Genomic DNA, 72,089 nt, shown 5'->3' with positions numbered 1-72,089 from the left:
TACAGAATCCCTGGTGCTCTTGGGAATGATCATGTTGGCAATCTACAAAAAGATGTATTGGGAGTCTTTTCTTTATCATTGGCTTAACAGATGTTTTAAATAATACTAGCTTTTCTATCCACTTATGTAATAGTTTAACAAATTATATTAATATCCCTTCTATAAATATTCATTCTAGAAAATTCTACCCCATATCCTTAGAACTTGGACTCTTCATTTTAATGACAAATGGTGGAAAGAGTACTGGATTGGAGCCAGATGCTTTGGACTTGAATACAGGCAATGTTCACTGGTTATCTGTAAGGTCTAAGAAAAAAAAATCACTTAATTTCTATAAGCTTCATTTTTATTCTAGGTAAAAAATAAGGTTATTGAATAATTTATCTTCAAAGTTCATATAGTTCTATATACTCTGCAGTATTTTTTCATCTGCAAGTATTATTAAGCACCTACTTTGTTTTTCTGTCTTTCTTTTACATTTTTAATTTTTTTAAATTTATGGAATAAAGCAAGCATCTCCATAATGTAGTATAATAAAATGATAATTGCACATTAAACTTCAGTTCTATTATGTACAGCTTGATATTCCTTTTAAATATAATAAATTCATGTAATTTTCCCCCTCCATTCACTCCCCAAGATGGTTACAATTAAACACAAACAGAAATATATGTAAAGCACCTGCTTTGTGCCAAACCTTGTTCTAGTTTTTAGAAATTCAAATACAAAGGATGTAACAATCCCTACCTCCAAAGAATTTACATTCTAATTCATGTGTTTGTCATGGCATCACCTCTGTGATGTCATGATCTTCTTTGAGAATGAAGGACAAACATCATCAAGATGAGGGAATAGAACTATTTAATCAATAAAGTCTCTGTTCCAAATCTATGACACTATAAACTTTAATTGCTACCAGTCACTTGCCCACTTTACAAATTCCATCTTTTTTGCCTTATGTTCTTGCTAATTCTCTCCTGTCTTCTAATAATTCTTACTGTGATCTTGACTTTGTGGTTATTCCCTCCAATTTTTCACATCTCTGAGCTAGTTAAGAATCCTCAAGTTCTTTAAAGTATTCTCATACACTGTGAACTCATGACTCATCATTATCCTGTATACTCTCCCTTTTATCCAATTTCTTCTTAAACTAGAGTGCCCAAAATTGAGCTTCCTTACTTTGTAAATGATTCTCTTACAAGATTTCATCTTTGTCACTTCTTCTGAGGTCTTCCAAGAAGCCAAGCTCCATAATTCAATAATGAGAGTTTCTCCTTTAAAGGTTTCTAACCTCTGAAAAACTTTAATATGGAAAACAAAACATTCAAGATAATAGCCAGAAGCCCCAGGTCTGGTTCTAGGATGCCTAGCTGAAGTTTTCTTCTTTATAAGAGGAAAACGTACACTTCTTGGACTGGAAGATTCTTTCAAAAATCCATCCATCTTTTTGCTTCCAGTCATGACTGAATCTAAACCATCCCAGTCAGATGAGTACCATTCTAATTTTTAAAAAATACACTATAGTTACTTTTTATTCTGGTTCATCTCTGACTTAGGAAGGGAGATACTCTATATTTAATAATATAGGTATACACTAAATGAAATAATAGTAATAAAAAAGTAACAAAACATTGTGATTAATTAGCAGCAATTTCTGAGGTAACTCAAAGAGAGTAATCACTGCTCTTGGAGGTTTCAGTCATCAAGCATTACTAATAGTCCTATTAGTAGTAGAATATGGCAATTAATCAGCAAGTGTTTATAAATCTCTTGCTATGTGCTAGATACTATGTTAAGTATTGAAGTACAAGGAAGGGCAAACATATTATTACTGACCTTATGGAGTTTACTTTCTAATGGGGGAGACAATATGAAAGTAACTATGTACATAACTTTTACACTTATTTTTAGAAAGTGGATGAAGCTCTTCTCTTATCCCCTTTAACCTGGTTAGTTGTTTTTTTTTTCCATTGAATGTAACTAGATGGGCAGACTTCCCATTAACATAAGCAAGTTGAAAGATCCTGACTGATTTCTTCTCTTTGAAGGGGACATTATTTGGCCTAACCTGTAAATAGGTCTTGGGTTAAATATTATTGTGACAAAAGCATAGAGTACTGCAAAATCTAAATTCAAATAGTTAGCTATTAGCTTCAAGAGATCTGTTGTACTTCATGATGTAAAAGAGAAATTTAATAGAATCAGGGACTATGAAGGTACTTTCAATACTTTGGTAAGTATTCAAAGCACATTTATTTATTTATTATTTGCTGTGCCTTGTCTAGAAATCTTACAAAATATGTTTGTTTATTTAGCAATGTTTCAAAAGAAAACACATATACGCATACAAATAAGAAAAATAAAGGTGAAAAAAAACTGTACTTCAAATTTATACCCAGAGTTCATCAGTTCTCTCTCTAGAGGTAGATAACATTCTTCATCAGTGGTCCTTTGGAAAAGTCTTGGATTGTTGTGATCAGAGTAGTTAAGTCACAATTACAATATTGCTGCTACTTTATACAATGTAATAGATTACATTCTAATTCAAGGATATCATATAGGGGCCACTAGGTGATTCAGTGGATAGAGCACCAGCCCTGGAGTCAGGAATACCTGAGTTCAAATCAGACTTCACACACTTACTAATTACCTAGCTGTGCAGCCTTGAGCAAGCTACTTAACCCCATTTGCCTTGCAAAAGCCTAAAAAAGAAAAAAAGAGATATCATATATAAAAATGGGAACATAAAAGAAATTACAAAGTAGATACAAAGTAGTTATAGAATAATTGTTGGGATGGGGTAGAGGAGGAGACTAGGAAAGTCACTTGGGAATGCTTGGCTGGTATGTAGAACATTCTGGCAACTTCATTAATTGAATTAACTCAAGGGGTTTTCAATACCTATCCTGGCTGAATATTCTTTTTCTGCTATGGCTAAGTAAATCCCTTTTTGCTACTCTTGAATTCTCTCATTTAGTTCAAATACCAAAGTTCAGAATAATTAGAATAGTCTTGCAGTTTGGAATATAATGAAATTATACAAGTGAGAGATGGGCAATGCAGAGGGAAGTGAGCCAGGATTGACTTTCATGCTTCTAAAAGGTGGAACTTCTAGAAATGGCTCTGTAAATGGTGGCTGATTGTTTATTGTGAGGCATTACACACACACACACACACACACAGTACGATTACCTGTGGCTACTCAGTAAGAAGAGAACAATGTGACTCAGGTTAGACCTCTGTATACTTAAGAACAGTATCTTGAAGATAATTATGCTCAAATGTATTTTATTCCTTCCTGCTTTGTTCAGTCTTTAGTGTGATGGTTTAAGTCTTTAGTTTATTTAGTTTATTCTCAAGTTAACCCAAAAAGGACTGAATATTTGGGGATGAAGAAAGAAATATTCCCATTACTTAAAAAGGATAAATTCAGAGGAACTAGTTGTACTCAGTCTTTTCTAGGATTGAATTCCTTTTTATTGTTAATGACCATCATCACCCAGTCAGGGAAAGACACATTCCATGTTTTAGGGAATCATATTTGTGTAAACTATTTGGTTTTGAATGACTTTTTCTTTTACAAAAGGAGATAAACCAGAAGTTTTCAGTCCTATAATTAAATATGAACATAGCTAACCATTGATCAGTGTCATGAAAGATCACCAGAGTGAGAGAATGTAAACCAAAGCAGATCCCTAGAATTATGATTGTTGAAGAACTCTTCTGAAGATACTGTTTGAGTTTTGTTTGTATATTTGTTTTTTTAATTTGGAATTTGAGAGAACAACCACAATTGTGCCATATGCATTTCATAGTAATTCTTTAGCACAAACCAGAGACATTTCTAGAATTGAAGATAAGAACAAATATTTCATTTATACCCCCATTTAAATATCTGAGGTCAGACAGTTGGGCTATATTAGTTTAGAAGTTTCCACCATTTCTCTTGAATTGCTTGTATATAAGAATGAGAGCTCATGTAAGTAGCCTAGAAGAATGACTAGCTTTGTGATTTTTGTAACTTTTGTTTAGCATAGAAAAACAGAATCAGGTTCCAGCAGTCCTGTGGAACACAGGACAGCAATGGAAGCATTGGCTCTCATTACCTTATACATAGAGGGGAAGAGTCAGGCTCAAGCAGGGGCAGCACAGTAATACTCAGGCTAATTTACCTTAGCAGAGGGGATAGCAACTGATTGTGACAGAGCAGCCAGGGGACAGAAGAGAGGGACCCAAGAACAATATGAAGCAAATAATAAGAGGGCAGAAATGTGGGCCCAGCATAGTAGCAGCCCACTCATAAAATAGGGGAGTATTGGCTTTGGTAGTAGCAAAGGGCAAGCCCACTGTAGCCCACTTTTGCTAGTATGAAAACTAGGGATCATCATAAAACTCTTTCCCAGGGAGGGCTTGGAAGACCAAGAGGTAGCATCATTAGGAAGGATATTTATAGCAAATAACAGGATCTAATCAGCCCCTACAGAAGAACAGCAGACATCCTTCAGAAGTATTGACTGACAGGACAGGGAACATTAAATAGGTGACAGTACAGGTCAACTCTTCCCGATGATATTTAGGGAATATATATAAGATAGTGATGACTATATAGAAAGAGGCATCATCTTTGTTAGAGTCCTGATTTTTCTGGTTCCAACCCCACTTATGGTCATATTTTTACTCTGAGGGGAACTACTATGAACTGCAGAAATTTGGCATGCCCTGTAAAGTTAAATGAGTTACAAGGGAAATAGAGAGTAAAATTATACTAGTGGAGGACTTCAACTTTATCGTCTCATACTAGATAAATCTAACCAAAGAATAAATATGGACAAATTTAACAGAATAGAATAGAATTTTAGAAAAGATCGATATGATAGATTGTTGGAGAAAATTAAATTGGAATAGAAAGGAATATACCTTTTTGTCAGTGGCACATGAACCTAACAAAAAAATTAATGATGTATAACCTCAAAACCAAATACAGAGAATAAAAAATATTATTTGTACCCTTTTCAGATCACTATGCAGTAAAACTTAAATTAAATAAAAGATAATATTGGAAACTATATAATCTCTCCCTTAAAAAGAATGAGTCAAAGAACAAATCATAGAAACAATAATTTCATTAAGGAGAATGAGAACAATGAAACAATATACCAAAATTTATGGGATGTAGCCAAAGCAATGATTAGAGGGAAATGTATACCTCTGAACATTGAAATCAATAAAATAAAGAGTAGATCAATGAATTGAGTGTACTGTACAACTAAAAAAACCCTAGAAAATAATAAATTTAAAATATCCAATTAAATGCCAAATTGGAAATCCTAAAAACCAAAGGACAGAAAAATAAAATTGAAAGTAAGAAAACTATTGAAGTAATAAATAAAACTTAGAGCTGGTTTTATGAAAAAAATCAATAAAATAAACAATTGGTTCATTTGACTTAAAAAAAGAATAAAGTCAAATTACCAGTATCAAATATGAAAAAAGTGCATTTTCCACCATTGAAAATAAAATTAAAGCAATTAGCAAGAGCTATTCTAATTAATTATGTGCCAATAACTCTAACTATTCTGATGAATATTTATATCAACTGCCCAGATTAAGAGAAGAAATAGAATACTTAAGTATTCCTCTCTGACAAAAAGAAATTGAACAAATCATAAATGAACTATCTAAGAAAAAGATCACCAGGACCAGATGGATTCACAAATGAATTCTAACAAACACTTAAAGAATAATTAATTCTAAAGCTATACAGTCTATTTGGGAGAATAGGCAAAGAAGGAGTCCTAAATTTCTTCTATGATACAAATATGGTGCTGATATGGAGGGGGGGGAAGAAAATTATAGACCAATTTTCCTAATGAACACTAATATAAAAATCATGATAATATAGTAACAAGATTACAGCAATATATCACAAGATTACAGCAATCATATCCTATACTATAACCATGTGGGATTGATTTAATATTAAGGAAACCATCAGCACTGTTGACCATATCAATAACAAAAACAATAAAAATCATATAGTTGCCTCAACAGATGCAAAAAAGTTTTTAACAAAATATAACCTCATTCCTATTAAAAACACTAGAAAAAAGGGGCAGCTAGGTGTCACAGTGGATAGAGCACTGGCCCCAGAGTCAGGAGTACCTGAGTTCAAATCCAGCCTCCGACAGTTAATAATTGCCTAGCTGTGTGACCTTGGGCAAGTCCCCACAGCCTTTCAAGAAAACCAAAAAATAAAAACACTAGAAAGATAAACAGAACTTTCCTTAAAATAATAAGTAACATCTAAAACCATCAGCAAGCATTATGTATAATGGAGATATGACTGAAACCTTCCCAATAAGATCAGGGGTGAATCAAGGATGTCCACTGTCACCATTATTATTATATATTGTACTGAAAATGTTAGCTACAGCAATAAGGGGGAAAAAGAAATTGAAGTAATTAGAATAAGAAATGAGGAAACAAAACCATCAATCTTTGCAGATAATATGATAGTATACTTGGAGAATCCTAGAGAATTAACTAAAAAACTACTTGGAATAATAAACAATTTTGGTAAAGCTATAAAATGTAAAATAAATTCTCAGAAATCATTAACATTTCTATACATTACCAACAAAATCCAGCAAAAGAGATAAAAAGAGAATATCCATTTAAAATAACTACAGACAATATGAAAATTCTTGGTCAAAGCTTTTGCTCTGTTGTGTTGTGTTGCACTGATCCAAGAATTTTACTTCTAGTGGTTCAATTCAAATGGGACCATTCCTCTCAACCACGGCCCCAGTTCTGAAAACCACAAAGTGGAACCAAGATCCTATTCCATTATTCCTAGTTGGGGTATCCAGGCAATTCCAATCTGTTTTGAACACTAACTCTCTAATTTTTTCAAAGTTAAGCAACCAAGAAAAGTCCAGGAATTATATGAACACAATACAGAAGGCTATTCACACAAATCTAAACAACTGGGAAAATATAATTGCTAGTGGTGGGATCAAGTCAATATAATCAAAATAACAATTCTACTTAATTTACCTATTCAGTACCATACCAATCAAACTACCAAAAGTATATTTTATAGAACTGGGGAAAAAATAACAAAATCCATCTGGAAGAACAAAAGGTCAAGAATATTAAGGGAATCAATGAAAAAATGTGAAGGAAGATGACTGTATCAGATCTCAAACTGCATTGTAAAGCAGTAATCATCAAAACAATTTGGTACTGGCTAAAAAAATTGAGTGGTAAATAAGAGGTATAGATTAAGTAAACAGCAAGCAATAGTAAATGACCATAGTAGTAATCCAGTGTTTGATTCCCAAAGATCTAAACTTTTGGAACAAGAGCTCACTAATTCATAAAAAAAAAAAGTTAGGAAAACCAGAAAGGAGTTTAGCAGAAACTTAGACCAACTTCTCACATATTATACCAAGATCAGGTCAAAATGAGTCTATGATTTAGACATATCATAAGCAAATTAGACAGTTTACTTGTCAGATCTATGAACAAAAGAAGAATATGAACAAACGGAAGATAGAGAGCATTATAAGATATAAAGTGTAAAGTTTTGATTACATTAAATTAAAATTTTTTGCAGAAACAAAACTAACTGCAGCCAAAATTAGAAGGAGAGCAGAAAACTGGGGGGGGGGGGGGGGGAATTTTACAGCAAGTTTCTCTGATAAAGTCCTCATTTCTCAAATATACATATAGAGAATTGAGTCAAATTTATAACAGTACTAGTCATTACCCAATTGATAAATGGTCAAAAGATATAAACATAATCAAAGCTATTTTTAGTCATATGAAAAAATGCTCTAAAATACTACTGACTAGAAAAATGCATACTAAAATAAGTGAGGTATCATCTCACACCAATCAAACTGGCTAATATGATAGAGAAGAAAAATATCAAATGTTTGGAAGAGATGTGGGAAAATCAGGTCACTAATGCACTGTTGGTGGAATTGTAAACTGATCTAACTATTCTGTAGAATAATTTGGAACTATGCCCAAAGATCAATAAAACTATGCAGCAATGGCACTGGATTTGGGGGATACCTTTTCTTTTAGATGGCAACCTTTATTATAGACATGTTTTTGTTTCCTGTCTGGCTTCTCTACCCTAGTATTTTCAGAAATTATCACCACATTTAGAATTTTCTGTGCTGGAAATATACCTAAATAAAAGTCTCTGGCTTTTTAGCAGCACCGGAGGGCTTACCTCGTTCTCAAAAAATCTATATGTTTCAATGTAGCCACAACACTGTGAAAGACACCAAGGAAGATGAAACCACCTCTGAGAAATGCAAACCCTCCACAATGAGGTTGAATGCCATTACTCAATCATTTATCAAACATCTATTTCCTGAGTGATTACAATGTATCAGCCTAATTGATCTCTTGCTGGTCCCCCTGACAAGATATTCCATTTCTAGATGTCAGACATTTTCACTGACTCTCTTCATACTTGGAATTCTCTCTCTCCTCATCTCTGTTTCCCACCTTCCTTGGCTTCTTTTCAAGTCTCAACTAAAACCTCACCTTTGATAAGAGGCCTTTCCCAACTCCCTCTTTAATGCTAGTGTTTTTCCTCTTGTTGATTATTTCCAATTTGGGGCAACTAGATGGTACAGTAGATAGAGCACTGGCCTTAGAGTCAGGAGGACAGAAGTTCAAATCCAGTCTCAAACATTTGATACTAGCTATGTAACCCTGGACAAGTCACTTAAACCTGATTGCCTCACATCCAGGACCATCTCTAATAATCCTGATTCATATCTGGTCCCTGGACCCAGATGGCTCTGGAGGAGAAAGTGAGGCTGGAGACTTAGAACAGCAACCCTAACTCAAATCCAATTAATGTGCTTGTCATGGTATCACTTCCCTGATGTCATGGTCTTCTTCGAAAATGAAGGACAAATATATACATGTTGTATGTATACATATACATATAACATATTCAAAATAAAGCATATAACATATAACATATTCAAAATATATATTACATCTATATGTGTGTGTGTATATATATATATATATACACACACACACACAATTTATCCCATTGTGATCTCATTTGTACATAGTCATTTGCATGTTGTCTCCCTCACTTAGACTGTGGACTGTGAACTCTGACAGCTGGGACTATTTTTTGCTCTTCTTTGTCTCCTCAGCTCTTAAACATAATAGGTGCTTAATAAATGCTTCTTGTCTGACTGCTTCAGCAAAGTCCCTAATTCAACTGGAGGTCTTGGTAATCCAGAAACTGAAAGCTCCAAGTTGGGCAAAGGATAGTATTTCCCCTCAGGGAAGCCTAAACTACTGTACCTGATCCAAGTGAGAAGATTTCACACAGGACCAGGGCCAGCTGAATTACCCAAGATAAAAGTTCCCAATCTACACATCTTCTTCAATTGAAGCACTTATTTCCTTGATCCTGTCTGGGTTAATGTGAACCATCCCTCTGACCTCTCCCTCACCTCCATAACCAGATGAATGCCAAGATTTTATTTCTACAATATCTGATTGACTCATAGGACATTAAAGTTGCAAATGATTATCTATCTAAGAGATTACCTAGTCCAACCTCCTTTTTTCCCAGATGAGAAAACCGAACTAAACTCTCCTTTTTCCCACTGCTCTAGTCTTCTCACCTGGACTATTGCCATAACCTCTTAACCAGTCTCCATGCTTCTAGTCTCTGCCTCTCCAATCTGCAACCAGATTAATTTTTTTTAGGTTTTTTTCAAGGCAATGGGGTTAAGTGGCTTGCCCAAGACCACACAGCTAGGTAATTATTAAGTGTCTGAGGCTGGATTTGAACTCAGGGACTCCTGACTCCAGGGCTGGTGCTCTATCCACTACACCACTTAGCCATCCCCAATTCCTATTTCTTTCTGAATAAAATCCAATTGCCTGCATGGAGTAATAGTGAATAGAGAATGCTCTAGCCTCTGACACATACTGCTTATGAGATCCCAAGCAAAATCTCTTTACCTCTTGGTATTTTAAAGCAATGGTATCAAACTCAAATGGAAATGGGTGCACTAAATGGCACCTGAGGATTCCTGTGCCTGTCTATTGACTTGGTTTTTATATCATCTATTATTATATTGTGTTGTATTATCTATGTTTTATTATATTTTTACTCTTTTTATTAAACATTTCCCAGTTCCATTTTATTCTGGTTTAGGTGGCATTCAGGAATGTAGTGGACTGTCTTGTGCCTGACACCTCTGCTCTCATTTATAAATTACAGAGAAGCAACATTGGTAGAGGGCAGTTACCCCATCTGAGAGTTTTCCATAGCAATAAAATTCCAGATCCAGTCTTTATCACAATCCTCTCCTAAATGTAAAATTCAAGACCTTTCCTAATCTGGTTCCAACCTATCTTGGCAGCCTTATCTTGTGCTACTTCCTTTCTGGTTCAGTCACAGAAGGCTCATTTAAACTAATCCCTCTCTTTGTGTCCTTGATCCCATTCCTTCCTGCTCCCTCCAATAATCATTTTGCTCCAGCAGTCACTCCCTCACCCATTTATCTTCAATCTCTGCCTCCAAGGGGTCTGTCTTTGGCTTCAGTAAATGTCCTTTCTCCACATGCTTCATGAAATTTCATATGTACAAAACAAAGGAATTCTTTTCCATTTCTATTCTTAATAATTCTTTGTTTTACCCTATCTTCCCTATTACACTTTACTTTTCTTAACATTCTGCTATTGTTGCTTTCTGCCTTTGGAATGGCCTCCCTGATTCCATGACCCCAAGTCTTGTTGAAATCTTATGGACTTGGGAGGTCAATACTAGCAAAGGGGGGGGGGTTCTAAAATACAAAGAAGGAAGAAAGAAAGAAAGAAAAAGAAAGAAAGGAAGGAAGGAAGGAAGGAAGGAAGGAAGGAAGGAAGGAAGGAAGGAAGGAAGGAAGGAAGGAAGGAAGGAGACATAAAGGGTGATACTATAGACCAATTAAGAGAACAAGAAATACACTATCTGTTGGATCTGTGGAGAGGGGAGAAATTTATGACCAAATAGGAAATAGTGAACATTATAAATTGCAAAATAGATGATTTTGACTATATTAAATTAAAAAAGGTTTTGCACTAAGAAAGAAAGGAAAAGGAAAACAGGAAGGAGAGAAGGAAGGAAGGAAGAAATAAAGAATCAAAGGAAGAAAGAAGAGAAGAAACTGTTGTTTATATAGATGTTTTGTGTTCCTTAGAATATTGTGATCTCCTTGAAGATAGGACCTGTGTTACAGTCTCTGAATTGTCTGATCCAGGTTGAACAAGGGAAGAATATGCTGCTATGAGATAATGAGAAAAGTCAGTAAACATTTCACTGTGCTAAGCCCTGAAGTTATAAAAAAAGAAAGAGGATTAATGAAGTATTTTACATTGAAAGGAAGTGAAGAGAAAGAAGTCTAGAAGCAAAAACAGATAAGTAGGACAATTTTGAAAATTATGTATTTAATTTATTATATACTTGAAAAGCAAGCTGTGTATAATAAGGATTCACAGTTTTATGTAAAATCTTTTTTTTACTCTACTTTGTAAATGTAATTCTTATTTTATTAGGTGTCTATTAAGAATTTTTTAAAAATGTAAATAAAGAAATTCTACTATTTTTGAAGACAATTGAAGTTATATGATTGTTCAGGGTCATACAGCTAGTAAAGTGTCAAAGATTTGAAATCAGGTCCTCTTGATTCCAAGACAGGTACCCTTATCTATTGTGCCACCTAACTTCCCCTGTCTTTATTCATTTTAAAGAATTAGATTGAATGTCACTTTTTCCTTGAACATTTCCAAAACTGATCTCTCTTTTCTGAGCCTTCAGAGCCTTTTGTTCCTACCTCTCTTGTGAATGTATCATGTTCTGCTTTATATTCTAGTTATTTGTCTACATGTTTTGTATTCCTTAGAATACTGTGATCCCCTTTAGGAGAATAATTGTTCTATAGTCATCTTTGAATTGCCTGGCCCAGGCTCAACTTGGGAAGAATGTTAGTGCTATGAGATCATGACAATAGTCAATAAATATTTCATTGTGCTAAGCACTGAAGACACAAAAATGTCAAAAGTCAGTTCCTGCCCTCAAAAGAGCACACAGTCTGATAGGGAAACTACACATGTTAAATATGATGTAATAAATAGAGAGAAACCACTAACATTAAAGGGATTTGGGAAAGGTAATTACAGCCTGCACCAAAATGGTGGCAATGTCAACAGAAATAAAAGAGAATATTTGAGTGATCTTAGGAAGGCAAAATTGACAGGAGGAGGTGAGGGAGAGTAAGGAATTCAACATGATACCTAGGTTGCCAGCCTGAGTGACAAGGAAGATAGTTGTGTTCTCTAGAATAATAGGGAAATTTAGAAAGGAGGGGAATTGGGGTAGGGATGGTATAACATAATGAATTCTATTTTCACCATGTTGAGTTTATGATGTATACAGGACATCCAGTCTGAGAAGTCCAATAAACATTTATTTGGAGATGTGAGCCTGAGATCAGCAGAGAAGTCAGACATAAGAATCTTCAGATAGAAATGATCATTGAATCCAAAGGAGTTGATGAGATCACTAAGTGAAATACCATAGAAGGGAAGAGGGGAAATACCTATAGTTAATGGGTTTTACTTGGATGATGATCTAGTAAAGGGAAATACAGCAGTCATAGTGGTAAGAGGAATATCAGGAAAGAGTGGTATGATGAAATCCTAGAGAGAAAATAATATCAAAAAGAAGAGAACAATTGACAGTATCAAAGACTACAGAGAGATCAAGAAAGATTAGAACTGAGGTAAGGAAATTAGATTTGATCTAAGAGAATACTAATAACTTTAAAGAAAGCAGTTTTGATTGGATGAGGTCAGAAGCCAGACTACAGTGAATGAGAAGAAAGGCCAGGAATCACCTAGTGTAGATGACTTTCTCAAGAGTTTAACCACAAAATGGATGAGAGATATGGGAGAAGAGTTAACAAGGATGGCTAGATCAAGTGAGAATTTTTTTGAAGATGGAAGACAAGAATATATTTGTTGACTGTAAGGAAGCTGACAGGGAGAAATTGAAGAAAAGAGAGATAGTGAAGATAATAGAAGAGCAGACATTATGGAAGATGATAGAAGAGCAGACTTTTGGGGATGGGATCACTTGTGCACACAAAGGATTTTTTCTTGGCAAGGAGATGGGCCTCTTTGTTATGTGAGATGGGTGGAGACAGTGGTAGAAAGTATATGGGTGGGTGGGGGGGCTAGGTGGTCCCGTGAATAAAGCACTGGCCCTAGAGTTCAAGAGTACCTGGGTTCAAATCCAGTCTCAGCTCAGACACTTAATAAGGAATGACACAGTGGATAGAGCACTGGCCCTAAAGTCAGGAGGACCTGAGTTCAAAACTAGTCTCAGATACCAGCTGTGTGACCCTGGGTAAATCATTTAACCTTGATTTTCTCAAAAAAAAAGAGATGAGATTAATTAGTAGCAAAAAAAAGTTATGTTACTAAACATAATGAAATTCTGTGGTGTTATAAGAAACAGAAAGCATGATGAATACAGAAAAGCATGGAAGATTTCTACAAACTGATACAAAGTGAAGTCCACAGGTAATCTATTCCTATGAACAAAAGAAATATGGAACATTAAAAGACTCAAAGTATGCATTAACAGAACAATTTAAAACCATATTTAGTAACAATTTATATTTACTATTACGATTTGCTAGAGAAATCTCATCCAAGTTGCCTTAAGAAATAGAAATGGAAGCAAGAATTATTGATTTGCTTTGATATTTTTTAAAAGATCTACACAAAGGGCGGCTAAGTGGTTCAGTGGATAGAGCACCAGCCCTGGAGTCAGGAGTACTTGAGTTCAAATTAGACCTCAGACATTTAATAATTACCTAGCTCTGTGGCCTTGGGAAAGCCACTTAAGCCCACTGCCTTGCAAAAACCTTAAAAAAAAATCTATGCAGAAGATGGAAGGGTAGCTAATAGAATGTGATATATACGAAGGCATTGTCCTACAAGAATAGAATTAGAAACTAGAATGCCAGAAAAACATAAGGCTAATGAGAAAAACAGAGGACAACAAAAAGGGTTTCTAAAGCTATATATGGGTAAAGATCAAAGAAGGAATAGAACTACTACTACTCAGTGCAAATGGGTTGATGATAACAAATGACTGAAAGAAATCAGAGGATACTCAATTCTTCTTTGACTTCTAATTTTTTTTATGCTGTAAAGATGATCTTTTGACTGGAAAGGACTGAAGAATATGGATAATGTGGAGTTAAGAACCTACCCTAAATAGAGAGATAGTAGGTAAATCTTGGGTCCCTAGATGGGTCCAAGTCTTCGGGCTCAGAAAAATCACATCCCAAGGTAATATTAAACAGAGTTTTAAAGGGGGAAAAAAAAGGAGTGAGGGGAGAACTATGACCAGTGATTTTTATTTATGTGGCTGACAAAAGTTTAGGACCTACTAAAAAATGCTAACTAAACATTTAGAAAGAGCCAACATGGATTCCGTAAAGAATGAATGTGCCAAATTAACCTCATTTCTTTTTTTGTACAGGGTTCCTAGACTGGTTGGTCAGAAAAATGTTGTAATAAAATAATAACTAACAATAATAACAACATTTAAGATTTATGTGATATTTTAATAATTACAAAACATTTTACCAACATTATCTCAGCTGATCCTCACAATTCTTTGAGGTAAGTACTAAGATAAATTAGATAAATAAAATAACATCTTTAATGTATTATTATCATCCTTTTACTCTGACATTGAATTTTAGCAAAGCATCTCACAAGCTTTCCTCATGATTCTATTATAGACAAGATAAATGGAAATAAGTTAAAATTGGATGGATTCAGAAATTCATAGGTATCCTGGAGACAATCTTAATTAACCTAAAGAAAAGTAGAGTATTAAATTTTTCAGAATAAACACTGATACCTCAGAAATCAACTTTGTTTATCATTTTGATAACTGTCTAGATTTAAATAATAGAAAAAATGTTAACAGTGCTGATTAAAACTGTATCTTATTTATAGACCTTTCTTCCCCCAAGCTGACTGCTAAACATTTACCAGCATATATTAATGATTGAAAAGCTAAGTCCAAAGAGTAGTTTTTAAATGATTTGATATCATCTTGGAAAGGTGTCTGTAGTGTTATTTAATAATTTTACCGATGACTTATATAAAGTTAAATATGATGTTGTAAATTTTATAGATAATGCAAAGGCAAAGTTAGGATTCAAAGAAACCTTATCAGGTTATAATATTGAGCCAAATCTATCTAATAAGATAAAACTGAACAGAGGTTATTACAGAAGATTGGTGTTTTTTTCTTAACCTTTATAAGTAGAAGATAGGAAGCTATAACTAGAGATTGGTTGACCAAAAAAAAAAGGATTTGAGGATTTTAGTAGAATGCAAACTCCATATGAATTGACAATGTGATACAACAGCCAAAGCAAATACAACCTTCAGTAACACTAAGAGGATATAGTATCTAGCTAGGTCTTCTTGGTCAAAATTTCAATCACATTCAACTGAGGTTTTCTTGGCAAAGATACTGGAGTGGTTTATCATTTCCTTCTCCAGCTCATTTGGCAAATGAGGAACCTGAGGCAAACAGGATTAAGTGACTTGTTCAAGGTCATCCAGCTAGTAAATTGTCTGAGGCCAAATTTGAACTCATCCTGACCATACCCAGCATTCTGTTGATCACTGTGTCACCTGGCTGCCCAGCATGTAGGACCACAGAGGTGATTTTCCTTCTGTGCTCTTCCAGGGCCCAGTCACCTCTGAAGTATTGCGTTCATTTCTGGATACCACATTTTAGGAAGGATTTTGATAAGTTGCTGAGTGGCTGGAAGGGGGAAGGCAACCAGAAAGGACAGTAACCTGGAGCTCATTCCATACTGTAGGTGTCTGAAAAAAAAAAGACTCAAGGCTTGGTACAAGGTCACTATGTCCACTTATTTGGAGACCCACACCATGTTAAAGGGGGTTTAGATGTATTCTGCTATGTCCTTGAGGGCAGAATTAGGGGCAATGAATGGGAGCTGCAAAAAGACAGATTTAAACTTGATTTAAAGGGAAGACTTTTTAACAACTAAGCTGTTCTAAAGTGGAATGAGATGCTCCTCAGGTAGTGGGCTCCCTCTCAGTGAAGAGGGTGGTAGAGAGGATTCTTGGTCAAGTAGGGGAAAGAGACAGCTGTAATAGGAAAGGGACATAATGTAAAAACAAAGGAACCAATAAGTTATAACCCCCTATCCCAAGGTCCATAGGTATGGAATTCTTTTCTTATCATTAAAAATGATTGCCCTGTCCTATATGAGTTTCAGAATTTTTCAGGATTTTTCAAATTTCAAGTTATTTCAAGTTTTGAGTGAAACAATATTTAGATTCCACAAGGAAAAGACTCCAGGAAGACATGAAAGTACAGGCAGTCTCCATCATGTTCCTATTCTTAGCCTGCTACTGTTGAAACTTGGGGGAATTTTCCCTTGGGTATTATTCAGAAATCTGTTTCTTGGTTGAGCTGAATTACTTCACTCCCAAAGGAATAATGCCTTCATTCTGAATTATATGGTATATAGTCATTCTACTAAGCATATCTTTTTTGTTTCTGTTTTGTTACTGATTTGAATAAATGTATTTCTTTGCTATTTTTCTATGTATTTCAATATGAACTTGGTTTTAGATAGTGAAGGGGCTAAGCTTTGGATATAGATAGAACTTGGAGTCCTCTTTCCCTCCCCCCAAGGACAAAGTTATGAGAAGTTAAATGGAATGTGGTCATAGCCTCTAGATTAGCAATATTTAAAGGAAAAGATAAATTCATCTCTGGTCTGATACTACACTCTCTGAGGAGTACCCCAAAATCCTGCTTCCCCTAGTGGCAGGAATGAAAGTTTTCTTCAGAGAGGACTAGAAATGTCTACTATGCTTCCCACTAGGAGAAGCTTTTGCCATATGTGAGCCACCCACTATACTTAGGCCTTTCTATACTTGAAGGTTCCTTTCACTTTCCCTACAAAGATAAGATAAAGACTTTCAAACTATTTAAATATGAATCCCTCACCACCCCCACCCCCAGAAACAACTCTAAAGCAAGGAATTCCTTTGCACTTTCTAACTAAAAATCTCATTTAACAGAGAAATTGCTCAAAGTTGACCATATTTAGACAGCTAGGGCTAGGACCAGAATTTGAAACCACTTCTCAAGTCTGAATGCAATGTTCTTCCATTCCCCAGTTTTCCCCTCCATTGTCTCTGCTTCTGCCCAAAGGTTCTCATGGTCACGATGGGAAGGTAGGGTTGTCATAACTCTACACTGAGATTGTACTTCAGGGCAATAAACACCACCTCCCTCAGGCTTATAATAGGTCAACTCCTAAGTCTAGTTCTCTTCCCGTCTCCAGTCTTTATATCTGTCCATGCAAAGAGCTAACTATCTTTTATATAGATAAAGTTATGGGAGTGTACTGGAGTCAGATCAAATCCAAGAGGCACCATGACTAGAATTCTAGATTGGCATAATCCTAAAGGAAGGTTAGCATCAAGTATTTTCTAAAGACAAAACAGATATGGAATTGACTATGTTGTTCTTGCCCAGGGTCCCACAATTAGGACATATGTAAAACCAGAACTGAATTCAAGAAGAGTATTCCTGACTCTAGGCCTGGAATTCTATCCACTGCACCACCTAGCTGCTGGGATTAATTATATAGCACAGTAAAAAAGCTCTAGATTTAAAATGAGAAGATCTAGGTTCAAATCATGACGTTGTTGCTTGCTATTGTCAGTCAAGTCACTACTATCTGATTCTCATTTTCCTAGTCTATGGAAGTAATTGAAATCAGGAAAACTTTTTTTTCTGAAATTAAATTTGACTTCAGACACTTCTTAGTCATGTGACCCTGGGTAAGTCACTCTGTTGCCTCTGTTTCCTCCTCTGTCAAATGAGTTGTAGAAGGAAATGACAAACCACCATAGCATCTTTGTCAAGTAAATCCAAAATGGGGTTATGAAGAGTCGGGCACAATTGAAATGTGAACACTAATATAGGGAACTGAAGCTGGTGCAGAACTTTACTTGTGGGTCAGTCTCTATTTAACCCCCTATTGTATACAGATAAGGATCCACTAGAGGGCGTTCTACTATCATTTTATCATTGCCCCTACTGGGCAGCAGTAAATCCAGAATTCAGAGTTGGACAACTAGAGTTGAAGGTTAGAGCCAGATCAAAGTGAATTTAGCAGACAATCCGCTGGTCTGGTCCATTTATTTTTCAGGGAAAGCTGGCCCAAATGCAGAAAGAAAGTGATTTTTGCCAGTTTCCTTTACTGGAAGGTTAAAACTAATATCTTCAGAGAGGAACTTCTATTCATGCAACCTGCCCATATTTTACAGCTATGCAGGAAGAGATTGCACATTATTTAATCCTGGCAAAAGTCCTGTGAAGTAAGCATTATTGTCCCTGTTTAACTGATGAGCAAAACTGAGATTCACTCTAGTTCAAATTCACCCAGTGAAGAAGCAATTAGGGCTTGTACTAGAAATGCTGTTGAGTCTCCTAATTCTGTTTAGTACAGAGGGAAGAAAGCATTGATTTGGTATAAGAGGACTTTGATTCAAATCTTGCCTCTGACCCTTAACTCCTCTGTGACCCTGGGCAAACTACTTAAACCTCTCTGATCCCAAGCTCCTTTTCTAAAAATGAAGGGATAGGACAAGATGGCTGCTGAATTTTCCAGCTTTTCCTGGCCATTCAGTTTACCTGCTACTTATTACACACCTCCTAGATGGTAGACTCTTGGGAGAAATAAAGATAAGACAGCATCCTTGCCCCTCAGGAGCTCATAGTCAGCAGAGGAAATTAAAACTTGAATAGAAATAGCTGTGATACAAAGTAGAATGCAAAAATATGAGAATAGTAGCTACAAAGTCATTGAGAAAGTTTACTGGAGAGAGAGATCAATCTTACCTGGAGGCCTTCTAATGTAGACCTATTGAAGCTATGGAAAAATAAAGACAAAACTTACATAAGATGAGAAAGTATGAATAGATTATAAACCATTCTCTTAGTTTAGTGCAGTGGGAAAAGTAATGGATTTGTAATCAGAGAACTTGGTTTCAAATCTGGGTTCTTCCACTTATATGATCTTGGGCCAGTTACTTAAACCTTTTTGAGTTTAGTTTTCCTCATCTGAAACCTGAGGGGGTTAGATTCAGTGACCACACTTTTTTAAACATGTTGGTGAGTTTTGCAGATTTTTTTTCCTTTCTTTAAAAAAAAATTTCTGGGGGAGGGGAAAAAAGAAAAAAGAATTTGCATAATTTTGTATTTAAAAGTAATAACAAGTTGTGCATAATAGATTTGCAATTTCATTTGCAATTGTCTTTTTTATTATACAATGCTATGGAAAGTCTTTTATTCTATTAATTAAAAATAAAATAAAATCTTTTAAAATATATTTGATTATAATGGATGTATTTCTGGGAAAGGGAGGAGGAAAGACAATGGAAAATGTAGGTAATATAAAAACAAAAAAGTTAATAAAGATTTCATTTTTAAAAAATGCTGAGCTGGAGTCTCCAGAATTTTTAGAGTTGGCTAGTCCAATATTGGTTCTTAGCTGAGGTGAGAAGGTATATTTTCCAAGCAGATAAACTTCATAGCTTTGAAATGGTTGGGGATTCCCCCAAGAGGAAAGATGTAAACCCCAAGATGGTATTTGAATTGCCCTTGAAGCCTTGAAGAGAGATGCAAATCAGGAACTCTTGATAACCAGGAAGTCTTGAAAATAAGGACAATCTGCATTAAGAAAATCATTTCTCACTAACTAAAACATCAGCCCACATTTTCAATAAGAGACATTTAGTCTAGTAAGTACATAGAATTAATATGTATCTGTTCCTGGACCACAAAAGCCATAGGCTAGAAAATCATTTTAGCAAGGTAGGGCTCTCCTGGGGCTCTAGAATGCTATTGAGGAGCAATAGTCTGGCAGATCAAATTGGAAAGATTCTCAAGTATGGGATGCCTTCGACATGTATTGCATGTTTGTTGTTCTAGAAGAAACCTAGATAAGGATGGTAAGGCTAATCATCAGAAGGTTGGCAGTTAAGCTAATTAGGTTTATGATCACAGTAACCAAGGAAGTTAACAAAAATACCAAATGGTATTGGGGAAACACCCTGTTATTCCATCTTCCAAAGACAATTAATCAGCATGCACTTATTAAATTCCAATATACAAGTACAGTTTTAAATTCTGAAAATATAAAGACCAAAATACAAGTCCTTGAAGAAGTGCTCTCCCTCTTCATATATATATATGTATGTATGTATGTATATATATGTATATGTATGTATGTATGTATATGTACATATATGCATATTTATACTATATAGTTATATATTCCTATATATGTGAGTATATGTATATATATAGATATAGATTTAAATCACTTTATACAGATTCTTTGCAGAATAAACAGAAGGTCCTTTTAGAAGAGGTGAAGACAGAGCTGTGGAGATCAGGAAAACCTTCATGAAGATTGTGGGATATGCACTTTGTTTTAAAAAGCAATGACTTCTAAGAGACCAAGATAAGGAGGAAATATATTACCAAGACAGGGGTATAACCAGGAAAAGAAAGTTGAAAAGGCGTTCTAGATGAGGGATAGCAAAAAGGTTGGGATGGTTCAATTCTGAGAAGGGGAGCAATAGGCAATATGAAATCTACAATTGATTAATTCAACATGAATTTAGGGGCTTTTACTCTAAAGGACCTTATCTTATCTTTATTTCTTCCAAGAGTCTAGCTAGCATCTAGGAGGTGTATAAAAATGGACATTTCCATAGCATTTTTCCAACTTGATTTAATCTGCCAGACTATTGCTCCTCAATAGCATTCTAGAACCCCAAGAGAGCCCTACCTTGCTAAGATGATTTTCTAGCCTATGGCTTTTGTGGTCCAGGATCAGACACATATTAATTCTATGTACTTACCAGACTAAATGTCTCTTATTAAAAATTTGGGCTGATGTTTTAGTTAGTGAGAAATGATTTTCTTAATGCAGTACTTAATAATGTATTCTAATATTAGAGTACAGCAAACATTTACTATATATACTATGGACCAGGCACTGTGCTAATCTCTGGGAATATAAAGAAAGGGAAAAGATAGTCCCTGCCCTCAAAGACCTCACTAATAAGGGAGACATATGCAAACAATTCTAATTATATAAACTATATACAAAACAATTTGGGAATAATGAACAGAGGAAAGGCACTAGAATTAAGGAGGATCAGGAAAACCTTACTATGGAAGATAGGGTTTTTAGCTGAGACTTAAAGGAAGCCAGGAGGTAGAGATGAAGAGGGAAAAATTCTAAGCATGACAGTGAAGATCCATGGAGTATGAAGATGGAGTCTTGTTCCAGAAACGCAAAGCCAGTGTCACTCTGTCATAGAATACATGATGGAATGTCAGTGTAAGAAAATTGAAGAGATGAGTGGAGGGGGAGACAAGGATCTAATCTTTGACAAATGACCACAAATACTGACAATGTTGCCCAAAGAACTGAACTTCATTTCTATTGTCACATTCACTATATAAATAAAGACAAAAGTAAAAGGCATTCAATAAGGACATGTGTTACAAGAAAAGGAAGTAGAATGGCCTTGGATTGAGAATGGGAAAGAGCAGTTAGACAAAGGAAGTAATATACTGAAAACTTTGTGATAGGAAAAGAACCACCAATAAACCTTTGGTGGGAAGACTTCTTAACCTATTTTTGAGACATAGATGCCTTGGGCATTCTGGTGAAGCCTATGGATTTCTTCTCAGGAAAAATATATAAGATTAAAGTGGAAAATAATTATGTTGAGTTATTAAAATAGCAAAAAAGGCTTAAAAACTTTTGATCTGAATAAAGAGGAAAAAGGGAGTTAAAGAATAATAATAATGGTATGGTGGGGAGTAGGGAGTTTCACTGATGGAAGTCTTTTATTATGAGCTGAGAACCTACCATGCTTGGCTGAAATGCAACTAAAGATTCTGCCTATGTAAGCTACTGAGGCAGAAAGTTGCAAAGGAAATAGAAACAAGCTTCATAAAATGGGGGGGGGGGGAAGAGGGTCTTTTTCCTGACTTCATTTAAGTGGAGCTATTTATCATCTTTCCCCTATACTCTACTTTTTGAACAGCAAGTGAAATTAAGCTTTCTAATGCCCAGTGTCCTGGGGTCTAGCTCCCCAGTAGTCATGGAAAGATAAGTTTAACTCAGAAAATTTCACAAAGAGATAAACAGCACATTGGAGCCAGTTAATCAACTAGACTCCAGACTGGGGTGGAAAGATGAGTTATCAATGAAAAAGACCACTCAGTCCAAACTCCTCATTTCATCTTGGTATAAACTAAGAATGAGAGAGGGGGAAATGACTTGTTTGATGTCTTATAAGATCTGAACCTGGGCATAGAAAAATGCCCCACTTGGAACCTCTACACTATTTCCAATGGGGTCCAAGGTTTTCATTCTCATCTTCCCTCTTTATTTACATAGTTCTGCTTTATTTTCTAGAGTTGGAGACCCCACCAGATGGAATTTCCCCTCTACTCCCCAGCCCTGTGATTCAAATTCCTAGCCTTTGAATGCTAATTTTTGACCCTCAGGTTTCAGTGTACTAATTGCTAAGGAGAAGTTAACCTGCAGACAGGAAGTTGTGGGGGAGGGGGAGTTTGGGGGAGGTTGGAAATGGGAATTTCACAAGTGTAGGAGTCTTCCTTTGATGTAGTCACCTAGCCCTTTGAAATCTCCTCCTCCACAAAGAAGCACATTCCTGTCTTGGTGTAGTTCTAGGAATCCTGCTGGGATCTTAGGTCCTGAAGTGTTTTCACCGGTTGGCTGAAGCGGGTGGCCAGCAGAAAGTAGATGGAACCTAAGTGTCGAAAATACCAGTTTTTCCCTCCTGCCCCTTCTCATTCTGTTGGTTTGAGGAAAGGAAACAGGGAAATCATTGTGTAGGAGCAATAGGAGTATAGGAGCAGTAGCAGGAGGAGCAGCAGCAGCAGCAGCAATAAAAGGCAACTAGGTGGCACAGTAAGAGAGAGTATTGGGCTTGGAATCTGTTCTGTGCTCTTGGTTGTGAGTTCAAATCCAGCCTTAGACAGTTTAATGCCTCAGTTTCCTCTCTATAAAATAAGCTTGGAAAGGAAATGGAAAACCATCCCAGGTCACAAAGAGTCATTCAGGACTGCAACACCAAATCTAGTGTAACCTGGAGCTCAAGGCATTTAAACTCTCTGGCCCTCTCAGTTTCTGCCTCTGTGACCTACCTCTGTGATTTCTCCCAGGAGGAAACTTTTTTAGAGATCATCCAACCACCTCATTTTATTAATAAGGAAACTAAGGTTCAAATAGGTGGAAGCAACTTATTGGAGAGTTACATAAGTAGTTACTTCTCTCCAGTAGAATGTAAGTCCCTTAAGGGCAGGGATTGTTTCACTTTTGCTTTTAAAATCTTCACCAATAATAGTCATTAAATGTGCAAAGGCACTATGCTGGATATATTTAAAAAAAATGAAAAAAGAAAAAAACTTTTCTCTAATAGGAAGACAACATTCAAATCACTATATACAAGATATATGTATATATATGTATACATATATATGTGGTATATACACACACACACACACACACATCTCATATATACATATATGGATGGTGTAAAATAGTAATTAAATTTCAGAGGGTTACTGTGCTTGCCTGTTAGGGAACAGAGGTGAGGGTAGGGGTTAGGTGGGAAAGCCTCTAAGCAGGAAGGGAAGAAGGAAGTGCCGCTGGAAAGGCCACTCTTTGGAGATGAGCTGAATCTAGAGGAAAGTTTTCTTCTGTACATTGAGATGGTATTCCATCTTCTGACCCCAACTGGAGTACTCTTTCTAATACCAAGGGGCATCTTCCTCACCTGATTGTAAAGAAAAATGTATTTGTTAACTTCTTTTTTGTGTTACAAGATCACACCAAATTTGTTAATATTATTTCTACTTTCGTTTATATTCACATCCCATTAGTTAGGGAAAGGCATCTCCTCTTCTCCCAAGTGGGTAAACAGAGACCCAGGGGAAATATTAGTTATAAAATAATGAAGACTGAGTAGCTGCTAAGCCAAGTCTAGGACCCTGAGTTTCTGACCCCCACCTGTGCACTAGAGACAAAAGGAGTTAGGCTTAAAAGTGAGTGGTTGGAGAATAATGCATTCTATGAAGTGGATCAGTTAATAAATACATCTTTCCCAGGCAGGTGGCCCATAAGAGCCAAGCCACTCTGCCGTTTCTTAAGAATCATTACCTGTAAGGAAAAGAAGCTCCATGGAGGGAGGGGCAGAAACATAGGGGCCACATAGGGGAGAGCAGCAGATGGTCAACGTGGGTTGGAACAGACTGGCTTATTTGGTATTAAAAACAGTGCAGTCTTTCCCAGCTTTGATTAAAAAAGATTTATTCCCTAGACAGCTGGCTAGCACAATCCTCTCAATTCCCCACCCCCTACTCTTCTTCTGTTTACCCCCAGGGCTTTGGGGCCAAAATTCTGTACTTCTATACATACGGAGACCAGTGTGGTGCTAGGAAAACATTTCTGTCTTTTTTGGACCCAAAATGTTGAATAAGGACTTCGTTTTAGCTTGGATAATTTATTTGATGTCTCTGCATCTCAGTTTCCCCATCTATAAACTAAAGGCAAGAATACTTGTCCTAAATATCTCATATGGTTATGATGGAGAAAATATTTTGCAAAATTTAGAATGTTCTTATGTATGAAATCAGCCTAGTTTATTTGTAATTTCACTTGAATGAACACATTTATTAAGTGCCTATTAATCCAAAATCTTGCATCACTTCCTAAAGTGTCAGCTAGGTGGCGCAATGGATAGCGAGCCAGACCTGGAGTCAGAAAGACTCCCTCAACTAGCTGTGACCCTGGGCAAGTCATTTTGTATCTGTATGCTTCAGTTTCTCATCAGTAAAAGGGGGATAATAATAACACCTATCTCCCAAGTTGTTGTAAGGATCAATTTAGATAATTATAAATCATTTAGTATAGTGTCTGGTATATGGAAAATGCTGTATAAATGTTGACTATTATCATTATAAAATTGAGTTAAATCCAAATGTGATATTTCCTTTAAAATTTCCCAAACCCCACAAAAAAAGGTCCAAGGAATTTGTCATCTTTTCTTAAATAAAGAGCTAAAAATAGGAAAAAGTGAAATACTAGAAAAACATTGGAGGTGAAAGCTCCACCACTTGACTGACTTTGTGATCTCAAACAGGTTACTTCATTCCCTCTGGGCCTTTGTTTCCTCAGCTGAAAAAAATGAGGTCATTGTACTAGATGATTCCCCTAAGATCTTTTGGGCTTAAAATTCTATGTGATACCAGTCTACCTTGTGACTGGCAGCATGAGGTGCCTGGGAGTTATTTGACTGAATTTTTTTCCAAGATGGAAATACAAAGCCTTTATTGTATTTTGCTGGATCACAGAATTTAGGGATGGAAAGATCTTTAATGTAATTTAGCTAATCCCCTTCTTTTATAGATGAGGATATAGAGTTAAATGACTTTTACTAGATTATATGAGCTCAGTCACCAAGGACTGAACCCAGGTCTTCCTACTCTAAAACAGGAATGATTCCACTTTTCCACTAGCTTATTCCTTTAGAATTTTTTGAAGGTCTTGCAGTTTTTCCTATGCCTTGTTTTATTTCAAATTTCCCAACAAATCTCCACTTAGATGTTCACTTTGGACAAAAATTTGCAAGATTTTTTGCAGAGAATGTCTCTCCAAACACTTCTGAATGACAACACTAAATGCAATGTCTTTTTCCTCAAAAGAAAAAAAATGAATCATTCTAGCTGACACAGATGCATAGGTTATAACTCATCATTTCCAAGCAAAGCTATTGTCTAGACAGTTGCCAAAAAGAGATACATATATAAATTGCCTTGCAGCACATGGACATAGAGTAGACCACATAGCTATAAATTACACACAAGAGTCTCTATTATCTATTTATCTAGATTTCTATCTATTTATCTATCAATCATCACCAGTTAATGTTTACTGAGAATCAACAACCAGCTGAGTTTAGCATAATCTCTTTTCACTGACCAATCATTCCATCTATTGACCTGTTTTTATCTTTGTGTCTCTTCACTGATTACTGCTCCTGTACCTCCCAGTCTTTGGTTTTAGTTCAAGGCAACACAAAGTTAGGAGAGTAGAGCCTGACCTGTGAGTCCTCCTTTGTGTTTATTTTGCTGGAATCTGACTGTTCAACTTGGGAGCTGTAGAAGACTATCACAAAGACCACCTGAGCTGTGTTTCTGGATAATCAAGATTCATGGAGACCCTGAAAAGAGAGCTAAAGATTCCAAAATGCTGAACTCTGGGTTTTCCTTCTTCCAGTCCCACCAATCAATCATACCCAAGCTAGAAGGTGAACTCCTTTTGCTACCATCAAATTGTGACTTATTTATTTATTTTTGCTTACTAGGTAACCATGTGAACCTCCAGTACAATACAGAAATGCTGAACCTGCACATGAGTATACAGACACAGGTGCAAACACGTATGGGGTTTATTATTCAACAGAATATTATAGGAGGGCAAACCCAGTATCCAGTTTAGTGAAGGAAAATAAGGCTACACTCAGGTTAAGGAGACAAGGGATCTTGAGTCTGTTGATTTTTAATTTTTTTTTGGTCATTAAGAATAATTCAGGAAGCAATATGTTCAAGAGGCAATCACAAGAGAGGAAGAAAATTTCTGCCAGCTCCTCTCAAGTCTCATTCCTACCCGCCCCCCCTCCAATCCCCAGCCCCAAAGCTGGACTGACTAGGCATTTGTATATCCTAGGGCAAGGTTTGAAAATTAGGGGGGGGATTAGTTGTGTGGCCTTGGGCAAGCCACTTAGCCATTTGCCTTGCAAAAAAAAACCCTAAACAAAAAAAGACACACTGTTTCATTTGGGGTGGCTAGGTGGTGCAGTGGATAGAGCACCGGCCCTGGATTCAGGAGGATCTGAGTTCAAATCTAGCCTCAGACACTTAATAATTAACTAGCTATGTGGCCTTGGGCAAGCCACGTAACCCCATTGCCTTGCAAAAACTAAAGAAAAAGAAAATTAAGGGGGGGTTCCTTTTTTTGTGTTACTCCCCACCCCAGGGACTTTCCTGTAAATATCACATTTGACATCACCAATTAAAGACCTACAAAGGATAGGAATGAGTTTTTAACATTGTAAATATGTGCATCAATGATCAGTAATATGGAATAATAAAAAAAAATTGTGTCCTCTCTTTTGTGCCCTGCTCCCTTGTTGAAAGCATGAGGGCTTGGCTAACTTGCCTTTTTCCAGATAAACTTATGAGTCTTCCCCTCATTTTAAACAAAATTCAGTTTTATGTCATATCACAGATCTAGAGATATAAGGGACCTTGTCGTTTACTCTGTTCCCCTACTAACTTATATAAAAGAATCCCTGTGTTAACATTTGCCATGTTCAGATATAATTTTTCCTCATTTTGGTGAATATTTCCCTATTATATTTTTTAATCTGTGAGGGCTTAGAAAATTTGTAAATGGGTTTGTATTCTTTTGCTTTACAGATAGAACACTGGATTTGAAGTTACCAAGATCTGAATTTAACTTCTGTCTTAGATCATTTAATAATAGCTGTGTGATCTTGGGCAAGTCATTTAACTCTCTTTGCCTCGGTTTCTTTATCTGTAAAATGAGATTAATAATAGCATCGTGTGCAAAAAACCTTTTGCAACTTTACCCAGGTAAAAAGTTCACGGCTTGAATCCAAACTTTCAAAAAGTAACTTTTCTTAGAGTTGCAGTTTTGATCTTTTTTTTTCACAGACCCCTAAGGGAATCCAGTGAAACCCTTTCGACCCTTTGTCAGAATGCATAAAATACATAAGATTATATAGAATACAAAAGAAATCTGTTATGTTGCAAGGCAGTTATCAGAATTTTAAAAATGTTCAATGACCCCAAGTTAAGAGGGTCTATATTAATCGGAAATTAAGATTTTTAACCACCTGGCTAACAAAACTATCCTTTGGAGACACTTCAGGCTCAAGTATTCATTTGGGAGTGAATGAGTTAATGGCAGCAAGAAGCCCAAGCCAAAGTGAAAAGAAGAAATCAGAAGAAAAGAAGAAAAATGGGGGGAAGAATGTCTCCTTGGGCTATGGAGCCATGTGGTGAAGGGGGCGGGGGAGCCCAGTTAGTCGCCCCTGCAGTGCGCAGCCTCTCCACTGCTGCCGCTGGAAGGGCCGAGCGCAAAGAGGTTATTTGTGGTTAGCTTTGATCCCAAGGGGGAACCTGAAACTCTCACATTCCTGGCATAGCAACCGCCTCTTGGACAGTCCAACCTCTGTGGCTCGCGGTGCAGCTGCGGCAGCGCAGTCTCGCTTCCAGCAGTCACAGAGGCAGGATCTCCGTGCAGGGAGGCTCAGAGCTGCGTGCGGACTTTTACTTGCGCTCCTCCAATTTTTCCAATTCTCCCCCGCCCCCCCCAATGATTATTGAAGTTTTGTGGTAGTGGGAGCAGGAAGGAGCCGCAAATAAGCCGAGGCCCGCCCGCAATTCTGCATTTTCCACCTCCGATAAAGCTCTGCCCGGCTCCGGCTTCCGCGCGGCCCGGGCTGAAGTGCCAGGACTGCAGTACCAGGACCGAAGTGCCCGGGCTGAAGGGCCAGGACTGAAGCGCCAGGACTGAAGGGCCAGGACTGCGGCTCCCGGGCTATGGGTTGGTGAGTTTCACCGGGGTTTCTCGCACGGAAGGGGGGAAGGGGGCGAGCACCCCGGGCCGAGCCGCAGACCCTGGGGCTACCTGGCTGCCGAGAAGTCCCTTTCTCAGGGCATCTCTCTTTCGTGCGATCTCCCCGCGATCCCAGGACTTCTGCTAGGGGTTCCCTGTTGCGCGATTCTAGATTAGGGAACTCTTCCCGCAAGCTGGATCATTCCAGCCTGCGGATTCTTGGGGGGCGGGGGACGAGGAGAAGAGACTACCCTAACTGTTGACCCTGCCACTTGCCGTGCCCTTGAAGTTCATGGATTTCCAAATTTTCTGCTCTTTGGAAACTGGAGGAGCGCGGAGGGGAGAGAGGGGACTGGAATTGATTACAGAAAGGGGAGGGGGAAGCGATCTAAGAATAATTTAGTGAGTTTTGAGTTACAGGTGCTTTTGCCCCCCGAATAGTTATAGAAATTCTCTTTGTCCTGTTTGGAAAAATGCTTTCCGGAGCCATAAGCCTGGCTCTCACTTAGAAGGAATGTTAATTGCAGTCCAAACCCTGATGATGTCAGGGCAGAAATATTTGGAAAACAAAGAGGGACCAGAGCAGCAAAGGAAATATAAATACTTTTCAGATGGCAATCAGTCGGTCGAACACTTTCGAGGTGAATTAATGTTCAAATTAGTTCTAAAACTAAGGAGTTCGGAGGATATTGACTCAGAAGTTATTTGTCTGGGGGATCCAGTTACAATCTTGGAACTCTGTTGCAGCCTGTTGCAAAAATTGTTAGAAAGCCTTGTTTAATTTAGGTACCTAGGAATATCAGTATTTTGAATAGGATTTTCAAGCACTTCTCCCTCCTCCCTTATGTAGTGGAACATTAAGTGTTACAAAATATCAGAAAACACTTGGGGAGGGGAGATGATTATTTTTACAGTAATTTATAGTTCCATTTCCTTCCTTAAGCTAAAAAAAGTACCTGTAGTTAGTTGATGGTGGTCTTACAGTTTAGTTATTTGAGATTTGAGATTAATATTTTTTTCATCTAGTCCAAGATGACACATAAATTATTAACTTCCCCCAAGATGAGACAACTTGCATAATACACCTTGGGAGCTCAAATGATGATGTGTCTGAGGTGGATTCTGTATTGTTTTGATATTTATTCTTTTCCTGACAGTCTTCATTAGTGAGCCCACAATTTATTAGTCTCTAATAACTCTAGAAAATACCCTTCAATTTATGAAACATAAGGGTGGTTTGAATTCTGAGACATTTTGTTGCTTGTGCTAAGTTGTGGATTTCAGAGTCTCAATTTAGCCAAAGATCCTTCCAGTGTCATAATTGGGTTGTGGTGTTTGGTGTGGAATGAAGAGAACGGCAGGGAGGATAGTAACCTTCCTGAGCAGCTAGGTGACCCAGTGGATAGAACCTGGAGTCAGGAAAACCTAAATTCAAATCCTGCCTCATATGCTTACTCACCTACAGGCAGCATGACCCTGAGCAGGTCACTCAAGCTCTGCCTCAGTATCCTCATCTGTAAATGGGGATGATAATAACACCTACCTCCCAAGATTTCTGGGATAGTTATCAAGTGCTTTGCAAGCCTAAAGGCTCTATATAAATGTTAGCTTCTCATTATTATCATAAATATCATCATCAAACTACACTGATGATTTCTAGTTATCATTCTGTTAGAGACTGGTAGGAATGCTCAGAAACATCCACAAATTCATCCAGCTCTCTGAGATAGTCATTTCATTATGGCTTGGGAAACATCACCCTTTTTCTAATTACCATCACAGATTTCTCTTTTTAAAATTAGTTTAATGTACACACTGGCTTGGTTTTGGATGACTAAAGAAATGGAGAATGTTATGGTGATGGTGTTGCCCTTAGGAGTCGGTTATTTCCTAACTGCTGGATATGCTAACTTAGAAAGTTTTTCTCTAGTACACCTTCACTGTAACCTGACCATCAAAGCCCTACTAGACTCAGTTCTGTGGCCTCCTGAAACCATGGCATTCCCATAGAATTACCACCATAGGGGATTTTCCATTACTATTAATTATGACTACAGCTATTATGAATTACCATCAATAGACTAAGGAGAAGAACCAGTTACACTCTAACCAAATAGTCTGGGGAAGATATTTAGGGAAATAACTTTGTCATTTTGGACTTGCATGATGCCTTAAGACACCAAAAAGTAGGACCAGGTGAAAGGGTGTATGGTTTTCAATTTACAGAGAACATGTGACTTATGCTTGTTGGCAGGACATCCTTACTCCAGTGGCTTGTTAAATAAAGCCTCTGTTCACAATACCATAATTCATATCTGATCCTTTCCTCCTTCATTATCTGGCATTATAGATTCATTTCCTCCTTCCTTATTTCTAATACTCACTTTCTCAGAATGATCCCCCAAGGTCATCCTGTGACATTGATTCAAACATGGAAAAGTTTGTACAAGTCAGTTTAGCTGGTATCAGTCCTGTTTTGAGGCAACAAACTCCTAGGCAGACTTCCCCATATCACCTAGAAGTGAGTTATGGCCTTTTCATGATTAGAATTGGTTTTATCTTCACCAGGGAGTGGTATGGGACATTTTCTATAATAGTCACTGAATTCCTTTGAGCTAAGGAGATGGCAGAGCCTATAGTAGAGTTATTGACTTTTAACTGGGGTTTAAGGCTAAATGATACCCTTTTCTCCACAGAATAGAATAATGGAGTTCCAAGAAAATGAAACCCCATTAAATAATGTTTTATGGAAAGTTCTCCCCATTCTCCTGAGCCAGTGGAAGGAGCCTCACCCTTGATGACTCTGTGCTTCCCTTTGCAGGTGTTCATCCCTGGCCAATTGCTGTTAGATCATCAGGTGATTGTGGGACCTCTAGTTGTTTACAAAAGAACAAAGAATGAGAACTGTGGAAGATTCTTCAGGGACTGTCTTGCACAGGCTCATCCAGGAGCAGCTGCGCTATGGTAACCTGACAGAGAACCGAACTCTGTTGGCTATCCAACAGCAGGCTCTTCGAGGAGGAGGAGGTGGGGGAAATGCTGGCAGCCCTCGCTCATCCCTGGAGAGCCTGACTCAAGAGGAGAGTCAGATGGTCCAACAGTCCACCCGGCAGGAACCCCAGGGTCAGGAACACCATGGTGACCATGCCTACTTGGAGAATACTCTTTACCGGTTCTACCAGCCCCAAAGCAAGGGCGAGGAGCTGCCCACTTATGAAGAAGCAAAAATCCACTCTCAGTATTATGCCTCCCAGAGAGGGCAGCAGGCAGGCTTGCCTTGCCCAGGGGCCCCTGTGGACAAGGAACCCCGCCGGGGCCATGTAGCAAGCAGCAGCAAGAGGCAGGATGATTCTCTGAAGGAGCTGAAGCATGGGCACGTGAGGTCGCTGAGCGAACGCCTCCTCCAGCTGTCCCTAGAGAGGAATGGTGCCAAGGCATACAACCACATGAGCTCTTCCCACAGCTTTCCTCAACTTTCTCGCCACTATCAGCTGTCCACCCCCAAGGGGCATCATCCTGAGGGCCTGGAGCCCCGGGGGCCCCCACCAGAATACCCCTATATCATTCCACCACAGGATCCTTTTGCAGGGAGTGACCCCAGGCACTACTCCAGGGGCAGCCCTGAATTCCAGCATCCTGAAGTCAGGTAACTCATAATAGCATTCCTACCTTGATTCTGAGATGGGGGGGGAGAAAAGAAGGGGGGGAAGGATATTTGTTTCCTTAGGGTCACATATCTAGAGCAGGAAGGGACCTACGTTGTCTTGTCCAACCCCATTGATTTTATCAATGAGAAGCTGAATTCAGGGTTAAGTGACTTGCTCAAGATCATATAGGTAATATGAACACAAGTTCTCTTACTCCAGAATCCTTTTTCTTGTATTCAGAAAACCATCTGCTCTTTTGTTAGCCTAGCATTTAAGTGACAAGTCTATCTGAACAAGCCAAAAGCAATAGGGATGGAAAAAAAATTGCAAGACCAATTCCTCCCCAGTCACCTCCTTGAGATCAAGGTTCTCTAATACTAAGCAAAGATAATAGCATTTCTTTGGTACCTACTGTGTGCTAGATAACTTATCTCATTTGATCCTCATAACAACCTTGAGAGGTAGGAGTTATTATCCTTATTTTAGTGGGAGAAAACTAAGACTAAAATGGTAAGGGACTTGCCCAAAGTCACATAGCTAGTTAGTGTCTAAGGACAGATTTAAACTCAGATCTTCTTGACTCCAAGCTTAGCATTTTATCCACTGTACCAGCTGGCTGTCTTTAGATGAGTCTATGCAAAGTCATCTTGAGTTGGGAATGCTTCTGTCTGGAGCCACAGTTTCTACTTTAGAACTGGGGCCTTTCCCTTTCTGCTTTGTCTGCTTCCTTCCTTATTAAGGAAGAAGTGAGAGCCAGGGAAGATCAGTGTGTTTCTTCTCATTTCATTCTTGCCTTCTTTGAGATTACATTTCATTTTCATATTTGAAGCTTGTGACTTTGTCTGTGACCTTGGAACCCTTTCCTTCTATTTGTCCAGGGGAGGAGATATCTTATTTTTAATGAACTAAAGATAATGATAAGAAACTAGGCTTAGAGAGTGAGTGTCACATCTGACTTATAGTTAACAGGTAGGGGTTTGGAGTGCTGTGTGCCTACTTTTAACTTTTCATTCTGTGTATCATCTTTGTAAGTTCAGGAAAAGAGACTATTGTCTATAGTTTAGAATTGGGAAAGGTGAGGCCCAGAGAGTTTGTGCCCTTTGCTAACCAGCCCTCTAACTAGAGTCTATAGATGCTTAATTCCAAATCATAAGAAGATTTTTTCCCCCTGAGGATTATGAAGCCAAAAGCATCAATTGTTATAATATAGCCTTTGGATCAGAGTAGAACCTTGGAAATTTTCCAACCCAGGGGTTAAAAACTCTTTGGGTTTTGGGTCTTGAATTCCTTTGGCAGTTGGGTAAAGCCTATAGACACCTTATCATAATAAAGTCATTAAATGTATAAATAAAACACACACAGGATTCTAAAAAGAAAGCCAATTATATTGAAATAACAGTTATCAAAAAAAGTTCATAAGAACCTGTGATCTGTAATCTCTTCTTATTTGATAAATAAGTAAACTGAAGACCTGGAAATAACTTAATCAGAGTCACAAAGCTACTAAGTATCAAGAGCTAGGACTAAACTCCAAATCTCCTGATCCTAGATTGCTTGGTTAAGTAGTTCATTTTTTTATATTGATCTTACTGCTATTCATGACATTATAGGGACAGATGCAACAGTGGGAAGGCTGCCTGGTTTCAATTTGGAAAAATAGGACAAAGTCTAAATAAGTCAAGGAGGAGGGGTTATTTGATAAGAAAAGTCTTTTGCAAAGTCTTCTTGGGTTTAAACATAGGCAATATATGTCAGAATAAAGTTGACCACAGGATAAGGCCCTGAATGAATGGATCAGTCTCATATTTATGTATTTAGGACTAACTCCTATTTATAGGACATTTGGCCACTCTTTAGAAAGAGGCATTCCCAGAGGGGTCCCAATATCAGACATCCATTTGCATATATATATATAGTCAGAACCCACCTTGAATCCTTGAATGACTAGCTCAGCTACACTTAACTCCATAAATTTCCATTCTCCTCCTTCCTTATTTTGCATCTAGAAGTAGATAAGACCTCTGACTGTTCTTGGCTCCCCAGAAGTTCTTTGTGGGCAGCCATGTGTTTACCTTGTAGCTCCTCTATACTCAACAAAGTGCTGAACATAGTAGCCTCAATGAATTCCTCTTGTGATGAAAGTAGCCTAGACTTCATAAAGTAGTTTTTAGCATCTTGATTTGATTTCCCCTTTTAGTTTGCCAGCTTCAGGTCTTTTTTTTTCCTTTCCCAACCTTTTACTAATATTATCAAGATTAATGATGGTTAACACTTCTCACAACAAGCCTGTGAGGTAAGTGCTATTATTATCCTTATTTCACAGTTGGAAACTGAGATTCAAAGAAAGCTAAAGTGCCTTGCCCAGGGTTACACAGCTAGTATCTGAGAAAGAACAACTCAGGTCTTCCTGATTCTAGGTCTAACACTGTAATCATCTATCCTATCTAAGGCAAAACAGACAGATTTGGGTTTCTTCTTTTAATGACTCTGTCCAGTAGGCATTCTTCTAAGTATGACTCTTTGCATGTAAAGAAATGGCCAGAACAAAGGAGGTTGTACTGTCTTAGAAGTCCCCTGAACTGAGCAGTATATACTGAAGGGGAAGTAAAAGCCCAAAGGTAACAGAGTTTTTGAACTGCAAGGGACCTTAGAGATAATTTGATCCAAAGCTTTTATTTGAAAGTAGAGGAAACAGACCCCAAAAGTTCAGAGTGGACTTGCTCAGGCTTACCCTGAATTTGAGATTGTTGCCCCATTAGGATTTCCTAAACACTGGACTGCTAGTTCCTTGAGGGTAGAGACTACTTTTGCCTTTGTATTCCCAGTGCTTAGCACAGTGCCTATGAAACTGTGGGTGCTTAATGAATGTTTATTGATTGATTGACTAATTGGTTACTTACTAGTTTTTTTTTTCTTCAAAGAGGAAGCATTACAATCTCAACCAGGTAGAATAGAGAATGCTTTGCTTTGGAGTTAAAGAACCTGAGTTCACCTGGCATTGTGACTCTACTTGAGTGACCTTGCCCACCATGTAACCCACTCTCACCTCAGTTTTCTCATCTGTAAAATAAGGGGGCTGAATTTAATAGCCTCTGAGGTTTCATTTTAGGAGTAGATTTGTGATTCTAGGAATCTGCTTTCCAGGCTTCATTCCAAAGCCAGCCTGGGCCCAGGGTCAAGGGAAAAGAAGATTTATTTTCTGCCATTTCAGCAGAGATACTTCCTCAGAATAGGAACCCCTTGCTGAGCATAACAGCCTGTTACTTATCATCCGACCCTGTTGTTTCATCTTGGAGACATTGGTCTCTGCCTTTCTTAGGCTCATAGATTTAGAGTTGGAAAAGCCATCTAGTTCAACTTTCTCATTTTACAGATGATGAAATTGAGGCTATATGACTTTTTCAGGGTCACACTAGTAGTGGCAGAGAACTGGGATTCAAAGCCAGGCACAAGTTTTTTACGTGCCCTGAAAAGAGTTTTCAGAAATCATGTCTCCCAGAAATGATCTGACCACTGGAGTTAATCTCACTTGGGTCCCATCTCCCCTCCATTCCCCATATCACCAAAGAGAGAAGAATTGAGCAAGTTTCTCACTTGTAAAATCAGGGTGTTGGATTAGATCAACTTCAGAGATCTCTTTTTTCTTGTTTCTGTGATACAAATAAATACCAGTCTATCATCCTCCCCTCCTCATGAATCCCAAGGATTTCCATCAACACTCAACAAAGAGTTAAATAGGGAGGAGGAGGAGGAGGAGGAGGAGGAGGAGAAAGGAGGCTAGTCCAGCTTATTTTTAAATTCTCTGTCTGATTTTCATTCTGCTTGCTTATTTTACCTGAAGTCACTTGGTTTCTTGAATTGGAAACTGGATATCCAGTTATCCTTTTTGCGTGTGCTGGTCCCTTTTTATCCCTCCCACTTCTATCCACCTTCCCCCCCCCACCCCAAAAACAACACCAATTTTAAAAAATCTACCCACATTATCTTTGGCTTCTCAGGGAACTGTCTGGGAAGAATTTTGGAAGCTAAGTAGTGGTTTCTCCTTTTGGACCAGCCTTACTGAACTCTGACAGGAAAAGATAATATCACAGAAAGGAAGTAGACTGTTTTCTGGAGAACAAAAAGTAAGGGAAGGGGGAGGGGAAGAAAAGGAGAAGGGAAGGGAGGTATGGGGCAGAAAGGAGACTTCTTTATTCTTTCTTGGAGCCAAGTCATCACAGAAGAATGCAGGCTATGTTTAACTAATCGTCTTAGAGCCAGACCAGGGCCAAGTGGAGGTGTGAGTCCCTAAGGAAGTGTCTGGTAGCCAACTTCCCGGAGAGCAGCCATGTTGATTTCTTTGGGGTGTGTCCATCAGTTTAACATTAAAGGAAAAATTTTTTTACAGCAAAAAATTTGATTACTTATCATTCAACATTCCTAATCTTTATTCACAATCCTAGGCAGGAGTATAAAGATAATTGGTCTATAGACTTACATTGTAAGGAACATAGACGTCTTTCTTTTTTACTGTCATATTTTAATAGGTTTCTGCTGGAGGGGAAAGGGTAGGATGGATTAGAGTTTTCTGCAGACAAATATTCTCTAGCTCCAAGGATTTGAATAATAGTAAAAGTAGGCAGTGGAGTATGATTGAAAACTTTGACTCTGGAGAGAGAAGATCTAGGTGGGAATCCTGTACTTTATCTTAATAATCCAGAGTTATTCACTTAGCATCCTTGGCTTCAGTTGCCACATTTGTAAAGTGAGAGGTTTGGATTACTTGGTCAATGAAAGTCCCTTCAAGCTCTCTGAGGTTTGGGAATTGTGTGAGAATGGGATTTAGGAAAGAGAGTGAAGCTGAAGACCAGATAGCATCTTTGCTGGCTGAAAATCGATCATCTGAAAATTTGGTCTTCATATCAATAGATTTTCCATTTTCCCATTTTCCCCTTCCTCCCTTTTCTGAACATATGTTCTAAAAAAGATAACCAGTTGGTAGACTCTTACTCCTGTAGGGGATAATGCCCTGTCTTTTGCTTTTGTCCTTTACTGTCATGTGGCATCATATCTTAATTAGCATTTGGTATTGAATTAGGAATGTTATCTTGAAATGCTGTCAGCTTTTCAAAGACCTTTTACATAAACTGCATCAGACTAGTGATTTGAAAATGGCAAAAAAAAAAAACCCTAGGGTGGCCTAGTACTGCTAATTCATAAAAAAAAAGGAATGTGACTTCTAGAACAAAAGTGGTCATACCATATACGCCATTGTGTACCAGTTCACTGCTAAACCCAGGTACACAGTAGAATGGCAGATAGGAGCAGCAACAGTTGTATTGCTCCCCAAAGAAGCTCTTTCCATTGCCAGAAGAATAACAAATGAGAGACAGAGATAAGGAGAAAGAGAAGGGGGTGGGGGGAGGCAGAGGAGAAAAGAGTAGAATGGAGGGAGAAAGGGAAGGGAAAAAGAAGAGAGATACTTGCATAGAGGACAACCAACACAAATATATGAAAATGGGAGTCAAGTCTTGACATTGTGTCCTCACTTGATCATTAATAAGAATTTATCCTTAACTCATACATCCTTATAGAGAGCACTTGAGCAAACATTTGAGAAGCTAAAATGATTTTGTCATTTAAGAGACAAATTCTCACAGATCTTGTCACCCTGTCATGAGAGAGAGAGAAGCAAGTCAAAAAACTTGGCTTGAATCTTGACTCTCCCAAGATACTTTAAGGAAATTATTTGTAATCTCTGGGGTAAGGGAATTGGAATAAATAATTTCTTTTCTTCCTGAAGTCCAACAGTAACTGGATGCTAATGACAATTCTTTTGTGTTTAGCTCTTTAAAACTTAGAAATAATTTCCCCTCACATCAAATACAGCAGTGCAAATGGCCCCATTTTACATACAAGCAAACTGAGACTCAAATTAGAGAAACAATTTTCCTAGGACAACTAGTATGAAAGTCAGAAATGTTATTCAGATCCAGGTCTCTTCATTCCAAGTCTGGCATTCTGTCCTTTATGATGAAGAGTGCTTCATCCCCAACTGAAGTTCCCCAAGATAATGATAGCAGATGAAAGTTGGAACCCACACAAGATTTCCCCAATCCTTCAGAAGAGCAGGTAAGATTACTAATGACTAATGGCTTCTCCAATCATATCTGAATCTCTTCTAGGATCTTGCAGGCTCAGATGCCCCCGCCTTTCCTACAGCAGCAACAGCAGCAGCAGCAGCAGCAGCTCCCCCCACCTCAGTCTGCCCACCCTCACCCTACTGTCCTGGGCCACAGCCCCATGGGCTCCCTCACCCCAGCTGGGGTGGAGGCTCTGATGTCAGTACAGGCCACTTCCTCCAACAGCCACCTGGCCCAGATGGAGGCCATCCTGAGAGACAATGAGAAGCTGCAGAGAGAGAATGAGAAGTTGCTGAGGGAATTTGAGACTTATAACGAGAAAGCGAGCCGGATTCAGAAGGTACAAAGACTCAAGAGAGATATATTAGAAGTCATCTGGTATTGGCTAGGGTGCCAAAGATGTGCATGGTAGATTCAATTTTTTCCTTGGACTGAAGTCAGGGATGTCCCTTTCCAGAGTCACTGGTGCTGGCTCTAGCTGACTGGGAAGGGAAGGCAGGCCAGCCTAACATGGACCAGGGAGCCAAGGAGTAGGAAAGGGTTTCCAGAAGATAAGAGAAAGTTTCAGTGAATGGGACTGGATAGAGTAAAAATAAGGAGCAGAAAATGATGTCTCCACTCCCTTTCAATAATTGATTTCCCTAGTCCTTCACTTAAGGTCTCCCTCTATTCTCACACATGTGTGTGTGCGTGCACACACACACACACACACACATACACACAATCATACATACTCATACACTTCAAACAGCTGTGAAGCAGCAACATACAATACTAGAAGCCTGGAGCAGACACAGTTGTTGGGCTGATTAGAAAGAGACCATTCACCATCTCCCTTCACATTTGCAACTTTTCTCTGTCCCTCCCTCCCCAGGGCCTCCCACAGAGAGTCCTTTGTGTGAAGGTACACAACGGGAAGTCTGTTTCAGACCAGCTTCAGCCAAAGAGAGAGCCCTCCTCTCCCCCCTCCATACGGGAACAAATGGGTGACTTGTAGGAATTCTGGAGACTCAAGGGAGCACGTGCAGAACCCATCTTAACCCGAATAAAAATGGAAAATTAAATGGGATCTCACTAGATCAGGGGTTCTTAGCCTCTTTTGTCTTATAAACCTCTTTGGCCATCTGGTGAAGTCTTATGGATTCCTTTTCAGGATAATGTTTTTAATAGAATTTAATAGAATTTCAAAGAAAACTAATTATACTATAATAGAGTCACAAAATATTTTTCAAAAAGTTCCAAGACCCCAAGTTAAGAACCACTGATTATTCTAGACCCAATCTGTAGTTTTCTAGGAGTAGATGGATAAGACCAAGGAGTATAAAAGACTGTCCAGAGAGGTAGAGGCTGACTTAGCTGACTATATCCTTCAAAATCTTATTTGATAGCCTTTGCTCTCTTTTTTTTTTTTTCCCATGGCATAAATTCTGAAGTTAAAGACACAGATGGGGAAATCACAGGGAAGGTGATTTCAGGTCCTTTGGTGTTAAAGGCAAAGGAGACTTGTTCCCATGTGGTTTGATAATAAAACAAGAGCAAGAGACCAGATCCTTGACAAAATGGGCTTGTTAATGGGAAGGAGCCTAACTTTCCACCTCCTCCCCCGAGCTTCTTGGTATAGGCTGGTCTGAAAAATGAATACTTCTCTGGAAATTTTGCATTATTAAAGGCATAAATTCATAGTGATTCATGTCCAAAGGAGTCATGTAGTGGTTAAAAATAAATCATTCCTCTACCACATGAGCCTTCAGAGAGTTGTTAGATGTCATTTTTTTTTTAGAGAACTGTCAGAAAAAGGGATAGCAAATAGGGTCTTTCCAGAATATTCTCCAAGAAATCTTGGTGCTATGTTGAATTGGGGGAGGAAGGGAGAATAGGAGATAAACAACCTACTTCATTGCATCATGTAGACCAGTGATCTCATAATTCTATAAAAGTGGTTTTAATTCTAAATCTGACCTTGGTAGAAATTGATGCAATATTGAAGACCATTTTGATTTTTTTAATTTTTTTGATTCCTTAAGCAAACTATGCCTTTCCTTCTACTGGAAATGGTTAATTCCACTGATTTATATCTTTGATTTTTATACTTGTATCAAACAACCTATTCAGTTATAGACAGAAATAAGAATGCAATGAGTTTTTGCAGCTTCTTCTATCCCCCCTCTCACATAGCTTTCATAAGCTTCTTAGGATAGAACAGTACCCAAAAGGATCAACTTGGGAATCCAGTTAGATATAAGGGGTCTCAATAGTGTTATGAAGGAAGTAAAAAAAGACTAGCACTACTCATGATAACCTTAGTTATTGCTCTTCTCTGAATTCCTGAGAAAGACTTTGAACCCATACATATGTCCATTTTTTGCTTCCTCTCTACCCCCCACCCTCCCAGTTGGAAACAGAAATCCAATGTATCTCTGAGGCCTATGAAAATCTGATGAAAGCTTCTACTAAGAGAGAGACCTTGGAGAAGACCATGAGGAACAAGATGGGTGGGGAGATGAGGCGGCTGCAAGATTTTAACCGTGATCTAAGAGGTAAGAAAAAGTCAAAATGGTAGAAGGAAAGCCATGTGGAGATAATTGCTGTCTATGATTCTATCTTCCAAAGATATCTTTGCCTCCTCTAATATGAGAAAAGTCTCAGAATACCCATGTTATATCAAGTCAGCAAGCATTTACTGAGTTCCTACCATGCAACTGGCTCTTTATGAAGTTCTGGGGATACAAAGAGAGAAAAATAGTTTTTATTTTCAGAGCTCATTCTGATGGGGGAAGATAACATAAAAATGTCTCATCACCTTAAAACTTGTAAATTTTATTCAAGACTATTTTTGGCATTCCAGGTTGTGGAACTTCCTATTACTCCTCTATCTTAGATACTAGCCAGTGATACTATGTTCTAGATAGTGTCCTTCTGGACGTGGGACTTAATCCAGACTGACACCCCAGAGGTGTTCTTAAAGCTTTAAAGCATTTTCTTTGAATTCACCAGTGATTACTGCCTTTGGGAAATTATTGTTTGGCTGTCTAGTCTCTGGATAGACACAAAGGTCTTGATCCTTTGATATTTTGTGGGTGAACTCTTCTCTTGATTTGTATGAAAAAACATTACTTTGAGAGTAAAAAGGACCCTGATTTTATTGCTGTATGCCCTTAACTTGTTGTATGACCTTGGGAAGTCATTTCCTTTATAGGGGCTTCATTTCCTCAGCTGTAAAATGAGAAGATTATTATTATTATTAGGTTATCTCTGAAGAATATTCCAGCTCTAACTTTGTTTCTAAATTCCCATTTCAAACAGGCTCAATTTAAGTGAAAATTCTTTTTCCTAATGTATTATTTGAGAAAAATTTGGGTTGTAGTTAACTAAACCTTTTCCCTCCTTCTTTTAATATTTGAAACAGAGAGATTAGAATCTGCAAACAGACAATTAGCCAATAAGACACAGGAAGCCCAGGAAGGCAACCAGGGCATGGTGGCCAAACTTCTTGCTCAGAGTGAGTACCAAACACCTTTTCTGACCTGTTCAGGGATGTCTTGGTTGGGTCTTGGTTGGCTGAGGTAACCTTTTTTTGGCTAAGGATACAGTCTTGTGCTTGATACTATGAGAGATACAACAAAACCTCTTAAGCATGCCTCAGAGGGGAGAGGGATATTGCAGTAATTCAGGCATGAATGATGTCATGAGGATAATGATGTGGAGATAGGGATGGAAAGTAAAATATGAAACTGAGAAGGACTTGGGAGGAAGAAACAATGGGTTTAATAGTAGATTAGCCTTAGGAGAGAAAGGAAAAAGACAATTAAGATTTTTGACGTAGATGACTTGAATAATCATTTTATCACATAGAAAGGGGAAAATTAATAGGGTTTAATTTAGAATGTTTGGGAAATTAAAGAGATGTTGATTTTGAAGACAGGGAAGAAAGAAAAACCAGCAAAGGAGATATCAGAGGACCTGGGTTCAAATCCCCCCCCCCCGTTATGATTAGTATCTGTGTCATGTTGGGGTGAGTGACTTTTGAGGATTTTTCCAGTTCTAGATCTGAAATGGCAAAAATGATGTCAAAAAGGGGATGTGAGGGAGAGAAACCATCAAAGTACTATTTCAAAGAAACCAAGTCAGAAAAGAGTTTTAAGAAATATTTGTTTGTTAAGAGGGCATCAAATATTGAAGACAAGTCAAGAAGGATAATAGAGAATAGATCATTGGTACCTTTGATCTATTAAGTTTTAGGAGACTGGTAGAAATATATAAAATAGATAAATGAGAAGTGTCTATAACTCACATTCAAAAAGTTTCAAACTAGTATATAATAAGTTTGACTGTGAAAGGAAAGAGAAAAAAATAGGTGGAAGAATGGGTTGGATCAAGTCAAGCATTTGGGGTTTTGTTTTGCTTTTAAAGAGAAGACAACAAATATTTATTAAATACCTAGCATGCAACTTGAGCATGTCTGAAGGTGGAAGGGAAGAAGTCCAGAGGACTCAAATGGAGGAGTTATTAGCTTATTAGAACTGGAGTTCTGAAATTGAAGAGAAGAAAGAGATAGAGGAGAGATTTGGAAACAGATATGTTGAGGTAAAGCAAGAGGACACAAAGGAATACCCTTTTAGTCATCCTTGTCTAGAAGAATGTGAAGTTACTATTTAGGAATGTTTGGGAAGAAGGGAATTAGGGCTTTAAGGAAAGGAAAGAGGTTCTGAGACAAATCCTTCTGAGGGTGTATGTTCTAGAGAAAATGAGAGAAAAAAGAATTGCATGAGTCCACGATAGGCAGTGCCTTCAGTGTTCATCATCTTCTTTCCTAACATTGCCTATGACCTGAAAAAAACAGCTGGGGGGTGATCCAGAATTGGGCAGTGATGACCCACAGAGGCAAAGGGTAGAAGCTCAAAGGGTAGAATCTTGAGCAGAGAAGAGGGAGTAAGGGACCTGAAGTGGTCTGATGGACCAGTCAGAGTGGGAGGGGTTGAGTGATTTAAGGGTCCTAGGGAGGGAGAAAAGTGAGAGTGCATAGTGAAAATGGATCTGTGGAGCAGAATCTTCTGGTGTTAAGGCTCAGGGTGAGGTTTTACAGAGAATAAGTGTTAAAGGTTGAGTGTGATGATAAATTTGGGTGAATATTGAATGGTGACAAAGGATGTCAGATTGGGGGTGTAGGCTTCCGGGAATTTTGCTAGAAAGAAAGGAAAATGGAAAGGAGGGAGACAGAGTAAGGTTTCTTTAAGGCAGCAGGAGAGGCCAATCTGCTCTTGGAAGTTTTTTGAGTTCCCCAGGGAGAAGTAAGCTGTTCTTGGGACTTCAGCCAGAGTTATTAATCACCAAGCCATCAGTGTGACCTGGATTCTTCACATTCCAAAGGCTGTTCCTGCTCTTCCACTCTCTGGTCTCTCCTCCCTTCAGCTCTCAGTCCCAAGTCTGTTAGCCTCTGTGTGTGTGTGTGTGTGTGTGTGTGTGTGTGTGTGTCTGTGTGTCTGTGTGTCTGTGTGTCTGTGTGTCTGTGTGTCTGTGTGTCTGTCTGTGTGTATAAACACATATTTTATACAAAGGGCTTCAGATTAGGTTTTAGGCTGCTTCATTCATCATCTTAAAGGAAAATTATTTAAAAGTCTTTTCTTTAATTTTCTGTAAAAGTCACTATCCCAGTCATTAAACCTCTCATTACAGCAGTACCCCTCTCTTTCACAAACTCAGCTGCAATTCAAACACATTTCTAACTCTGAACTTTTCCTTATGTTATTCCATCAGAGTCCTGTTTCAGCCAGTTGAGAGAAGATAAAGTTTGATTATTGATTCCCCCCCTTCTGCTCAGGTGCACAAGAAAGGGGGACAGATCTTGAAAGAAAGCTCATTCTAAGAAATGCTCTTTAGAACATAGAACTGAGAGATTTGGGAAGAGGACATACTGACAAAATTCCTTCTGCAAAGTTTCAGCTTGTTGCAAACAAGGCTGTATTTCTTTGCCTAGTTTTCTAGCCCCCTCAGACCCACAGGATGGAAACCTTTGAATTTTCACATCAAAGATCTCCAGTGTTTGCCATGCTATTTTTTTTTAATCCAAGAGACAGTAAACTGCTTTTTAAAAGGCAGCCATTGTGTCTGTCTTATATAAAACTTAGATTTAATACATATGGACACATATACACACAAACATGCATGGAGCTGATCATCCTGAGAGTGTGAATTTGAAATCATTTAATCAATCTGGACATGCCACATGGCTACTGTTCTCCTAATATGAATTGAATGGGCCTGGACCAGGCTGACAACACCCTTACCTGGTGCAGGTTCTAGAGCAAGGAGGAATTCTATTGGTCCCTGAAGTGTTTCCCTCCACCCTTGTCTATTTCCCTACATCCCCACAAAGATCAAACCTATGGAGGACAACAGTGGATGTACGGGGGGAATGCAGGCAACATAAAATCAATGAGCAAAATATTTTTAACTTTAAAGTAAAAAAAAAAACCAAACAAACTCATTTTTCTTCTTCCTCTTCCAGCCTTCTCTCCTCCCCCAAGCCTGTTATTCGAACAAATCAATTAAAATCTGTTTGGGCATTTCCCCTTCCCCCTACAAAAACTCAAAATTATCTCCCAAAGAGCACCCTTTTTTAATGTGTATTTTTTTATTGCCTGTATATACATCTGATGATTTCATAACAAAAAGAAACTAAGGACTGGTCCAGGATAGGCTTGCATTTCCCCTTCCCCACTTTCCCAACCTTAAGTAAACTAATCACATAGAGCAAAAAGGTATTATTGTACTTCTCTAGACTCTTCTTTCCTAAAATTCTCGACATCAGAGAAAATGCAGATTGTTTTAGCAGCCCTTATTACAACTGGGCTTGTCTTTCAGTGAAAAACCTGTTTTCTGAGTAATCACAAGGCCAGTCATTCTACCCTAAACCTCTACTGCCTATTTGTTCCTTGCTCCCCTGAAATTTCATATATTTGGCAGATTCTTGGCAAATAAGAGTGACAGACTATAATAGAAATAGCCCTGGACTGAAGAGTCAAGAGTAAAGCAAAGAAACTAACAGACTTGGGACCAAGAGCAGAGGGGAGGAGAGACTACAGAGTGGAAGAGCAGAAACAGCCTCTGGACTGGGTTTTAGTTATAACTTTGCCCCTAATTAAGCTGTTCAACCTTGACCAGGTTATCACTCCCTCACAGACTTGTCTAGCTTGGAAATTGGCTAATGGTGACACTTATAGAAAACTAAGACTAAATTGAGAGTTTGGGAGCTTGTTTATTTTTTTGGTGCCTTGGAATGTCAATTCCTACCTTTTCCTTAGTCTCTCTTGGGGGAAAATTCCACATGCAGTTAAATCCCTCTCTCCTTCTATCATGGTCTAGGCCTCAGGATATTTATTCTAGCTGACAGATTGATCTTGGCATCTTGACATACCTAGGAGGGTCACTGACCTTAGAAACTTAATAGAATGCTCTTTTACAAGCAAACCAACCCCCCCCCCCCAACTTCCCACTTGTCCAAATATGTTTTTTGAATTTTGATATTTTCACAAAAAGTTGTATTACCAGATGACCCTGTGGTCAACACAGGCATTCTCTTCTACAATTTTCCAAATCTATATTTTGTAAGTAAACTCTCTTGCTAGCTTGCAGTCTCCCCTTTTATCCATTCCACAATTAAACTCAAATTCCAAGATAGAATGGAAAAGAACAGTTTCATGTTTCATAGCATACTGATAACATGACATAAAGCACTGACACTAGAGATGGAAGATTTAACTCTGATGTTTATTAGCCTAGTGACCTCTCTGGAACTAATTCTCTATAAAATAAGGGATTGGTCAAGACTAGTGGTGTCAAGCACAAATAGAAAAGGGGGTTACTATACATAAGGATCCCTTCCAGGTCACATATTGACTTAACTTTAAAATGTTATATCACCCAGGTTGTATTGCACTTTATTGATTTATTTTGTTAAATATTTCCCAGTTATATTGTAATTTGGTTTGATCTGTTCATGGGAGTGTCAGGCTGTGTGTTTTACATTTCTGGCCTAGAATATCTCCCAAGGCCATCTCTAGCTCAAAATCTTAAACTTTTTATTCCCTTTGAATTGAGTTGACCAGTTTGAATAAGTTCTTCTGCATATGACAGACAGATTAATTGAATGGAACAGGTCTAGGTGAAAGAATCCCAATGGCTTATGTCCCAGAAATCCTCCTGTAAGGAATGATCCTCTAATCGTTTTATTTCCCATCATGTTAGATGAAAACATCAAATATTTGAATGAGGGAGTGAATGGACCTCTTCTTATTCTCTCCCCTTCCAGATTATGAGTCTCAGCAAGAACAAGAAAAGATGGAACGGGAGATCTCATTGCTCCGAAGCTCCAATGAGGACCAGAGACGCAGAGCAGAGCTGTTGGAACAGGCCCTGGGCAATGCCCAGGCCCGGGCTGCGAAGGCAGAAGATGAGCTTCGGAAGAAGAAGGCATATGTGGAGAAAGTTGAACGACTGCAGCAGGCCCTGGGACAACTCCAGGCAGCCTGTGAAAAGCGGGAGCAGTTGGAGCTACGTCTTCGGACCCGCCTGGAGCAGGAGCTGAAGACTCTAAGGACACAGCAGGTTAGTGAGGGACCTACCCCTCTGAGTGGTGTAGAGCATTGTACTTAGAATTCAAAAAGACCTAGATTCAAATCCTGCCACAAGCACTTAGCAGCAGGGAGACCCTGGGCAAGTCACCTGATTTTTCTCTGTTTCTGAGATCCCTTCTAGCTCAAACTTTCATCCCAACCCTCTTCCTATACTCTAAAGTCCGTGTTCCTGGCTGGCATTTCTCTGGCATTGTTGATTTGCTAGATGCACAACCCCTCTGACAAACCAACACAGACATGAGCTCTGCCAACTCTTGTTTGGTTAACTATGAGGAAATCGTGACCTTGACATCTGTTTTCCTATAATCAGACTTCTCTATGTCCCAATATGCTTTGGAGACAGAATTGCTTCCCAGAATAAATCAGGAGGGAGTAGGATTCTTCTTCAGGTCCTCTTTTAAAAGGGGGGGGGGGTCAATTATCATGCCGAGTGAGAATATCTACAATTAGAGGAAAGGTTTCAAAGCTAGAGTTTTAAAAATAGGACAACCAAGGAGAAAGTTCAGTAGGAGAAGGGTAATCAGGAAGCTTGCATTTGAGTTCAACCTTTGTCCAGATGGGTGATCCTGAGCAAGTCACTTAATCTCTATTGACTTTCAGATTGTTGTAAGGTTCAAAGAGAGAATCTTTGTATAGCACTTTGCACATCCCAAAGGGCTATAAAAAAGTATTACTATTACTATTACTGTCACTCACAGAAGCATTCCCGACTTTACCCGTCGTCTGTCCAGAGCTCAATAATGAGTTTATGGGCAATAAAAATAGCAAAAGGATCTAGATGTAATTCCTTCTTCTAAGACCTATCTGAAAGTCCCAACCTCAAAACATGAACTTGTTGTCGGGGAAGGGGAAGGGATGAAGCAAGTGGGTCTAACTGCCTGCCAGCCTTCTTTGGGATGGGTCAGCTGGGAGTAGGTGACCATAGCTTCATTTTGTGCCAACATAGAGACAGATGGCAACACCCAATGGTGGATCCCCTGAGCTAAGTGTACCGAGGCTGTCAGAGCAGCTGAGGGAGAAGGAAGAGAAGATCCTAGCCCTTGAGGCAGACATGACCAAGTGGGAGCAGAAGTACCTAGAAGAATGTACCATGAAGCAGTTTGCCATGGATGCCGCTGCCACAGCCGCCGCCCAGCGAGATACTACCATCATCAACCACTCCCCTCAGCACTCCCCCAATAGCAGCTTCAATGAAGATCTCCTCCTGGCCAACCACAAGCACCAGGAGATGGAGAACAGGTAGGAACTTGTTGAGACACTGAGTCCTATTCCTTTTCCTGCACCTTCCCCAAATCAGTGAAGTGCCAAGTGAGCCTTGCTATTGCAGACAGAATTTCTTTAAAATCTAACACAAGTTTGGGGCAGTTATCCTGATTACACAAACACTGGGGAGGCTTCTTTGAATGTAATTAATAACTGAAATGTGGTATAATGAAAAGAATACTAAACTGGCAAGTAGAACACATAGCTTCCTTGCTGGGCACTGCCACTAAGACCTTGCAAAATACTTTACAAACATTATTGCATCTGATCCTCTCAATAACCCTAAGGAGGTAGGTGCTATGATTTTTTTTTTAGGTTTTTGCAAGGCAAATGGGCTTAAGTGGCTTGCCCAAGGTCATACAGCTGGGTAATTATTAAGTGTCTGAGGCTAGATTTGAACTCAGGTCCTCCTGACTCCAGGGCCGGTGCTCTATCCACTGTGCCACCTAGTCATCCCTTAGGTGCTATGATTATCTGAATTTTACAGATGGGGAAATTGAGGCAGACATGTTAAGTGGTTTGACAACTATTAACTGAGGTAGGATTTGAATAAGTAAACATAATGATAATATTAGCTTTCATTTAATGTAGAACTTCAAGACTTATAAAATTCTTTATAGACATTCTCTTCTGTAAAATGGAGTTAATCACATACTTATATTATCAACTTCATAATAATATGTGGTAAATGGTTTGTGAACTATCACATACTCTAGAAATATGAGCTATTTTATAGTATTCTTATAGGATTGCATGTTATTATACTTTAAAACCTATACTCAGACACAAGTAAAATCCTAAAGGTAGTCAGCAAGTGCTAGTTGCAGTGAAGACAATGCTAATGATAGATTGCTAAAGATTGAGGTTCCTAAAAGTATTCACTATTTGACTCTTCAAAATTTATCATTCACTTAGGTCAGTTTTGCCACCAGGTAAATTAGGTATGGGTAATAATAATAGCATCAGTACTTTAAATAGTGCTTTAAACTCTCCAAACATCTTACATTGCTTTTCTCATTTGATCCAGTGAAATAGGGAGCTAAACTTCTTAAAAATCATCCTTTGATATATGAGGAAGCTGAGGTGGACTTGCCCTGAGTTTCCAGAGCTCATGAGTGGCATGAGCCCCCACAATCTTCAAGCTTGTTAGATGACAATCAGAACTAGGAGGTTCTGACAGTTGAATGTTTCATTTCTGAGCAGATGTAGAATGATTTGATGTTTCCAGGTGACTGGCATTTGATCCTGACTCTGATCAGTGTGACAGTTAAATGACTTGGCTTTCCTATACATGGCTTCACTTTATCTTTGTATAGTATGGTCTACTGTTTGAAGAAAAATCTACATGGGTGTCACCATCAAGTGGATGTAGATCAATCCATAAACCTTTATTATATACCTACTATGAGCCAGGCTTAGCCTTTTGTCTTTGCCATCCATTGCCATTGATGGAAAAAGGCCCTAACAGTTTATGCAGGTCTATTCAAACTGTAATTGGAAGTCAGAATGTGATCATGATCTAGAGGACTATAGTGAGTCACGGTCAAGAGAATGCAGCCCCAGTGTTTTCAGTCCAGTCTATCTATCTATCACTTATTAATTGCTTGCTATGGGCTCAGCTCTGTACTAAGCAGTGGAGAAAACAAAGATGAAAGAAGGAGTTTGAGATGGGAATATTTTCAAAAAATGTTGATGCTGCTTCTGGTTATTTTTTTTTTTGACTTAGCACTAAATAGATGCTTTCTCTGCTCCCCCTCCCCAGGTTAAAAGTGCTCCATGCCCAGATCCTGGAGAAGGATGCAGTGATAAAAGTACTTCAGCAACGTTCTAAGAAGGACCTGGGCAAGGCCTTGCAGTGCTCCCTTCGACCTGCAAAGTCTGTGCCATCCATCTTTGCAGCTTCAGGGACCCAAGGCTGGCAAGCTGTCTCAGCTCTCAGTGAAGGACAGTCTGATGGCCTCTCCTGGGGAGCAGCAGGTAAGAGGATCCTGGGAGAGCAGAAGAATGCAGAGAGGATTTTGCCTTCACTTTTTTAAGGTTCCTGTTTGACTTGTTCATCTCATCCAAAAATTTAGGGACCTAGAAAATAAGAGATTGAGGTCTTGTGAGCTTTCAAAGTAGAGCTGCCCGACTAGATGAAGTGTGATGTAGTAGAAATACACTGGATTTGAAATATCAGAAACTGAATTCAAATTTCAAATGAAAAAAAATTTGTAAATATTATTTGTAAAGCACATGGCACAGTGCCTATAATATAGCTATAATATAATTGTTTATTCCTTTCCCTCATGATCCCCAGTAAGTGTCATTTTGTGAGAGTGACATGACAACCTAAAAATACCCTATGCTCTTCCAACAGGTCGGGTCCCCACAGAGGAGATGTCCACTATCCCTCACCCTGCCCATGCCAAACATGGAAGCAAGGATGGAAGCACTCAGACTGATGGCCCTCCTGACAGTGTCATCCCCTCCCAGGGGCCTGGGCCTGAAGGCCTCTTGAGCTGCTGCAGTGGTGGCAGCGGCAGCAGCAACCATGGTGGAGCCCTAGCTGGTAAGGACTTCCACCCTGTTGGCCTGCCCTGGACACTTGTCCCTAGCTCCAGGGATTGGTGGGGAGATGCTGGGGACAAAAGGAGGAAGAGAAAGGAAGGAAGAAAAGAGGAAGGGAAATGAAATGAAATGAAACAAAACTTGTCTCCCCATCATCTTCTACCATCTGCTTTAATCTGTTGGCACTAGATTGAACATGACATCCATGATGTGAGTTGACCCTGAATACTATAAAGGGTTCATATTGTATTTTTATGCTATTATAACTGAGAAACATAGAAACAAGTGGAGGTTGGGATGGTAGGGAACAGAGAATGACAAGTGGAAAGTCAAGATGCAAAAGGGAAAGGTGGAGAACAAGGAAGAAACTCTGATAAGAACCTCTGATGTTTCTTTCACACTGCATTGTGGAGATGAAATTCATTTCAACAAGCATTTATTGTCTATTTTAAGTCAACTATCTATTTACCATGCTAGATGCTAGAGATATGGAGAACACAGAAAAGTTCCCATCATTAAGGAGCTTATCTTCCCCTAAGGGTTGTAGACAACAAGTCACACATGTCACATATAAGTAAATGTAACTTATACTCAAAGTAAATAGAAAGAAATGTTTCAGTGGCAGCTGGGATGCAGAAAGACTTCTTATAGGCTTTAGAACATAGCCTGGAAGGAAGGAAGGAAGAGGTGGAGGTGAGAAGGGAATGTATTCCAGACTTGGAAAACTACACTGACCAGTTAGGCTAATGACCCTTTCTAATCAGAGGAATTTGTTTTACAAAGGGCCTGGGAGGGAGGAGCATGGAGGAGATTCCATCTGTCCTCTCCTCACACACCCCTTCTGTAGTAGAATCTACATAGCTCTGTCTCTGCCTCATCAGTGTAGAGACCACAAATATGAGAAGAATTTCCAGGCTCCCCTCCCTCACATACTGACTGCTTACACCCTCCCCTCTAAAGCCTCCAGCTAAAGGAAAGGAAAGGAGGTAAACCAATCTGCATATTGGGGGCAACTTATCTTACCAGGGAAGGAACAGGGAAAACAGGACTAGGAGGAAAGGAGAGAGCAAATTCTTACATGTAATTTGAATTAACATTTATGTCACCAAAAATGTCAGGGCAGGCCACAGTGTAGAAAAGAGAGGGCTTATCTTAAAATAGTGTTTGGATATTAGAAGAGGGAACAATAAAAATCTCATTTGTGTGTTTCTTTTCTCCAGAATCTTCTGCTACATCCAAGAATCGGGACATATCTGAGATGGTGGAAATCTTAATTTAAGGAAGGAGCTGGCTGTGTTGATCTTCAAAGTAGCTTCATTCCCACCTCTGCAGATCCAATCAGATCCCTCTCAAACTTCTGGTTCCCACTTTTCCAGTAACATTGATCTAGGGAATCCTTTATACCCTTTGACCTGGCTGGGGACTCACTCTGGTCAGATTTTGGCCATGAGTTCAGAAGAAACTGAACCGGTGGGAGCCAAACTTTTTGTATATAGTGTGATATGCATCTCTGAGCAAGCCATTGGAAGTCAAGGACCCAGCCAGGTTTAGCTGGAGCAATCCAAAATTCCACAGGCAAATAAGGAGGTGCAGAATTTAGAGAGGGGCTGAGCCCCCCTCTTGATCATCACTTGCCTTGAACAATGAGAGGGAGGCAGTTAAGACTGGGAAGGTATGTGGGGAGAAGACACCCACATCTGAGTCCTGGAAAAACTGGTTACTCAGTTTCCATGGAGAGTCATCTTGTTGGTACCTGAACCTCAAATGGAAGTTGCCAGAATTCAGCCCATGTTTGTGTTTTGCTGGCTCTGCAAGATTCTTACTCCTCCTCTCCAGCCCTTACTTCTTCTCCTTTCATCTTACAAGGACTGGAATCTGGTGGGGTGGATATGGTTTTTATTGGTTTATCAACTGCTCCAGCCAGCTCACAAAGAGGAAAAAAGTCCCTTAACACTTTTAGATTGGACTGTGTACCCTTAGGAGGCTGCACTAGGAGACCTTGTGCTGTATTTTGTATATAATTCCTTCTGGTGGGGAACCAGAATGACTATTTTTCATTTCAATTTCTTCCCCACATGCTTTGTTTTCTCTGTACCTGTCAGCTGCTCTCTTTGTCCCTTCCCTGTCCTGTTCCTTCATATTTGACTTCTCAGATTTTTTTTTATATCCTTTTGATTGTGGACACTCTGATCTTTCAAATGTTTGCCATCTTATCCTTTTTCCTCCATTTTGCATCCTGTTTCTTTCGAACATTAAATATCCATCTGGAGAGCCCTCCAGATGCCATTGCCTGCTTTTTGGACAGTCTCCACAATTCCTGTCAGTGGAATTTCCCTTCTGTTTGTTTGGTTATAAACCATGAGCCAAATGGAATGTATCAGTGTGTGTGTATCTGAGTGTGGTGGATGTATCCCACAGATCCTTTCTTTCTGTTCCCATTCAGGGGACAAATGGCAGCAACTATTTTAAGTTCATTTGACTTTTTCTAAGTTCACAGAACTCTACCTGGAGATAGGATAATGCTTTGAGGAAAAGGAGGAGAAAAGAAAAGGAAAAAAAAACATCCACAGCAGAATTAAGAGATTTGATTTATCTAGATGGCCAAAATAAATAAATTAAAGGTCTTCTGAGATAAAAGCCATTTTAAACAGTCAGAGGATTAATTGGGCTTTTTAGCTGCACATCTTGACCCCCACATTTTGGATTAATATCAAATACACTGATATTGTATGAGTGAAAATTCTCTTACATACCCTTGGCTACTGGCAGCTGGTTTCTGACAGTAGTGGATTTTGACTTATATAGAAGTCACACAGCTCAGACCCCAGGAAAAATGATGTTTCCCTGGTTTGTCCTTCAAGTTTTTAGCTCTATCTGTATATCAATCTCTCTTTTTGTTTTTAGATTTTATATATATATATATATATATATATATATATATATATATATATATATATGATATGTATGTATATTTTTTCCTGGTTCCCTAAGTTTCCTTTTAAACATCTGTGCATTTGCTGGACAACTGCATTTTTTTATTATCTACCCTTCCCCACACGCTTTAAAATGGATTTGGTTCCTGTGCATTGTTTACAAAGCAAAAAACAAAAAGCAAAACAAAGCGGAAAAATATTGTGAAAGAGGAAGACAATTTAATATATTTTGGATTAATATTGGTATTTCTTTTAAAAGTATTTTTTCGTGCTGTGAACTTTTTCTGCCAAAGACAATGATGTTTGTTTGTATGTTTTAAGTTATCTTAAGTATTTAAAATTGTAAACTTGGCTGTGTTGCTGTGCCACCCTGTACCAGGATTGCTGTAGCATTCCACTTGGTATAACAGTATTTTAATTAAAAAAAAAGTAAAATCGTTGAAATAGCTGTTCTCTTTGTTTTTGTCCCTTCCTAGAGAGAGACCCTGGGACAAAAGAGATCTAAATTCTGAATCCTAATCTTAATCAGATTTCTTCCCTTGTGTTTTAAACTATGGTCAGGATATTTTTATGAACAATCAATACTAAATAATTTCCAACCATTTTCTGAAAGTGAGGTGGGCTACCTTGGGAGGCTTTGGGGGGCAAGCTAAGGTAGCCCCCAAAATCATTTCCAACTAGGAAAGTTTTTAATTTATGTTGAATAAATTAGGGGTAACTAAGTGGACAGTGCATCAGGTTTGGAGTCAGGAAGACACATTTCCCTGAGTCCAAATCTGGTCTTAGACATTAGTTATGTGACCCTGGGCAAATCATTGAACCTTCTATGCCTTAATTTTTATATGTAAAATAAACTGGAAAAGGTAATGGCAAACCACTCCAGTATCTTTGCAAAGAAAACCCCTGATGGGAAGACCAAGAGTCAGACATTTCTGAAATGACTGAACCCACAACAAATCACTATACTGTGCTGGGAAGGGACCCATCAGATTTCCTAACATCTCCATCAAGTTGATTGGGGAGTTAATTAAACTGATCTGGGATCTTCTGTAACTAGCTTCTTACATATTTATTTGAGTCCCTAGGAAGTCTGCAGAGGAAATGGGCTGGCACATTTGGTGATAGGCATCTATTTACAAGGCACAGATAAAATAGGGCATAACCACCAGGGAAACAAAAGGCAGAATTTAGCTTAAAGAAAAGGTATTGCTCCCATCTTAGTCCTGGAGGAGTGAGAAGGTACAAGAATGTGTGTTTGTACCCTTTTATTGCTCCTCATTGCCCCTCCTTTCTCCCTGCCCCACCCTTGCAGATTAGCTCTAATGTCACCTAACTCCAAATTCCCACAGCCAATTCTGCTTCCCCGTCCCCTCAAATAAAAAAAAAAAATTGCCCTATAAAAACTTACAAATTACAGAAGTTGAAGTAAGTACACAAGTAAATATGAAATGTGTACAAATAAATAAGAAATGGAGATGGGGGGAGAAAGAAACAATCACCTGATGAGGGAACAGACAAGGAAACTTAAAGGAGGTAACAAGCCAACTAGCAATTACTAAACGTCTGTATTCTGGTCACAATGCTACTTGCTGAGGGAAAAAAGTCCAACAGTCCCTGCTCTCAAGAGCTAATAGTGTAATGGAAGAAATAAAATAACTATATAAATGTGAGAGAGAGGAGAGGAGAGGAGAGGAGAGGGGAGGGGAGGGGAGGGGAGGGGAGGGGAGGGGAGGGGAGAGGAGAACACATTAAGGAACATTTGTCACAGCAGTTAGGACTTTAGCTGAGATTTGAAGAAACTAGGTAAGCTAGTTTGAGTTGAGGAGGGAAAATGTCTGGAGTTAAGAGATGGTGAGACTAGTTTGAGGGAAAGCAAGAAGACCAATGACGCTGAATTGCAGGATATATTGGGAAGTATAAGGTATAAGAAGACTGGAGATTTAGGAGGGGGGTCCACTTTAGGAGAGCTTTAAAAGACAAATAGAGGATTTTTGTATTTGTTGTTTGAATAGGGAGAGGAGGGATATGATTAAACCTATACTTTAGGAGTGACAATTGAATGTAAAATAGACTGGTATAGGGAGAGACTTGAGGTTGGGAGACCAGTCAGCTGGTTGTTGCAATTGTTCAGGTATCAGGAGATGATAGTGTCAGATGAGGCAAGGGGCATACATGAAAACTGTTAAAAGGTTGAAACAAGTCTTGGAAATTGATTGGATATGGAGAGTGAGTATGAGAAACTGAGGATGAAACCTAGGTTTCTAGCTTGTGTGACTGAGAGGATGGTAATGCTCTCATAAACAATAGGGAAGTTAGTAGGGGAGAAAGATCTGGGTCAAAAATATGAGCTCAATTTGAACATATTGAATTTAAGATATCTATGGAACTTCCAGTTCAAGATGCTTACTAAGCATTTGGAGAAGCAAGACTAGATATTAAGAAAGACATTATGCCTAGGCAAGTAGATTTGAAAGTTATTTGCATGGTAAAAGGTAAAAAGGGGTTATTGACAATGTCAAAGACTGTATAGATAAATCAAAAAGGATGGAGACTGAGAAAAGATTATTAGATTTGACAATTAAGAGATTGATTTTAATGCCAAATTTTAATGACAAGAGATTATAAGATCACTTTGGTAAGGTATTCAGTTGATTGATAGTCATCTATTTGCAAGAAAGATAAAAAAAAGTTAAGGAGAAAGTGTTAAGTAAAAATACCTACTTTAGATGATCTCAAAAAATGTAGCTGCAAAATGGAAGAGAGATGTGGGACAAGAGCAGAGATGTAGGTGATTACATGACAGTTTTTTGAGGATGAGAGAGAAATGGGTATGTTTAAGAACCAACCAGTAGACACAAAATGATTGAAAATTAATGAAAAAGTAGGAAAATAAGGATTAGACTAGTTGAGGGTCTGGCATGTTGTAAATACTTAATTCAGTTATTTGTCTTAACTAAAAGCCGTTGCAGCTCTAAATTCTATAATCATTTCACTTGTTACCTATCATTACCCAAACCCAGAACAGATTGCTAGGAATGTGGGGTGAGTGGAATCATGGCTATTTGGTAGATTTTAGTTTCTATCTGTGATTTAGTCCTAATGTATTGTTGATGAGGTGGGAATTTTTCCTTGATTTTTCTAGGTAAGCACCCAGGAGCTTTTAAACAAGCAGGGTTAGGTATCTTGGACAATGTTTAGAACCCAGAAGCTTCCTATCATTCAATCCTTTTTCTTGTAGTGTAACAAGCCTAGATCTACAGGAATCTGTTTCTCAATCAAAATATTGGTTTCAAATGGTGTAAGTGATTATGTCCTCAAGGGGGAAAAAGGAGGGTCCAGATAAGCCAAGTTCAGAATCTTCATTTGTGTTCATATTGGACTCCACTTCTTTCATGAACCTCTGATCCTTACAGGGACTACAAAGACAGATTCTCTGTGGCCAGTAAAAAAAAAAAAAAATGAAACACTCAACTTCTCCACTTTGAGTATCAAAACTAATATCAGCTTCCATACAGATTCACTGGGAGTATTGGTGGTATTTTTCTTTTTTATTGGGCATCATTTTGGTTTTTCTTTAGGGCAGATCCGGAGAATGAGTACCTTTCAAATGGTCAAAGCATGCAAGTCTTCAAGGTGCACATATGAAAGCTTGTTTTTCTCACTCTAATAAACCTTTCTTGTAGGAATTGCACAATGAGGTTTCATGAGCAACCATAATAATTCACATTTTTGTGGCATTGTAAAAGTTTTCAAAGTCCTCTCCTTATAAATTACATGGAAATGTAATTTGGCTCAGTAAAAGGACATTTTGATAGAACTAGGGATTTAGGAACTGGAAGGAACTTTAGAAATTATCTAGTCCAACTTCTTCATTTTACACGGAGAAACAGAGACATAGAGTCAGTCACCCAAGTTTATTAGCTCGCAGGAATGGTTAAACAAAAGAACTGAGATCAAGTCCATTAATGCCAAATTTTAATTCCCTTGTCACAATATGCTATCTCCCTGATTGCTCTTTAATTGAGAGATAAGAAGTCTTATGAGGTAGTGAGTTCTCAGTCACTGAAAGAGAAAAATGCAGGGATGCATCACAGACTTCCTCCCCCATTCTCCACCATTTAAGAAGTCTTAGGGAGTTCTCATTTCCCACCTGGCTTTATGATCTCCAGAAACTCAGCATCCTGCAAGTGAAATCAACCCTGAAACTCATCTCCTCAGATTATTTCCTTCTATTGCTGCTGGACATCATCCTTTCCCACCCCAATTTTCAGGGTTTTTTTTTCTTCAGATGTTTTCTCTTGTTAGACTGTGAGCTCCTTGAGGGTAGGGACTGTCTTTTGTTTTTTTGTGTCACCAGGCTTACTACAGTGCCTTGCATATAATAGATGCTTATTAGATGTTTATTCCCTTGAGATTCATACTATTCACATATGTCCAAAGAGTTATTAAATTACTTTTTTATAGCATCTATGTTGTGGTGGCAAAGAATTGGAAATTTCAGGGATACAATTGAGGAATAACTAAAAAAGTGTTGTTGTTGTATGATTGTGCTAAAAGAAATGATGAGCTCAATAATCTTAAAAAGACATGGAAAGACCTGCACAAAAAATGAAGAGTGAGATGAACAGAATCAAGAGAATGTTGTATACAGTAACAATATGGTTTTAAGAATGACTTTGAGATAATAAGTCATTTTGACTATTAAAAATACCCAAATTAACATGAATGAAATGAAACAACAATGAACAAAATGAAAAAGATACTCTCTGCATCTGGAGAATTGTTGAGTCCCACTTCTGGACTCCCTCAATCTTCCCCAGCAAGGCAAACATTGGAGGGGCTGGGGGGCAGGAGACAAGGATGACAAAGGAGACAAGTGCTCCATTTATTTACCAAAACACCAGGGCTTAAATACCTTTCCAGTCTCTAATCAACTCCCACTCCCATGGCACTTAGTAAATATGACTCTGGTTTTCAAGGACCCCAGGTGAAGATAATTTATAATGCTCCCATACACAATGGTTCCTAACAGAGAAAGAATTGATAAATAAAATTTACACACACACACACACACACACACACAAACACTTATTTGTGTTTGATGGTAGCCATGGGGGGGAGGTGCAGAGGGAAGTAAAAAAAAAGAAAAAAGAGAAATGCATAATATATTATTACATATTTAAAAGGAAAAGCAAGTTGTATATTACAGATTTGCAGTTTCATGTACAAGCTTTTTAAATTATGCTACATTATGGAAATGCTTATTTTATTTCATAAATTAAAATATGTGGGTTTTTTTAATTCTGGTAGTTGTTGCCTACAGAATTCCATGTCACTCCCCTTCCTTCTTCCATTCCTATTAATATATATATATATATATGTACTGCTAAACAAAGATGGGAAAAAATCATGGAACTGTTCTGATTGGATCCAGTACAAATTTACAAATTTATGCTATAAAACCTCAACTGTGCCCTCACTGCTACTAAGCAATCCTACCACACATCTCTTATCTCTTATTCCACTCTCCATAGTCCTTCCAAATCTTTTCATCCCTCTTCAAACCTAGCATGGTGCCCCTTCCCTCCATTCTCTCAGCTAAGAAACACTCTCTATTTGACAGAAAAAATAAGGCTATTCACCATGAGATCCCCCTTCTACTCCTTCCTCATCTCCCAACACTCAGATGCCTTTTGCCACTATCTCCTTCTGTACCCCTGTCTTACATAATGAAGTGTCCTAACTCCTAACCCAGGTTAACCCATGTCCATCAACAGATTCTTCCTCTGTCATCCCCACACTTTCCCTTATTTTCTTTTCTTTTTTTTTTTAGGTTTTTTGCAACACAAATGGGGTTCAGTGGCTTGGCCAAGGCCACACAGCTAGGTAATTATTGTCTGAGACTGGATTTGAACCCAGGTACTCCTGATTCCAAGGCCGGTGCTTTATCCACTACGCCACCTAGCCGCTCTTTCCCTTATTTTCTATCTTTCCCTTTCTACTTACTGGCTCATTTCATACTGCTTACAAATATGCTCATCACTATCTTAACAAAACAAAACAAAACAAAAAAAAACTTCCTTGGTCTTTCCCTACCTAATAACTATTACTTTCTATTTCTTTTGCCCATTGTAGTTAAATTTCTCCCCCCCCAAAAAAAGGATCATTTATATAGATGCCTCCTCTTTCTCTCCTTTCATTCTCTTCTTAACCCTATATCATCTGGCTTCAGATTTTATCATTATCTGAAATTACTCTTTCCAAAGTTGCTAAATAATCTCTTGGTAGCCAAATCCAATAGCCTTTCCTCAATTCTTTTTCTCTTTTGACTCCTCTGCAGCCTTTGGCACTATTAATCACTCTCTCCTCCCTGATACACTCTTCTCTTTAAGTTGTTGGAACACCACTCACTCCTGCTCTCTTACCTGATTGGTCTTCTGTCTCTTTTTCTGAATCTTCCTCCAGAACACATCCACTGACCCTGGATGTCCCTAAGGCTTCTGTCCTCTTCTCCCTCTTTACTGTCCCTTTTTCCTTCTCTCTCTGTTCTGTCACCTTCTCCCTCTTTTTTTTTCACTTGGTGATCTCATCAGCTCCCATGGATTTAATTACCATCTTTATGCTGATAATTCCCAAATCTACCTTTCTTGTCCCAGTCTCTTTGCTGACCTCTAATCTTACATTTCCAACTGCCTTTTGGTCATTCTCAAACTGGATATCCAATAGACATCTCAACATGTCCAAAACATAACTCATTATCTTTCCCTCTAAACCTTTCTTTACTCTTGTCTTTCTTATTACTGTAGAGAGCAAATTGCTTAAAGAGTGAGACCCAACTATTTCAAGAAATTTGTTGAGTGTTGAAGGGGACAGGATACTATTTAGAGTCAAGAATACTATGGGAGAATATGGTAAAGAACTGAAATTATGGAAGGGTTGCAATCTACATTAATGAAATGACACATTCATTGAAGTCTTTAAGAACTGAGAGAATTTAAATATATCTTTCAAATACTGTTTATCAGAATTATGAGCCAAATCACTGTCCACTTACTCTCTTGAATACTGTTAAGTGTCTGGGATTCAGATATAGTAATTGGCCCAAATTCAGATGTGGTAATAAAGGGTATCTAGTAATGTATACATTGTTGCTTATTTTAAAAAAAGGGAAAATTCACTTTCATGCTTTCAATCAGCAATATATATTAAGGACCCTATAAGGGCCAATGTTTTATGATGCAACATCATTGCAGCTCACATTTATCTTTCACTTTAATAGTTCCTACCCAGTACTATTCTATCAACTACCTCTTTGTTGAAATGTTTCCCTTCTTTCAAGGGCTTGCTTAGATGCAGTTTCCTCTTTGAAGCCTTCCCAAATTTTCCCACCTACCAGTGATACCTCTCTTCTTCCTTAAATCCATGGTAGCACTCAGTCTGATCTCTCCTTTGAATTTATCATATTCAAATTTGTATTCTACGTATTTGTGTACATTTCTTCTTCCCACACTTCCTATAACCCCCTGCCCCCTGTTATCTTTATACCAAACTCATCTAACACTAAATATAGGAATAGTCATTTACTAAAAATTTGTTTAAGGAAAATAATGAATGAATAAATCAATATTTGGAGGTAAGACTACTATAATATAGACAAAAGACTACTGGTAAAAATAAAAAGTTCTTATCTCCTTGGATTTGCTAAGGGTGAAAAGAAGAAAATGTGAGATTTAAATCATTATTTTTCATTTTCAAGTGATTACATCTATATATTAATTACATCTGATCTACAATCCCTTATTTGTTCCCTTTAAAGGAATCCCACACAAAGACCATAAGCAACAGTCTCCTATTTCTGCCCTTCCTGCCTTTTGGTTGGAACACCTTTCCAGTCTTCTTACCAGTTCCGTCTACACAGTCTGCATTTCAATGACATTTGATATTCCTTGCTGTTCCTGGAATAAGACACTCCATTTCCTGATTCCAGGGATTTTCCCTGTCTCCCTTCCTGGAATGTTCTCCCTCTTCATCTCTACCTACTGCCTTCTCTGGCTACCTTCAAGTCCCAGCTAAAAATCATGCCTTCAGCAAGAAGCTTTTCTCATGGATCCCTCTCTGATTACCTCCACTTAACCTGTCTATATTTTATTGATGCAATAGCTATATATATGTTGTAAATTATTGTAGACTGGGAGCTACTTATGAGCAGACTTTTGCCTTTCTTTGAAACTCTATAGGGTTTGACACATAGTCAACACTTAATACTAATTGATTTGGTTCCTCAGGGGTAGAAGGCATAGTGTATTAGATTCTTTTCTGGTGCACAACACAGCAGACACTTATTACACAGGAATGAAGTCTGAAAGGAGTTTCTAGAGTATCTCTCAAGTTCATCTTCTTTACTGATTCAAGAAAGATGTAATTAATGAAAAAGAAAAGGGTATTTATCCTACTTATAACAATCTCTAGGAAAAGATATTCTACCACTTCTCTCAGTATTTCTTTTTTCAGTATTCATGGTTAGAAATTACTACCTGAAATCTTACTTCAGTCTTTCATCTTGCAATAGAGGATTATTACTCCTATTCAGTCCTAAGTAGACTTGAAAGATTAGGGATCAATTCCCATGGGTTTTCTATCAGAGTAGTGGAAAGTGTTGTTGCATTTGAGTCCCTGATACCCTATGCTCAAATCTTAGCACCTCTTCTTAGTACTATGTGTCCTTTGGCAAGTTACTAAAACTTTCTAGGCTTCATATTCTTCATCTATAAAACAATCAGCCAGAATAGATGACCTCTAAGATCCCTTTTAGCACTGAGCACATTATCAGTGGTCTTTACCCAAACCCTCCTGTTCTCTTCAATTTTGTATTTCTGCTGTTAGCATCATTGTCTTTCAGGCTCAAACCTCAGGATCATTTTTGACTTTTCCTTTTCCTTTAATTGCCTCTCCCTTACTTAAGCTCCTCCAATTAAATCAAATTGCAAAATCCAGTCAATTCTGCCTTAATAACATCTTTTCTTCCTGTCTTCTCCTTCTCACTTTTGCATGGATAGTAAGTGGCAGAAACAGCATGTAAACTCATATCATTTGACCTCAAATCTAGTACATTTCTGCTATGCTTTCAGCTCTTGTTCTTGATCCTGATATTTGGACCTAAACAGCATAAATTGATTTTTCTTCCTCAAGAAAGCACTTAATAGCACTTCTTATTCTCTCCTTCTCTTGATCCATACAGCCATCACTGTAGTTCAGACTCTCAACATCTCTCCCAGGATTACTGCAATAACTGTAATCATCTTATAATAAGTTACAATAGTTCTACAATAATTACAATAATCTCGTAATTAATCGCTCTGCCTCAAGACTATCCCCTCTCAGCTACCAAAGTGATTTTCCTTAAATATAGACTATGTCTCCTCTCCCTTCAATTCAATAATTTCAATGGCTCCCTGTGATCTCTAAGACCAAATATAAAACCTTCTATTTGGCATTTAGTGATCTTAACAGCTTGGTCCTTTCCTACTTTTCCAGGCTTTTTAAATTTAACTAGCTTCACTGGACTACTTGGCATTCCTCAGACAGAAAACTCTTACTGACCATCTCCATCCCTTTGTAGTCTTTGTTCCTTAGACCTGCAGTGCCCTGCCCCCTCACCTCCACTTTCTGGCTTCCATCAATTTAGCTCCAATTCCATTCTTAGCAGGAGGTCTTTCCTGTTCCCTCTGACTGCTAGTGCCTTCCTCTCTGGGATTACCTTCCTCATTTTGTATATAAATAATCAATTCTTAACTTGTATTGGATAACATTCCTAAAAAATGGCATGAAAGTAAAAAATGCAAATGTTGATACACTGAACACATAGGAAATAGAGGATTAAGTTCCCAGGATCACCAAAAATTGCAATCTTTCTCTAGAGATTGTTGATACACTTTTCTACACACAATTCTTTATAACATTAATTCTGAAAATATGTACTTTTCCTAACAGTAATCATAAATAAATATTTTTTAAAAAAATGAATGAAAATAAATTAATTTAAAAAAATGGAAGAAAATTAATAAATTTAAAAAAAACACAGTAACCATAAAGCAACCCAGAAAATGTAGGGTGCAAAACAAAATAAAATTGGTAACATGCAAAGCATTTTTCTTGTTAATAATTCTTTTTAAAAATTGAGCTGTCTCAAATAAAAAACATTGATTTCAGACAATATCCATATTTTCATGACATATAAAATCTACAGTACCATAAATACATTCCTCCTCTTTGAAGGGATAATGAATTTCTGATTCATTAACACCCAATGCACCACTTAGAGAGGATGTAGATATTATGGCATGAAGTTTATCTAGCACCTTTATTTTCTCACAAAGTTGTATCACTGACTTTGCATACTTGGGTTTAGAGTCCAAAAGACTTATTCTATGCTTTGGGAGCATAAAACTGAGTTTTCAAGGACAAACAATTAAAATATACCACGAATACATGGGCAGGTCTTTACAACAGCAGGGTGAACAAGAACAGTAAAATGTCTCACAGGATACTGGTAGCTCTCCTGGCATTGTGCCTCTCATTTTTTTCTCTATTGTCCATTGCCTCAGTTTTTCCACTACACACCTGCCAATGTGAAAGTAGAACATGAGATTATTAATAAAATCACATGAAATGTTTGGAGTCTCAAAAGTTAAATGTCAGAAAATTGAAGATTGACTCTGGGCAAGTCACTTAATTTCTGAATATCTCAGTTTTTTTCAACTGTAAAACAGGAATAAATAACAACATTACCTCACAGTGTTGTTTTGAGAATTGAAATAGACATTATCTCCTGTTTTCCTTAACCTCTTTAGAATGCTGAGACTTTAATAAAACCTCTCTTTAGAGAGTTTTAGCATTTCTTACAACATACTGTCTCTCTCTTCTAGAAGTGCCCCCAACTCTACCTACTTGGCACCCCTGCTCTGTACATTTCCTAAAACTTTTCATGTCCAGAATCTTTCATGAACAAATGTTCTGTGCTGACACAATATTTGTAAAAAGCACTTGACACTGTACCTGTAAGATCTATATAAATGCTTATTTTCTTCCTTCTTATTTTCAACCTCCCCTTTTGCCCCCTACTCTTAATTCATTGTAGGGTCCTTGAGTGTGAAGCTCATTCCATTCCTATCTTGGTGTCCCCAGAGTCTAGCAAAATGCCTTATACACAGTAGGCCCTTACCAAATACCAGAATTTCATGAAATTCTCATTCTTTGGTAAATTCTTGGCTCCATTCAAAGGCAAAATACATCTATTTTTCCAAACAAAATCACCTCTACTAAACCTTCAGAGAATTTCTGAGACTGTCCTATCCAGCCTCTTTTTAAGTCAGAAAGGACCAAGCTGCACCATCTCCAGAAAACAACCAGGATGTCCAAGAGGACCTGAAACTTTGGTACCTGAGGAACAGCAAAAAGGACTGATGTTTTGCCTGGAGAAAAGAGCTCTTAGAAGAGACAAGTAGATCTTTTTGAGCATGATTTTCACACAAGAGAGTGCTTATGTAGAGAGTATGATCTAGGAAGAGATGTTAGAAGATTTAACATTGGGGTGGCTAGGTGGCACAGTGAATATAGCATCAGCCTTGGAGTCAGGAGTACCTGGGTTCAAATCTGACCTCAGACACTTAATAAAATGACCTAGCCATGTGGCCTTGGGCAAGCCACTTAGCCCCATTACCTTGAAAAATCTAAAAAAAAAATGAAGCCTTCAAATCACTGGCAGACTGAACTCTGATGTGCATAGACATCTATTGCACATCCCCTCTATTCAAAAATCTTCCCTGGCTCCCTATTGCTTATCAAGTAACATTTTAATTCCTTTCCCTAGAATACAAGACCCTAAAAAAACTGGAGGCAACCAACCTTTCCAGTTTTGCTAAGTGGCAAAGTGGCTAGAGACTTGTCCCTGAAGTCAGGAAGACCAGAGTTCAAATCCGACTTTGGTCTATGTGACTTGAGTTAAGTCACTTAATCTTAGTTTCCTCACTTGTGAAATGAGGATAATATTAGAACCTACTTCCCAAGATTATTATAAATAGAAAATATTTGTATGGTATTTTACAAACCTTAAAAATATTACATAGATATCATCTATTATTATTGGTATCTCATCAGTCAAGTTGGCACAAGCCATCTACAGTATTTCATTCAGGTCATTATTCTCTCATCAGATATATAGTCAAGTTGGATTACTCTGTACTCTGAACCTCTTTCTGGGCTTTTGTTCATATTGTTTCCTCTGCCTGGAATGCCCTCAACCTGTTGGATTTCAGGAACTGTACTGCTCTTTACAAGCTATTCTGTGTGAATTAGGTGCTTGAAAAAATACTTGTTGAAGTTTCAGAGAGGCAATTTTCAGTTCAACATAAAAAAATGTACTTCCTAAGAGGTGTGGCACTGAAGTCCCTATTACTGGAAGTGTTCATCAAACAAAAGTGGGATGCCTACCAGGGAGTGGAGTGAAGAGGGAAGTGCTATTAGAGGTGATCCATAGTTCAGATAAAAGGGTTAGACTGGTCATCCTCTGAGGTCTCTTCAAATGTTAAAATTCTTTTTTTTTTAAGGTTTTTTTTTTTTTTGCAAGGCAAATGGGGTTAAGTGGCTTGTCCAAGGCCACACGGCTAGGTAATTATTAAGTGTCTGATACCGGATTTGAACCCAGGCACTCCTGACTCCAGGGCCGGTGCTTTATCCACTGTGCCACCTAGCTGCCCCAAAATGTTAAAATTCTAAGGAGATCTTGTGGTAGAGTAGAAAAAGCATTGACTTCAGCACCAGATTCACTTTCTGGTCCCCTAGTAGAGCTTATAGACCCCTTCTCAGAAGAATATTTTATAAATAAAGAAAAGTACATTTTCAATAAAATAAAATTTATAGAATTACAAAGAAAAATTTATAGAATTACAATGAAATATAGTTATTACAATATTAAAAACAAGAACATATTCATAGACTTCAATTTAAAGAATCCCCTACCTAGAGACAAACCAACTAGGCTTGGAATCTGCCTCTGACACTTATGTCTGTGACTGTGGGGAAAACACTTGACTTTTCTGAGACTCAGTTTCCTCCTCCGTTAAATGAGAGTGTTGGACATGCTGGCTTGTGAAATCCAGAATAGAAAAATGATCCCATCTCCTCATTGTTACCCCACTGTCTCATTCTATCTACCTACAGAAAATGAGGGAATGCCTATCTATTAATGGTTAACTTCCTGGTTAGTCTCTCTTCCCTTTCTGTCATTGGCACTGAAAGCACAAGAGAGAAATTAAACCAGAAGCAGGAGAGTCTCCCTACCCCCTGTTCACAGCCACCCACTCCCCCATTTCCCCTCCCCAACCAGTTTCAAAACAGCTTTTATTCACAAATCAGGGGTTTGAAAACTCATTAACATTTTCTGTTTCCTGAGAACTGTTAGTGTCCCAGAACAACGTGCTTTCTGATTAATGTTTAACTTTGTCTTTTGCTCTGGTATGTACCAGGATTCCACAAGTCACTCAGTCAACAAGTATTTATTGGACAAATAGCACACAATAAACCTCAAGTTGGCTGTATTAGAGAGGAGCTGGCAATACATAAAAATATCAAATTACAGCTTTGCCAATTTCTCAAGCCACAGAGGCCCCTCCCATAAGATCATTTAGTTTAGTCCCCATCTCTAAGTAGGATTATTTATTTCTAACCCAAATTGGAAAGAAATCTCTCCAGTACTCCTTCCCTTGTTAGTACCCTGTGATGCTTTGGGAAAAACTTCTGTTTGGGGGAAGGAGGGTCTTACAATTTTTTTGCAACATGCTATCTCTGGCCCATATGTGCCTCCATTCTACCTGCTTGGCACTCTATCCTGTTTCTTTTCTGAAAATCTCCATGTTTGCACAAATGGTCTGTGTTGGAACCTATAGCAGAACCTCCTTGCTACCTTCCTGCCTATAACATCAGAGAAGACCCACCACTCTCTTTCAAACTCTTGATTAATTTAACCTCCGTATCAATATTTGGAGGGATTTGAAAGATGAAGGACCCCAATGTCATCCATAAATCTAAGTTGTGATGTGACAAGACTGGAGGGGCAACTTCTCAGAGGATCAAAGGACTCTTGACCCCCTTTCTCCTTTTGTAGTCTGAAAATCATTCTTCCAGGGGTTACAGTAATCTCCTCAGTTGTATCCTTAATCACTAGCCACTGTAGTTTTCTTTGGTTTCCCCTGCTCCTGTGGTTATTCCCTTGATTGCTCTTGTCTATCCCCAGGTATCTCTCCAAGCAGTAAACCTTCTCTTAAATTAAGGTACATTTATAATAAGACCTCAAAGAAACAATATTGGGCACTGGGTATAGAGTAGGCCTTGGAACCAAGAGGATAAATTCAGTTCCTTTCTTAGATTCATACTGTGTCTGAATACTCAGAATTCTAGGCAACACTCTAAGGCTATAATATGCAGAGAAAGTGCTAACTTACTTTGATAGAGGGACTTCTCTCATCTGGGAGTTCCCTCTAGCAATGAAATCATAACTCTGGTCCTTATCCCTAATAAAGTCCTACTGCATATAGTTGTACTAAGTCACTTGGTCTTGTCTGTCCCAAAGAGGCTTTTAAGTTCCAAAGAGTAGCTGCCAAGGACTCCAATGGCCACCATTTTTTCCCCCAGTGAGGGTGCATATTTGACAGCTACTGCAGTACCCACAAAATATTCATTCTTTTATGTGATTCCCTTCAAGCTTTGTCCCAGAACTGTAACCTCCAAATGGTCTTTTCTGCTTATTTACTGTTCCTAGATTTAAAACATGTGACTAGCACCACAAAGAGACTTGGCTACATGGACGATTCAACATGAAAGCCCAGCTCATCCGGTTTGCATCCTGTTTAAAATAAGAACCGTCAGTTGAACATCTGACACCATAAGAAAATATGATCTGGCCTGAAAATATTTCTAGCTGTCTAGCACATTCTTTTACTCCAGGACTAAACTGCAAGCATGCAGACATTCTCATCCAATTTATGACATACCTTGTTACTAAGAAGCAACATTCTACCTATGTCTTAAACAGCATCTGCTCTGAATTAAAGCATGACTACATTCTCATTGTTAATTCATAGGATTTTAGAATCATAGGGTTAAAATTGGCATCTAGTTGGCATCAGAGGGCATTTAGTTCAGCTCCTCATCTTATAGATGAGAAAACAAATGGAGGCTCAGAGACAGATTTTAAGTGACTTGTTCAAGATCACACTAGTTAAGTTAGAAGCTGAGCCAGTTTTTCAATCCAATCCAATAGGGCTGGACTTCCTATGTCTGAGTAAGGTGCTTTGCTTGGTTCAGGGAAAACAAAGGCAAGTTCAAAAACAATTCCTACCTTTAAATAGCTCACATTTTACTAGGACAAGATAATATTTAAAGAGATAAATACAGTATAATAATCTGTGTACAAAATTGAACTAATTTTTTTTCTCCAAAATCCTTTCTCTTTATATCTTTCCTATTACTGTTAGGGGTGCCAGGCTCTCAATCTATTGGCATTCTTCTAGGCTTTACTCTCTCATTTTTCCTATTTTCAAACAATTTCCAAGACCCATCATTTCTACCATTGCAGAATCTCTTGTATATGCTCCCTTTTCTCTTCAAATATTTCAGTCACCTTGATTAAAGTTCTCATTACTTCATGTCTGAACTACTATAAGAACCTGTTAGTAAATATCCCAACCTCAAGTCTTTTCTTACTAAAAATCTATCCTCAGCCCAGCTGTCATCCTGATCTTCCTAAAGCACAACTTTGATCACTGTCACTGCCCATTCCCACTCCCCCATTCAATTAACTCCAGAGACTCATTATTTTCTCCAGGATCAAATATATAAAAGTCTCTGGTTATTAAAGCCCTCCATAATCTGGCCTTTCCTATCTTTCCAGAGACGCTAGTTTCTTTGCCTTCTTTACACAGGATGCTCTCCCACCTCTGGGCATTTTCACTGTCTGTCTCTCATATCTAGAATTCTCTCCCTCCTCTTCTCTCCCTCCTGGCTTCCTTCAAGTCTCAACTAAAGTCCCACCTTCTGCAAGAAGCCTTTTCTAGTCCTTTGTAATATGCATGCCTTCCCTCTGAGATTATCACCAATTTATTCTGCATGTAGTTTTTTTTTTTGTATATAGTTCTTTGGATGTTGGCTCCCCCATTAGACTGTGAGCTCTTTGAAAACAGGACTTGTTTATCTTTCTTTGTATTCTCATAATTTAGAAAAGAACATAACACAGAGCAAAGTAAATGCTGGTTGATTTGAAGAAGGTGAGCATAAACAAGGAGAATCAAGAAAGTATTTCTGATGGAGGTAGTACACAAGTTAGGTCACAAAATAAAGAACTTTTAAATTAGGCTGCCAATATGCACAAAACTAAGGTCACATATTTTAAAAATTAAATCAATGTTTAAATTAGCATGCTTTTATTTCATCTTCCTTATACCTTCCCTCTCCCCTAAGGAAGAAAGGAAGGAAAGAAAAAAGAAAATAGAGAAAGAGAAAGAAAGAAAGAAAGAAAGAAAGAAAGAAAGACAAAACAAAAATGAAGAAACAAAGACCCTTCTAGCAAATGTACATAGTCAAAATAAATGGAATCCCACATTGGTCATGTTCAAAAATATGAGTCTCATTCTGGACCTAAGTTTATCACTTCTATTAGGAGATGGGTAACTTACTTTGCCAGCCTTCTAATATCATGGGAGTTCTTAAGTTTTTTCGAAGTTATAATTTTATAATGTTTTTTCTATAGTATAAATTGTTCCCCTGGTCCTACTCACTTCACTATGTTTCAGTTTATACAAGTCTTCTCAAGATTTTTTTAAAAATCATGTTTTTTTTTTATTTCTTAGGGCACACCAGTATTACATAACATCTATACATCATATTTTATCCAATCATTCCTCACATGATAGGCATTTCCTGAGTTTCCAGTTTTTTGCCACCACAAAAAGTCACTGATATTTTTAAAGTTAAGGAATGAAAAGAAAGTAGGGAATTTCCTCCACTATATGTTAAGCATTTGACAAATCCAAATTATCCTTTGCATAAAGTATCATCTTTTCTCAAAGTGAAAAATAATTTGGCACCCTACTTTCTCATTGCTTTACCTTGATGTTTCATTTCTTCCTTCAGTAACCAAATACTTTGTTAATAATATTTTTTTTTATTGGGGCAGCTAGGTGGCACAGTGGATAGACCACCAGCCCTGGAGTCAGGCAACCTAATTTCAAATCCAGCCTCAGATGCTTAATAATTACCTAGCTGTGTGACCTTGGGCATGTCACTTAACCCCATTGCTTTGCAAAAACCAAAAAAAAAAACCCAACAAATAATATTTTTTATTGTCAATTGTCCACCTGAAATGGTTTTATTTCTTCTATTTTTATGGAATTGTTAACTACCTCAAATTGAAGTCTAAAGAGGAGTTCAGCTAGGGGGATTGAATTGGCCAGCCTATGTAGTGTCTTCTAAAACTAAGATTCTAAGAAAATCATATGGCATGGTAGCAAAAGCACTGGCTCTGGAATGAGACAATTTTGTTTGAAATCATACCACTTTATCTATCTATCTATCTATCTATCTATCTATCTATCTATCATCTATCTATCTATCTATCTATCTATCTATCTATCTATCTATCTATCTATCTTTAGTTTTTTCAAGGGTATGGGGTTAAGTGATTTATCCAAGATCACACAGCTAGGTAATTTATTAAGTGTCTGAGGCCAAATTTGAACTCAGGTCCTCCTGACTCCAGGGTTGGTGCTCTATCCACTGTGCCATCTAGGTGCTCCCATTTATTTTAATAGAGTTTAACAACTTCATTTTTGAGTCAGCTAGGTGGTGCAATAGATAAAGCACCTCCCTGGAGTCAGGGGGACTTGAGTTCAAATTCGACCTCAGAAACTAAATAAATACCTATCTGTGTGAGCTTGGGCAAGTCATTTAATCCCATTGCTTTGCAAAAAAAAAAAACCCAACAACTTCATCTTCAAGAATT

The 72,089-nt window shown here is 38.2% G+C and overlaps 1 protein-coding gene across 1 annotated transcript; it reads left to right on the top strand.

Moving 5' to 3' along the window:
• The first annotated feature begins 28,409 nt into the window (after positions 1 to 28,409).
• AMOTL2 (angiomotin like 2) lies at positions 28,410 to 53,763 on the top strand. Its single transcript, XM_074214810.1, has 10 exons — positions 28,410 to 28,881; positions 31,711 to 32,535; positions 38,701 to 38,998; positions 41,051 to 41,195; positions 42,065 to 42,157; positions 46,967 to 47,262; positions 48,238 to 48,530; positions 50,317 to 50,531; positions 50,914 to 51,105; positions 52,325 to 53,763. Exons 2-10 carry the CDS (start codon positions 31,787 to 31,789, stop codon positions 52,381 to 52,383), a joined length of 2,340 nt encoding a protein of 779 aa, XP_074070911.1. The 5' UTR covers positions 28,410 to 28,881; positions 31,711 to 31,786; the 3' UTR covers positions 52,384 to 53,763.
• The last annotated feature ends 18,326 nt before the right edge of the window (positions 53,764 to 72,089 follow it).

The sequence above is a fragment of the Macrotis lagotis genome, chromosome 1 (assembly GCF_037893015.1).
Source record: "Macrotis lagotis isolate mMagLag1 chromosome 1, bilby.v1.9.chrom.fasta, whole genome shotgun sequence".
Classification (NCBI taxonomy): Eukaryota; Metazoa; Chordata; class Mammalia; order Peramelemorphia; family Peramelidae; genus Macrotis; species Macrotis lagotis.
Note: the sequence above shows the minus strand (reverse complement) of the source record. Positions and strands in the feature narration are given on the sequence as shown.

What these genes read in the sequence shown, in the direction of transcription:
- AMOTL2 (XM_074214810.1), top strand. Translation starts at nt 31,787, where the DNA reads ATGAGAACTGTGGAAGATTCTTCAGGGACTGTCTTGCACAGGCTCATC. An exon ending in TTCCAGCATCCTGAAGTCAG is followed by an intron (nt 32,536 to 38,700) that starts GTAACTCATAAT and finishes AATCTCTTCTAG; the next exon opens with GATCTTGCAGGCTCAGATGC. An exon ending in GGCCAAACTTCTTGCTCAGA is followed by an intron (nt 42,158 to 46,966) that starts GTGAGTACCAAA and finishes CTCCCCTTCCAG; the next exon opens with ATTATGAGTCTCAGCAAGAA.